This window comes from Glycine max, chromosome 1, assembly GCF_000004515.6.
Source record: "Glycine max cultivar Williams 82 chromosome 1, Glycine_max_v4.0, whole genome shotgun sequence".
NCBI classification, from domain to species: Eukaryota; Viridiplantae; Streptophyta; class Magnoliopsida; order Fabales; family Fabaceae; genus Glycine; species Glycine max.
In genome coordinates, this window is record NC_016088.4 from 46,330,167 (window position 1) to 46,402,255 (window position 72,089).

The following is a 72,089-nucleotide window of genomic DNA, read 5'->3' on the forward strand; positions in this document are numbered from 1 at the left end:
CTTAGGCTTTTTTATTATTTATTTAAAAATGTTTACCAAAAGAATAGTTCTTCTGCGTCTTCTCCTTGTTGTTCCCGCAAGCGCCTCCATTGCTGCACAATGCCGCGTTCGTTTCCTTCCCCGCGCAGGTAGGTCCTTGCTTCCTATTTCTTCTCTAGTTTTTTCTCGTTGCCTCTGGTTTTTCTTGCTGCCTCTGGTTTTCCTTCCGTGTTTAGTGTGAACTATGTGGTTCCACTTTGTTCTTTAAATGTTTTACACATTCTCTCTCTTTCTTGTTGTTATCCATTGGGTGTTATCGGCTGGGTGTTGGATGTTGCATGTACCCCACTTCTTTATTTTATTGTAAAAACAAGTTTCTCTCTCTTTCTTTCTTTTTCTGCTGCTTCTTTATTTTATTGTAAAAAGCAAATTTCAATAGTTTTTGTGTTCACTTCATCATCAACATAAACTCACACCATATTAACTGATTTTAGGAGACGTTTAAATTAATAAAAAAAATTGATTAAACACTTATTTAATAAAATGAGATTATTCAAATAAAGATAAATTGAATTTATAAGACATTCATATCATAAGGCATATTTATAAGCTCAACAAAGCTCTCTAGAAGCTCTACCAAATCAAATGCCCCTATAATTGCATAGGCTTATTCTATTCCTAATTATTCTTTTCTAGATGTCTAAACTATGCTACATATTTTAAGAGCCATGTAAGAGAGAATAAATGAATAGCAGAAAGTTTAAATACTTGTCAATTTTGTGTGCCTTGTTAATCAGGCTGCACAAAATATGATTTATTTGCAATTTAAGGGTTGCCACCTAAATGACCAAAAATGAGGCTTCAATGTTGCATGCATCGCCAATGAGTGTATTATGTAACTAGATTTCTCAAGAAGGGAAGCAGAGTGTGTTGGTCATGTTACTATTCTAGGAAGTTGGAAAATATGCAGCATTGTGTCAAGAGCTAAAAAATATAAAAAGTAATTTTTTTCTTTATTTTATTGTAAATCTTATGATAATATTTTTTAGCAGATGCCATTAAAAAATTACCTTTCTTGTAATTTTTTTTATTTTCTTATTTATTCTTAAAAAAATTATTTGCTAAGTAATTAAAGAAATAACAACATACATATTACAGAGGGAAAAATTATAATAGATCACTTTTACATTAACTTTTTTTTATAAATTCAAATTTTGAATGTTTCGGTTCATAAACATTTCACACATGCCTATGAATTTGAATGTTTCTTTATTTTCTTATTTATTCTTAAAAAAATTATTTGCTAAAAAAGGTATCAATTTGTTTTAAAAATAAAACAAATAATTTACAAAAACTAAAATTATTTTGAATAGTCATGTTTTGAATAAAATTAAGCAACAACATGACCAATAAGACAAGAACAACATTGATTAGAAATTGTTTTTTGTTGTTTGTTTTTTTACTTAGAAACTGTTTACATTAATTTTTTATTTTTTTAAATTGTTGTAGGGATGAGTGCTTCTAGTCCTAGTCAAGCTAAAGAACAAGATGATGATACCAAACCTTTATTGACCTATGTTACAAAGATAAAAAGTGTACCTGGTGGTGGAAATTATGAGATAAAATATAATATTTGTAATTTTACCTTTAATGGATCTTACACTAGAGTGAGGGCACACTTGTTGAAGATGACAGGAAAGGGAGTTAGAGTTTGTCAAAAGGTAACAGTTGTCAAACTTATAGATTTAAAAAAGATAGACAATGAGACTAATTGAGGGTGGAGAGGTCAAAAACAAAATTTGTGTCATTGTCTCATTGTCTCCGATTTCTACTCAACACCAAATGGATACAAACACTCTTGGTGTTGATCCAAAAAAGAGAAAGACATCATCTGTAGAAAATGCCTTTAATTTACAAGCTAGAGAGACACTTGATCATGAAATTGCTAGGATGTTTTACTCTTCGGGGCTGCCTTTTCATTTAGCAAGAAATCCTCATTATAGGAAGGCATTTGCCTATGCTGCCAACAATTAGATCAGTGGTTACCAACCTCCAGGTTATAATAAATTAAGGACAACATTACTTCAAAACGAGAAAAGACATGTGGAGAATTTGTTACAACCAATTAAAAATGCATGGAGCCAGAAGGGTGTGAGCATTGTTAGTGATGGATGGAGTGACCCGCAAAGAAGATCTCTTATTAATTTCATGGCTGTCACGGAGAGTGGACCTATGTTTTTAAAGGTCATTGATTGTTCAAATGAGATCAAAGACAAGGATTTCATTGCCAAACATATGAGGGAGGTAATTATGGAGGTTGGGCACTCAAATGTTGTGCAAATAGTGACGGATAATGCAGCCGTTTGTAAAGCAGCAGGTTTAATAATTGAGGCTGAATTTCCTTCCATCTATTGGACTCCATGTGTTGTCCATACATTAAATCTTGCTTTGAAGAACATATGTGCAGCCAAGAATACAGAAAAAAATAATGTTGCTTATGAAGAATGTTCTTGGATCACCCAAATTGCGGATGATGCAATATTTGTGAAAAACTTTGTCATGAGTCACTCTATGAGACTATCAATTTTCAATTCATTCAATTCATTGAAATTGCTTTCCATTGCTCCAACAAAATTTGCCTCCACTATTGTAATGCTCAAGAGATTCAAACAATTGAAGAAAGGACTCCAAGAGATGATCATTAGTGACCAATGGTCTTCTTATAAGGAAGATGATGTTGCAAAGGCTAAATTTGTGAAAGATACTTTGTTGGATGATAAATGGTGGGATAAGGTTGATTATATTCTTTCTTTCACTAGCCCTATCTATGATGTTCTTAGAAGAACGGATACAGAAGCTTCATCTCTCCATCTAGTATATGAGATGTGGGATTCAATGATTGAAAAGGTGAAGAATGCCATATATCAATATGAGAGAAAGGAGGAGAGTGAAAGATCAACCTTTTATGTGGTAGTGCACGCCATATTAATTGACCATTGGACTAAGAGTAGCACTCCTCTCCATTGTTTAGCTCATTCTTTAAATCCTAGGTAATTGACTCTATACTTTTTTACTTACATTTTTTTTAGAATTACATAAATTTTAATCATGTATATATTTCTTTTTAATTGTAGATATTATAGTCATGAATGGTTAAGTGAAGATTCTAATCGAGTTCCTCCACATCAAGACATGGAACTCACTCGTGAAAGATTAAAATGCTTCAAGAGGTTCTTTCTTGATGTGGATGTAAGGAGGAAAGTGAATATTGAGTTTGCCAACTTCTTGGATGGAAGAGAAGGTTTTGATGATCTTGATTCTTTAAATGATAGAGGTCAAATGGATCCAAAAGCTTGGTGGCTAGTTTATGACATTAATGCTCCAATACTTCAAAAGATTGCCCTTAAGCTACTTGCGCAACCTTGTTCATCTTCTTGTTGTGAAAGGAATTGGAGTACATATTCATTTATCCATTCTTTAAAGAGAAACAAGATGACACCACATAGAGCTGAAGATTTAGTATTTGTTCATAGCAACCTACGACTTCTCTCAAGGAATACTCCACAATATCATCAAGAGGAAACTAAAATGTGGGATGTAGCTGGAGATGATTTTGGGTCACTTGATGATTGTGGTATTCTTGAAATTGCTAGTTTGTCTTTAGATGAACCAGAGTTAGAGGGTGTCTTTTTCAATGATGATTGCTAGTTTGTGGAATTCTTGAAGACTTGAAGTTGCTAATTCATCATCTTGCTTTATAATTTATTTTTTGTAAAAAAACAAAGCGTACAAATTGTATAATGAGGTCTCTTAGTATTTTTTGTGACTCATTATCATAGGAAAAGTTCTTTTGAGATGATGATGAATATATAAATCTTGATTTTCAATTTAGATCTTTTATGCATATCGCTCATATTTAATTTTATGTAATTTTATTTTATTTAATTATATATATATATATATATATATATATATATATATATATATAGCCGTGTCCGTGTCCTACATTTTCAACATTACAGGTGTCTGTGTCGTGTCCGGTGTCCGTGTCGGTGCTTCATAGACTCTCACTCTTTGAAATCAGTTCTCGGCTTCGACCAGCGCCACGTCACGCTCCTCGGCGTCGCCGTTGACATCGGCAAAAACCTCGACCTCCTCCCCGGCCTCGCCTGCAACAAGTTCCCCCCTTGGCTCCTCCTCGTCGTCGGCTCCCCCGCCGCCTTCCTCGGCTATGGCCTCCTCTTCCTTGTCGTCTCCGAAACTCTTCACTCCCTCCCTTACATAACGGTTCATGTCTCTCACTTTCTAATGCTCTGTGTTTGTTGAACGGAGAAATTGCATTCCAATGCAAAAATTTTAAAGCAACTATGTGTTGTGTTGAGCTAGTGGTGTGCTAAGCGGGAGAGAGCGCTTCAGACAGAGGAATTTTAATTCCTTTTCTTTTGGTGAGAATTTGAAATTTTGTGATTTTAATAGATTAAAATGCTTTATAAAAATGATATCATTTAAATTACTTTTAAAATATCCTATCCAAACAAATTAAATTGTTGGAAGACATTTTAATATCCTTGTTAAAAATACTTTACCTTGTTTAATTTTCTCATCCAAACACATAGTTAATGTGTGCGGCAGTTATCAACCCTCAATTTCAACTTCCGTAATTGGTCTTCAAGAAAATATTACGCGCATAAGTTACAAAAACATGATTCAAAATTCTATACGAAAATTACAGGTTGGCAAAATCTATGTTAATTATGTTCCCATTAAATTTGTTTGAACATTTTAAGATTTAAGGCCCGCCATTACAAGATAGTGGGTAACCCTAATGGAAGGATCGAATTACATATCATAACTAACAAAATCTTATCCCATTAGGTGAATAATTAGATTATATATCAATTAATAATAAGATGTGAAATACAGAATCTAACAAGAAAGAAATTATACATGCAACTTCACCCATAACCTTTATACCAATGATTATTCACTCTGCACGAATTTTCTCACATACTAAACATCGCACGCAGTATCAATTGTCAAAAAAGATCTTCACTTACTTAGGAAAAACATCACTTGTCACTCTCCTCCCACTGTTCTGTTCTTTTTTATCTCTATGATCATAGACCCATACACTTGATGAAGATGATGCTCATGGAAAACTTCATAGGTGATATACTTTGTAAAATAGATCATACAAATAAACATATAAAGAACTAATATCATGAATTAAATCTTTAGATGAACTAAGCTGAAACTATAAATTAAACCAACACATTATACTTTAATTAGCTTATATACAAAATGTCTATTTGCATGACTGTATTGAGATTGAGATACTATCAAGTTTGCTCTCAAAGTAGTCCTTATGTACCGTTTGATAGAGTGGAATGGAATGAAAAGAAATATTTAAATTAAAAAGAAATATTTAAATTAAAGTAGTACAATGAAAGTCTGAGAACCATACCAAAATTTTAAAAATTTTCACACATTTCTCTGCCTTTCCTGAATAACAGAATGGACCATTAGTAGAAACTTTTTAACTTCCGGTCCTTGGATCTATGAAATGTCGGTATAAGATCTATTTAGACTTTTATGCCGAGAAGGAAGCAATATCTCAAAATTAAACCTTAATCACTAATATGATATGTCCACTCTACTAATATAATTCTTAGAATCATATAAGTTTTTATGCTGAATCTTCTTAAGCAAATGTAGTGAATACAGCCAGCATAAATTGTAGCAACTTAAAAAGCAATAAACATATAGGGATTTTTTAATACAAACAAAAAGAAAAAGAAAGTTTTAAATTGTGAACAAACCTAAAATAACTATTACCTCTCAGCAACTAAATGTACGATCACTCTTGAGTCCACGCAATATTCTAAATGGCAGAGTTTGTTTAATCCCTTTTTTGGCATATAAGCAACACACATTTCTATGATGCGAATGACCCTCCCTCATTAGATGCTAGTTACCAATTTTTGCATGATCAAATGATGTGCCCATATCAATTAGTTCTCTAACCTTTTGAAGTCCTTCAGTACAGACAACATGGAAGAAATAATCAAAATTAATGAAATTAATGCTCAATAGTTCATTATTCATCACATAAAGGTACATGAACAATTTAGACATGTTAAAAGAACATTCTGAATTGTTCATGTACCTTTATATATCAATTAATAATAAGATGTGAAATACAAAATCTACTAAGAAAGAAACTATGCATGCCTGGACAAATTCATGGGCGAACTAAGCAAGCTTGTATTGATAAGAGTTGCTTACATTGAAAATGTACATATGGTTAAGCAATGAATATTTCATACCAAGTTTCGGTTTCTCTGAGCAAGAAAGGATGCATCTGATGTTCCATTCAAGTATTCAACATCAAATATGCATCATAATATTCTTTTTAACACAATGTTTAGGAAGTTTCTACCTTGGCACTTAACCCTCAAGTGCATCCACCATAACTCCATAAGTAGAAGTCTGTTTCAAGTTAACTACAGAGTGAATGTCTGTATGGAACCAAGGTCTACATGTAAGATTCAAATCCTCAATTGCAGCACCGTTTTGCTAGCAATTCAGTAAAAGAGTATTCCAATTAACTACCTGGTAAGAATTTGAATGGACCTAAATACCCCACAATTAGTTAGTAGTTCCAAAATATCTGGTTCTTTCGATAATGTTTCTTGAGATACTTTTGTATCAAAGAACGGTAAGTCCATTTCCTTTGCGTCTTGTACTCAAAAAATGCTTCGGAACTCATTTGAAAGCCCCCTTTACCTAAGGCCTCATACACAAAAGGATCTGTTAATAATCGCGGAGAATCATCCAAATTCATTTTGTTTAGAGCAAAGTCCAGGTTTCTTCCAAGCCTTCTATCCAAGTATGCATCAACTACACACCCAAAAGTCACTAGATCAGGAATGATCTTCGTATGTTCCATATGTTCAATGCTAAGGTGGAGGTCCCAGAACAAAGCCATCCTTGAGAAGGCCAGAGCACGGATATTAAAGGTCGTAATATCAGGACGGAACCCGGATTCAACCATTCCAATAAATTCTCGTTGCAAGCTTTTCATCTTGAAATTGGCAGCATAAGAAAGTAACATAAGGTTCCATAAAAGGTTTCCCACATTTTTTCTACGTAGACCCACATCTCTTAGGAACTCACCCAATTCATAGAATTTTCTCTCCTTTATATACGCAGAGGCCACGGCCCGAATCACTTCCTTCTCTATTAGAAATCTAGATTTCTTAAGGCGGCCATACGTGTTCTCCATCTCTTCCAAAGTACCAAAAAGACTATAATACAAAAGGAAAGCATTGGCAGTTCTAGAATAGATATGGACACCACTTGAAGCCATTTCATTAGCCATATCCTCCATCAATTCAAGCTGTCCTTCTCTTCCAAAACAAGATATAGCCAACCAGTAGACATCTGGTAAAATACTGAAATTCCTCATATCCACATAACGTAGAATATCGATCACCACATCGAATTTCCTATGCTTTGCATAAGCATCAAATAATCTTGAAATGAACTGAACAGAAGGAACAAAAGAGCTATTTACGAGCTGCTCCCATAAAGTCTGTGCTTGAGGAAAGAAGCCATTCTCCGTGTAATATAGCATCGAAACACACAATGAGGTCTGTTTTGGCATATAACCTTCAACTTTTATATCATGAAGACTCCCATCAGATTGATGAATCATTCTTTTCCTACTAGAGTTTTGAGCCAATGAAGAGCAATCTACACTGTTGTCCTTACCACCAATTACTCCTTTTTCATTCTGCCACCAGATTAACTGTTCAAAGCACATCACAAAGATAAAAAAGAATCACAGGTTGTCATCGTACAATTAAAATTCGTTGATTTTTGTAATAATTATCTTAAAAGTCATATCTAAGATGATTTATAATTAGTTGATGGTGTAAAAATCTTTATATTGAACATATAACAAAACTAAACTCATACAACATTACAAAAATTCAAATAGTAGTTGGCATAAATGGTTTTCTACAATTTGGTCCCAAGTGATAGCATTCTCCTGGACATGTACATCAGAGAAAAAGGAAAATTATGATCAAATGTAAGACAATTAAATGGGCTTGTGCTAAATATGAGTAACTAATAGCATTTTTGGGTCAAATTACTTTTGAAAATAAAGCATTGACTGTGTTTAACTAAAATAATAAAACTCATTAGGATATACCTAATGTTCTAGAATTTTGGTAATTTACCTGCCATCCTAGATTAAAATCTCGTTTCCGCTGTTATACACATAATAATAATAATAATAATAATAATAATAATAATAATATCATTGATCCGAGTGGCAGTGGACTTGATTCCCTTAAGAAAGTTCTTGATTCTTGTTGATGAAAAAAAAAAAAAACATAATTGTGAGAGGAGAACCCAAAGGTGGTATGTCAGGTTTCTCGATCGAAATTAGTCATAAGTCATAAGCAAAGCGGGTGATATTTCGTATCAATAATATGATAACCAAAAATATACAAAATAATAATAATAAAAAAATATAAAAAAATAATAGTAATTCAAAGAAGTGATGAATGATGAAAAATTGAAAACCTTGTTTTGTTGCTGAGGGGAACCGCTGTGAGAGTCCTTTAGCAGAATAGGCATACGGCAAGAGGGGAGTGATAGAGAATTGATTTCCATTGACACCGAGGATGTTCGAGGAAGAAAAAACCGAAGATTTTCTTTTTTCTTTTTTTCGGGGAAACCTTGGTTCTGTTATTGTCCGCGCCGTCCAATAACTGGAAAGACGAAACTGACCCTTATCTGTTCTTTCCTTTCACGGTCAGTTCATGCAGTTCGGATACCAATTCAGATTGGGGAAAGTCATCGTTATCATTGGATTTTTTGGAGATAAATGAAAGGCTAAATTAAGCCTTTCCTCTCAGTAGCTAACATTGTTTTCAGTTTTTATGGTGGAGTGAAGAGAGGGAGAGATAAAGGACTTAACTTTATGTTCATCCTTAATTTGTTTTTTAAGTTAAATTTAATTGTGTTGATTTTACAAAATTAACATCTTATCTTTTATAAGCTATTATTTTTCATCTTTATTTATAAATTAAATTTGTTTTAAACTGAAATTAATAATAGTTAAAAATATCTTATATTACGATATAAATTGTTTATCATAGAATCTAAAATATAATTTATATATTAAAATATATTTATTATTACAAATCTTAATAGTAACATAATTTATATATTCAAAAATGTTATTCTTTATAAATTTTAGTCATATAAAATAAAAATTTATTATATGCATTACACAAGTTAAAATACTAGTATATATTAATATAAATGTTATCAAAACATTCTTTAACATTTTTCTTCTAACACACTTTTTATTATTAGTTAAAATTTATTAGAAACTAGAAAAACATGAGTAAGACTCATTAGTTATTATTCCTGTAACTAAGTCTCACCTAGGATCTATGAGACTTAGCCCAAAAGCATTCAAGTATAAGAGTCAAAGTTGTCCTCCTTTCTACCTAGGTCTAATATGGATTATTTTCTAACATCATTTTTAGGCAAGTCGTTTAGCATTTGAGTTAATGGGCCTTAGGTCGATTGACCCAATAATAATCGGGAGCGTATACAACCACTCAATCTCAAGAGCGTAAATGTGAAGAGGCTTGAAGTAGTGAGGACGGTCAACATTCAACCAAAGAGGTACTTAGTCCTTCAACCTCGAGTGCGTAAGCACAAAAAGACTTGAAGTAGTAAGATCGGTTAGCATTTGATCGAAGAGGTACATAGCACCTCCGCGTTAAGTGTGTAATCATGAAGGGGCTTGAAGTAGTAGGCGGGAATAGAATATAAAATTGACTAAGTTAAGATAACAACTATTTGCTCGTACTTAAGTCAATCCTACATGAATAGAATACAAAATTGGCTGAGTTAAAACCACATGTATTAACTTGTATTGTGACTGATTATTCGTCAAAAGGAATGTAAAATTGATTAAGTTAGAATCATAGGGTTCAATCTTTCTATATCCAATCGTCCATCACGAGAATATGAAACTTACTAGACAAATAAATTCTCAAACGAACATTCAGTTGATTTCCGAGCTTAGACAAATATGATAAATTGATTGAGTTAATAAATGTTTGGTTGATTTTCGAGCTTTGAAAAATATAAGTTAAGTCCGATCAAATCGAAATATACTTCCATGCATTCCTATTAGAAGAAATAGGACTTGCTTAAAATTTTTCAAGTTGTAAGTTCATTGTTAATTTGGTAACTGATCATTGTTCAAAAGTAATGTTTGTATCATCGACGAATTTAATTGTGTCGAGGCCAACCATGTGTACTCTTGATATCACGAACAGTTTTAGTCATGTCAATGTTGACCATCTATGATCTCGGTACCATGGAAGGTTTTAGTCGTGTCGATTTAGGATGGACCCGACCCAAGCTCATGGCTCTACTAAAGACTCTTACACCTTTTCACATTGATTTAGGATGGATCCAACCCAGGCTCATGGCCCTGTCGAAGACTTGTACACCTTTTTGTGTCAATTTAGGATGGACCCGACCCAGACTCATGGTCCTGCCAAAGAATCTTACATATGTTCGTGTGGATTGAGGATGGACCCGACCCAGGCTCATGGCCCTGTCAAAGACTCTTACACCTTTTCGTGTCAATTTAGGATGGACTTGACCTAGGCTCATGGCCCTACCGAAAACTCTTACACCTTTTTTCGTCAATTTAGGATGAACATGTCCCAAGCTCTAAGCCCTACCAAAGACTTTTACACCATATGATATATCTATTGGCTTACTTTCTCTCAGCTATACTCTCTTCACGCATATCTCCATGCCTATTACCTGCTACAAAATTGACGCAAGCCGGAAAGCTTATAATAATAATAATAATAATAACGAAAAAAATTAAAGTTAGGCAAGAAATACTCGCCAAAACTATGTCATCCCACTAGTATTTGAAAAGACTCGTGACAAACACATAGTTTGCAACAAGATACCATTTTTGAAATTTTTCCTTGTACTTGCTTGAAGCAACATTGTATCATTTTGTGTTGACCTGGTCTACTTCATTACAAAATTGTAACCTCATCTCCCATTAACCATTCAGTCGATAAGGGATATCTTGTACTTTTATTGAACCTAGTCCTTTCTCTTCAATTGCGAATCTCATTTACTACAAGGCATTGATGTGTGATGCATTTTAACAAAGGGATATAATAAAATAGTATCCTCCTAAAAATATCATTGTATCACAAAACCTGAACACCATAGCCTTCATATACCAATCACAATTAATAATATTATTATAAAACTAGGAAGCCAATAAATTCGTACGTAAGTGGGTAAATCCCAAAACACCATATGAATGATGATACTATTGATCCAGTACCATGAGTTAATGCATCTGACGACCCAAATTGTATGGTATTATGTTAAAAGCAGAAACACACAAGCATAAGAGGCAGACACAGAACAACAAGCAACAAGGAAGCAACAGGGGAATGCAAAGAAAGGAGAAGGACAAAGGCTAAAGAGGGAAACTCACAAACCTCAGTACCACAGGGACTTTGTGAGCAAGTAGTGGAGCAGAGGGTGAGCTGGCAACAGTACTCCTGATGGTGATGGTGCCCTGGAATTACCCTGTTGGCTGAGAGTACAAATCCGTTAGGATTACCCTTGCTTTTTGCAGCTTTGCAATTTTCATTCCTCCAAGGCAATATGCCAACAGACCATTAGGGAATTGTTAGATGAATACTAGCTGGAATGTTCCATAAATACTAACAATGTACTCAAAATGGTTAAGCAATAATACAGTATCCTTTCCTCACCTCTTTCTTAGGAGGCACCTAGGCCTCGAATGCTAGGTAGTTCTCTGGTCCTTAACAAATCTGGTGCTTTCATTTCTTGCTTCCATGGCGGACTCCCCTCGAGCTAAGTCTCCATTGGAACACATTAAGGAAGCAATCTCCCAGCTTGCCTCGAGCCAAATTTTCGTTACTGAAAAGTTGGAGGATCTCCTCCTTCGAGTCGCTAATCTCGAAAACCCGAGCCACTCCACAGCTTCGCCTTCATCTTCCTCACCTAACCCTGTACCCAAAACAACCATTATCAATACCCCCAAAATGAAACTTGATGTTCCTAAATTTGATGGCACTGACCCTTCGGGGTGGGTGTTCAAAATCACTCAGTTTTTTGCGTATCACTCCACTCTTGAACTCGAATGCTTAACCATTACTTCCTTCACCATGGAAGGAACCGCCCTGGCTTAGTTCCAATGGATGACCCGCAACCACCAGTTTCCCACTTGGGCGGGATTTTTGCAGGCCATTGACACCCGCTTCACTCACTCACCTTACGAGGACCCAATTGGAATCCTCTTCAAGCTAACACAATGAGGTTCAATTAATAAATACATGCATCAGTTTGAAGCTCTGGCGAATAGGATTGTCGGCCTTCCCCCGTCGCTCCTCTTAAGCTGCTTCATCTCGGGCTTGGTCCCCGACATCCGCCACGAAGTCCAGGCACTCCAACCCCTAACCCTCATTCAAGCTTTCGGTTTGGCACGCCTTCAGGAGGACAAACTTGCGGAACAACGTCGCCCATTCCACGGTCGCAACACCCATGGCTCCGCCCTCTCAACCCCATCACCCTCTTCCCCCCTGCCTCTCTCACCACCCACTTCGCTACCCCCGTCCCTTCCACCATTATTACCCTCACCCCCCCAAACCCCCACCTCCCTTACCTTTGAAGTGCCTGACCCCCGCCAAGATGGCATACCGGCAGGAGCGCAGCCTTTGCTTCAACTGCAATGAGAGGTTTACCCGCGGGCACCGCTGCGCCTCTCATTTCTTTCTCCTCATCGCAGATGAAGAGTAGCAAGAAGAAGCCTTAGACCCTAATTTATTAAGCCTTGACCCCAGCCCCGATGAACCCAACACGCAAGACCCGCCCCAGGCCCAAATTAGTTTTTGCACGTTGTCGGGTCAGTCCGCTCCAGAAACGCTCCGCCTGTTGGGCCGCATCTCCAACCAGTCTGTCATGATCCTCATCGACGGCAGGAGCACGCACAACTTTGTGCAGGCCCGACTGGTCAGCCACCTGAACCTCACCACCACTCCCACGCGGCCCTCCGTGTCCTCGTCGGCAATGGCAACGAAATTGAGTGCCACAACATCTGCCCATCCACCACCATTCACATCCAAGGCCACACCTTCACCACTGACCTGCATGTTTTACCAATTAGCGGAGCCGATGTGGTCCTCGGTGTGCATTGGCTGAAGTCCCTTGGTCCAGTATTGACAGACTATAACTCCTTGACCATGAAATTTGTCCATGGCGGCACGATCATTCAACTCAAGGGTGATACTACCCAGGACCTGGAAGCCATCTCCACACCGCAACTCCGACGACTGATCCAGACCAATGGTGCCAGTGAATTCTTTCACATACGGGTCTCTCCTTCCCCCACTACCCCCACAACCACCCACCCTAATATCTCCGCCCTGCTCACCCAATTCGCACCCTTGTTCCAACAACCAAACACCCTTCCCCCTCCTCGGCCTACTAATCACTCCATCCTCCTTCAACCCCACACATCTCCAATCACCGTCCGACCATACCGCTACCCTTACTTCCAAAAACACGAAATTGAGACCCAAGTATCCCAAATGCTTAAGTCTGGCATCATCCGCCCAAGCACGAGCCCCTTCTCATCACCTGTGCTCCTGGTTAAGAAGAAGGACAGCTCCTGGAGGTTTGGTGTAGACTACAGGGCCCTGAACGCCGTCATGATCAAGGATCGATTCCCGATCCCAACAATTGATGAGCTCCTCGACGAGCTTGGTGGCACTACCTGGTTTTCAAAGCTCGACCTCATGCAAGGCTATCACCAGATTTTAATGGCAGAACCCGACATCGCCAAAACAGCCTTTTGGACGCACCACGGCCACTACGAATTCCTCGTTATGTCGTTTGGGCTCTGCAACGCCCCGTCAACCTTCCAAGCAACAATGAACAGGACTTTTGGCCCCTATCTACGTAAATTCATTATCATCTTCTTTGATGATATACTAATTTACAACAAAACATTCACAGAGCATCTGGAGCACCTCCGCAAGGCCTTCGAAGTCCTGAGCTTACACCAATTTTTTCTGAAGCTTTCGAAGTGCTCCTTTGCAACTTCTCAGGAGGAATATCTCGGGCATATCGTGTCGTGCCAAGGAGTGGCACCGGTGCCGACAAAGATCGAAGTTGTCCAGAATTGGCCAACTCCTCAATCCCCTCGAACCCTGAGAGGCTTTCTGGGCTTGTCAGGATTTCACAGAAGGTTCATCCGAGGCTACTCTTCAATCACAACTCCCCTCACGACTCTCCTCGCTAAGGACTCCTTCCACTAGAACGCTGATGCTAGCGCAGCCTTCCTCAGTCTGAAGGAAGCTCTGTGTGGTGCCCCAGTCCTAAGCCTACCGGACTTTTCTCTTCCCTTCTGCGTGGAAACAGATGCCTCCAGCGTAGGAATGGGTGCGGTTCTATCTCAAAATAACCACCCAATCGTCTTCTTCAGCAAACCCTTCTGTTCTAAGCTCTTTTGTGCCTCCACGTACGTAAGGGAGCTCGCCGCCATTACCACTGCCGTAAAAAAATGGAGACAATACTTACTAGGCAATCCCTTCACTATTCTCACGGACCACCGCAGCCTCAAAGAATTAATTGGTTAGGTCATCCAAACACCTGAACAGCAATGCTACCCGACACGATTACTAGGCAATGACTACACAATTCACTATCGTGCCAGGAGATCCAATGCAGCAGCCGATGCCCTCTCACAGCGACGAAAAGCCACCCCTCTCCAATTTTTTCTGCTAACTGTTCCAAACTTCCTTTCTTTTGCAGGAACTTAAACAAGAGCTTCTCAGCAATTCCTCCTTCGTGGACTTTCGCCGCCACATTCAAGACGATCCTTCTACCCCGACTGCTCCATACGTCATGACTTCATCCTTCAAAAGGGTTGTATATGGCTTCCCAAAGGTCTTCAGGCCATCTCCACCATCCTCGCAGAATTCCACAACACTCCCACTGGCGGCCACATGAGAATTACAAAGACCTTGGCTCGCATCAGTGCAAATTTCGTCTGGCCATCTATGAAGCAGGATGTCCAGTTGTTCATCTCCACGTGCATCGTGTGCCAACAGACCAAGAATGACCACCGTAGGAGCCCGAGATTACTATGTCCGCTACCAATTCCGACGAGACCTTGGGAGGACCTCTCCCTCAACTTTATAGTTGGCTTGCCGCCCTTGGCGGTCCTGGTCGTGGTGGACCGTTTCTCCAAAGGGGTGCATATGGGGATACTTCCGGTGCACTACACTGCTACTACAGTGGCTAAGATATTCATGGAGACCACCGGAAAGATTCACGGCATGCCCCGCAGCCTCGTCTCCGATCGCGATCCCCTGTTCATGAGTCGATTTTGGCAAGAACTTTTCAAGCTTAGTGGCACTAAGCTCAAAATGAGCACAACCTATCATCCTCAGACAGACGGCCAGACAGAGGTGATGAATCATGTGATAGAGCAATATCTCAGGGCATTTGTCCACCGGAAATCGACAACCTGGGGGCACTTCTTATTATGGGCCGAATGGTCGTACAACACGTCCATACACTCTGCTACCGATATGTCGCCGTATGAAATCACTTTTGGCAAAAAGCCCCCTAACATTCCCCATTACCTCGCCGGAGACTCCAACGTGGCGGCAGTTGATGAATGGCTAACTGAGCGTGATGCCTTACTATCTAGTTTGACAAAGAAGTTAATCAAGGCCCAACAACGAATGAAGGAGAACGCGAATAAGCAAAGACGCGATGTCCAATTTGAAGTAGGAGCTCATGTAGAAGCAAATGACTTTGATGTTTTGATGATGATCATGATGATTTGATGCAAATGATGCAAATGCGCTTTTCAAGTTTAAATTCAAGACAATGATTCAAGAATACAAGACACAACATCAAGATGATCACTAGTATTTAGGAAGGGAATTCCTAATTGATATAGCAAAAGGTTTGGCCAAGTAATTTAAGTTAAAAAGTGTTTTTCAAGAGATTTACTCTCTGGTAATCGATTACCAGAGGATGTAATCGATTACCAGTGGCCAAAAATGGTTTACAACAGCTACTAAATATTTGAATTCAAATTTTAGATTGTGTAATCGATTACATAATATTGGTAATCGATTACCAACAGTTAATAAATGTTTTAATTCAATTTTAAAACCTATAATCGATTACCAGAGAAGATTTTCAGAAAATAACTTCCAAGAGTCACATCTATTCAAATGATTTATGAATGGCCATCAAAGGTTTATTTATATGTGACTTGGAAACACGAATTTAAAGAGAGTTTTTCATTGCCCAAAAAGTTTTATCCTCTCAAAAGATTAAAAGAGTTTTTTCTGAACTGAAATGTCTCATCCTCTCAAAAAGATTCCTTGGTCAAACACTTGCATATTCAATAAGGAATTTTGATTGATCTTCATTGTACAATCTATCTCTTTCAAGAGAGATTTCTTCTTCTCTTCTTCTTACATCTGAAAAGGGATTAAGAGACCGAGGGTCTCTTGTTGTAAAGGATTCCTGAACACAAGGGAAGGGTTGTCCCTATGTGATTCAGACTTTGTAAAAGGAGTTTTACAAAGAGAGTGGAAAATCTCAAGTGGGTTGTTTGAGGACTGGACGTAGGCACGGGAAGTGGCTGAACCAGTATAAATCAAGTTTGCATTTCTCTCTTCCCTTAAACTTTTTTATTTATTGCTATTTATCTTTGGCTTGAAAGAAGTTTATTTTGAATTGTCTTTTGAGTAATTCATGATTAAGGGTGCATTGTTAATTCAAAAAGAAAGAGTGAAATTTTAATTGGGGAATAGTCTTTGTATCTTAATTCAACCCCCACTTCTTAAGATAACTGAGACCATTTGTCTAACAGCTCAGGTCTTGTTCAAACTACGACCTCGACGTCAGTCAACGGCCACTGGAAGTCAATATTCCAAATTGGCTAAAAGGTTTTACGGTCCCTTTCAAATTGTGCAAAGGATAGGACCCGTGGCTTATAAGCTAGACTTGTCGGAGTCTTCACGCATTCACCCTATATTTCATTGCTCTCTACTCAAGCCATATCGACAATCCACTACTCAGCCGGAGGCACCTCTAAGTCTGCCACCCTTATTGGAAGAGCACCAACCCCTCATTACCCCTTTGTTCATCCTGGACACCAAGTGGACTCAATCAGGGGAGGATAAGGACCTACTTGTCCTCGTGCAATGGGATGGCTTACTGTCGGAAGATACATCATGGGAACCTTGGGCACAATTAAAGTCAGACTATAACCTTGAGGACAAGGTTATTTTGGAAGCGCAAGGGGATGTTAAGAGCAGAAACACACAAGCAGAAGAGGCAGACACAGAACAACAAGCAGCAAGGAAGCAACATGGGAAAGCAAAGAAAGGAGAAGGACAAAGGCTAAAGAGGGAAATTCACAAACCTTAGTACCTCAGGGACTTTGTGAGCAAGTAGTGGAGCAGAGGGTGAGCTGGCAGCAGTACTCCTGATGGTGGTGGCGCCCTGGAATTACCCTGTCGACTGAGAGTACAAATCCGTTAGGATTACCCTTGCTTTTTGCAGCTTTGCAATTTTCATTCCTCCAAGGAAATATGCCACTAGACCATTAGGGAATTGTTAGATGAATACTAGCTGGAATGTTCTATAAATACTAACAATGTACTCAAAATGGTTAAGCAATAATACAGTATCCTTTCCTCACCTCTTTCTTAGGAGGCACCTAGGCCTCGAATGCTAGGTAGTTCTCTGGTCCTTAACATATTATCTTTTAAAAGTCTAGACCATGGGATTAAAGTTCTATATACCATCAATTCATGCATGATTAGGCAAAACATAAAATTAAGAAAAGAATACCCAGATATAAGCATTAAGAGAGTCACATATGCATACTTGCATGGCATTTGAAATATAGATTCGATTTGTGCTAAATTTAGGTATTAACATTTGAAATATAGAGTCACATATGCATAATTGACTAAATTATACTTATTAATAAAATTAGTTAATTTAGGTATTAACATTAAACTTGTTTTTAACTATAATATTTTTCTAAATTTTTCCTTAACATTAATGGGGGACTATTCATCTTCTCCAATCTTAATAGGAGAGAGAAAGTGATAATTCAAAATTGTATTTAATTATAAATTAAAATAAATAAGAGTATTTTAGTAAAAAATAATTAATATACAAAAGAGATTAAATGAAATCTTATAATAAAATAAATAAATAAGAGTTTATTGTTAACAATAACTAGAGCAATTCTTTCACAGTCAATGGAAGGAAAAAAAAATTGAATTTGTGCTTTGAAAAGAGAGAGAAAGTACAAAACAGTAAAATATATTAAAAAATATGTATCAACACGTGTAAGCAAATTGGAGGCTCTATAAGTTTTATAAAATTATGAGGAAATACTCTTTGTGGTCTCTAAAAGTGTAAGGCATGATAGATTAATCCTTAAAAGATAGAAAATCAAATTTTATCTTTAAATGTTACAAAATGTGTCAATTTGATTCTACAAACAATTTAATGAAAAATTAGTCCATAAACTTTGCAACTTAATGTTAAATTAGTCTTCAAAAAATATAATTTATTATTAAATACATAATAATCTCACAAATTTGAGTGACCAATCTATCACTTTTTGTATATTTATAAACTAAATTTTAATTTTTCATTTTTCAAAAATCAATTCGTCAACGCCTTACATTTTCGGCTACCAAAATGAATATTTAACTTAAAACTATTGATAACTCGATGTAATTGGAAAACAAAGACAAAAAAAAAAAAGTTATATGAAATGTAAGATAAAATGATTTTGAGAAAATCAAATATTTTTTTACAACATAATCTTTTAACTTTAGATTTTATATATGACAAAATCTTAAAACATTTTTTTTCATTTTTTTAAGGAACTTACTTTTTTTCATAAAAAAAATCATATAAATTGATCCATATTATTTCTTGATATTACATTATTAGATTAAATATCACTACTCAACAACGTTTTTATATTTTATTCCCTAAAAAAAAAGAAGTTACACTTTTGACATATATAAAGAACTTCTATATTTTAGTCCTTATATCTATTTTTTTTTTCGTTTTACTTTCCATATGAGAAAAATAACATTATTATAATTTTAAAAAACAGTAAAAACTAATTTATAAATACTTTTTCATCTAAAGAATAAAATATTGATATGCATTGTTAGTTAAAAAAATTACATTGTCAATTAATAAAAAAATAATTTTATCATAATTTTTAATATAGTTATTATAAAAATTAATAAATTTATCATAAAATAATAATAATTTATAATTAAATTATAATATAAATTTTTCATTGTTAATACATACCATATTTATCCATTTTGAATTTGGATTTGTATTTTCACCGTTAAGAAATAAGGTAGTAGTCATGTGATATACTAATCTGATACATCATTAACATATCAAATTTCTAGTTAAATTATGTTTTTAGTCTTTCGTTATTTTACAAAATTTCATTTTTATTTCCTCAATATTATTTTTACTCGTCTTAATCCCTCAACTATTTTTTGACCAATCTTGCTCCCTCAATAATGTTTTTGTCGATCTTAATCCCTCAACATTTACTCGTCATTGTTTTTTAGTCCTTTATAGCATGTATCATCATTAGGCGGAGATATGACAACCATGTGACTTGTCATGTGGACCACTAGCATGATGTAGCAGTTAAATCATACATGGTAAAATATTTTTGGTTCAAGACATTTTTTTATGATTCTAAAGTACCACAAATTTTTTGACGGTGTAAAACTACTAAAAAATGGTTCATTGAGTGATTTTTTTTAAAAGAATGAAAAAAAAAGTAAGAAATGCAACTTATGAACTTTTCCAAACCCTTAGTCTTCCGACCCTTTAGAATCCCAATCCCAAACCTCAATTCTTAACCCAATGTTAAATCTCAATTCTTAATCCCAATGTTAAACCTTGCTCTTGTTCTTGGGCAACACCATGCATAGAGTGTGGACGTAGGGCTAGATGGCATCGAGAATGAAGGGACAACAATAAATTTGTTTATCATGAGTTGTTGATATTGTGCTTTGGATGTTGATTTTGTGGATTGTTGATTTGTGTATCTCATGCTATGTGGTTTCTTGATTTTTCTTTTTTGCATCTCCTTTTGTTTTTTTTTTTCCTTCAACTTTTCAAACTTTTTCCCTAGTAGTTTTATACTGTAAAACAATTTGTAGCGCCTTAGAACCATAAGAAAATGTCTTGAATTAGAAATATTTTATCATATGAGTATTACATTATACTAGTAGTCTAATGACAAACAAAAGTTGAGGAACTAAGATCAATCAACAAAATTGTTAAAGGACAACAATTGGTCAAAAAATTGTTAAGAGATTAAGATTGGTAAAAAGAATATTGTTGAGGAACCAAAAGTAAATTTCATAAAAAGATGAGAGACTAAAAACATAATTTAGCGAGAAACTGGTTACCATGTTGATAATTGTCTTGAAACTTATTTTAATGACCATTTTGTAAGCAATTATCTTAATATTTCAATACGTTTAAGCTTGTTTGGCTTTGTTTATAATTAAGTTTTGAATAAATTAGAATAGCTTTGAAATAGTTTAAATGTTTGATTTTTCATCTCGTTTTAGTTTATTTTGGTGTAAAAATAAATGAAGAAAGAATATAGCTGGTGTGGGACCCAATTCAAGGGTGAAATGGCCAAAATTGAAGCCTGGTGCGCGCTAAGCAAATTGTTCCTACTGCCAAAGATTTAGGCTAAGCATGAATTGTTGGATAAGTTGCCTCAATAACTTAAGAGATGGTGAATTAAATTTTAAAATTTTCCGAGTAACAAATTTTAACCCCCTTTTAAATTACATATGATAGGCTCAGAATGTAGAAGAAAAAATAATCAATTTAAAAATATTCTTTTAAATGCGCAAGATAGAGTAAACTGCAATAAAATAATTGAGATAAAGGAAGAGAGAATTGCAAATTTGTTTTTATCCTGGTTCGGCCACTTTCTGTGCCTACGTCCAGCCCTCAAGTAACTCACTTGAGATTTTCCACTATCTTTGTAAACTCTTTACAACTTTTGAACACACCTTGGGATTCCTTTCCCTTGTGTTCAGGATTTTCATAAGTCAAGAGACGAACAATCTCTTGATCACAACAATATTTTTAGAATGTACAGAAGAATTTCTCTCTTTTAGAGATGATAATACAAATTGAAGATCTTAGAAAAATACTTAATTGATTTGTAAGTGTTTGACCAATAGTTGTTTAGAGAGCATTTGACCATTAAGTTCTCTTTTTAAAATCTTTGTGTTTTTCGAAGTCAGACACACATATATATATGTTCATTGTGCCTTTTCAAAATGGTTTGAAGAGATATGTCTTTTTAAAAAGTTTTTCTGAAATTTTCTCACTGGTAATCGATTACAAGATTCTGATAATCGATTACAAGATTCTGATAATCGATCAGACATTTATATTTCTAAAGAGTCATGACTTTTCAAAGGTTTTTTTGAAATCTCTTCACTGGTAATCAATTACAGGATTCTGGTAATCGATTACAAAGATCAAAATTCAAACAGTTTTGTACCGTTAGTAAAAAATATCTTCACAAACTCTCTGATAATCAATTACACAGTCTGATAATCGATTGCCAGTTCAAAAATATCTTTTTGAACTCTATTAGTCTTTGATAAAAGAGTATTTGATACTAAAGATGTTGAGGCCAAACTAAAGCAATTAAATTAAGATTCTTTAAATAAATTTACTAAGTTTTTATCTTAGATTTACTTTATCTTGTTCTTTGACTTGTGGTGGTGCATTGAAAGCTATTGGCAGCTTTAAGTCGGAGATAGCTAGCGTATCTAGTCCTCTCGCTGATGGAGCAGCGTTTATCTAGTCCTCAACCTTTACCTCTTCCATCACATCAGGGTGGTGGTGCATTGAAAGCTATTGACAGCTTTAAGTCGGGGATAGCTAGTGTATCTCTGTATGCTTCTGGACCAGCTCCTGATGTAGCAGAACAAGATGCTTTTTCCTCAGTTGAGTATGAGGAACTAGAAGGGTTGAAACACCGAGTTGGATTGATGAAGGAGCAATGTTCATCTATTCCGCAACCTTTGCATCTTCCGCCTACAGGGTTGATTAGAAACTTTACATATGAAGAAATTGCTGCTGCTTGCCACAACTTTTCTTCAGATCGATGCATGTCAGAACGTCTTTCTTCTACCATATATAGTGCTTCATTTGGTGATGATGCTTCAAGTGCGAAGAAGTTTGAAGCCACTGTCACCCGCCTTCATTCATCAACTCATGTACTTTTCTTCATTCTGCTATATATTACTTTCATCTCTTGGTATCCTCATGCCTAGTAAATGATGGCTGGTCATCTGAATTGCCGATGCTTCTATTACCAAATATAGAGAAGTAATGCCTTGTTTTCTTAAAATGGTTAGAATTCAATGTTTCATTTTTCATGTACTTTTTGATAGAAGATTGTTAGCCATACGAAAACCATTTTAAGAGAGGCATCAAAGGTTTAGGTTTGTCCTCTGGTGTCATCCAACTTAATATTTAGCAGCAGCTTCTAAACCTTGTTCTTCTTGCTGTCCTCCTTCCTCTCTTACTTCTCTAGCCCATTGAATGTTTGTAAACCACTTTGAAATCAAACGATGAAAATTGTTAAGAATTGCATTGTTACTGTTTCAAGCGTAAATATGAATTATTGTTAGCCTTGCATTGAGAGGTTTATGATTTTTCTCCCTAGACAAAAGTCTGAAAGCAGCTGAGAACTTTCTGACGTGGTTTACGTGTATGTGATGCCTCTTGCAGGGATTGAAGGAATTCATAAATGAAGTTAATACCCTTGCATCTTTGCAACATCCACACCTCTGTAAATTGCTAGGATTTCATGCATGTGATGGTTCGGAACCAAGGATGTTGGTTTATGAGAGGCTATGCCATGGAAGCTTGGACCGCCAGTTGTTTGGGAGATCTGATGGTTCTTCAATTGATTGGAACTCGCGAATGAAAATTGTCATATGTGCTGCACAAAGGTCTTACTTTCTTGCATGAAGAAGGGCCATTCCAGGTAATGAACTTTCTGTTTTTAGCTTAATTTGGTGTAAAATTTATGTCAAATATTCAAAACTGAAGCAGCCTTCGGTGGTCTTGTCTGCACATTTTTTTGCCTTTCTCTCTATGTGGTCTTTTGACCTCATTGAATGCCATTGGACTAGAGTTATTGTGTATCTTAATATGGACTGAACAATTATATGATAAGATATTTTTCTATGTTCCTTTAGTACATTAAATATTAATTTAGGTTGTATATTACTACATTTCTATCTTTGCTGATGAACCTTTATCAATTAATTGTAGGCAATGTATAATGAATTTTCAGCAGCCAACATACAGATTGACGAAGATTTCAGTGCAAAGCTTTCTGGATATGGTTGTGTTGGACGTATTCCTGAGGAAGAGATTTCAAGCAGTTCATGTGTAAGTTCATTTACTCAAAAGTGCTGTGTGTTATCATAAATTATACATTATTCATATGATATTGTCTACCTTCAAATCTTATTTTACATGTATAAGTATTCCATAAGTTTTTTTCTCATTCGTTCTGTTGATGAATTTATTATTGTACAGACTGTTGGAAACCTGTCAGTGGAGACATTGGAAAAAGGAATTCTTACTCCAAAAAGTAATGTATGGAGTTTTGGAATTGTTCTTTTGGAGCTACTTACTGGCAGAAAGAATCTTGATAGCCATCACCCCAAGGAAGAGAGGAACTTAGTCAAGTGGATCCTCAACTTAAAGGTCAATTTCCTCCCAAAGCGGCACAAGAACAGTGGCTGACATAGCACAAAGATGCCTCCACAAGGAGCCATCAGAAAGACCTACCATGAGAACCATTGTTGAGCATCTCGAAACGGTACAAGATTTGAAGTACTCTTGTAGGTTCCCACTGCAAGAGCCAGCAAAAGAAATGTCAAGATCACCAAGTCTTAATGGTATCATATGTCACGCACCACCTAGGTTGAGTTTCTCTCCCTCAGCAGCATCAGTAGTAGCAAGACCATCTGTTTCATCTCCTAGATGGTCTGCCAGGTCTGGTGGTGTGCCCACACTGCATCTTCCTCTTCATGCTTGTTCCTCCAGTTCATCTCCTAGGTAGGCCGGAAAGCAGGAAATTATCATCCTCCATGTGTCGGAGAGCTAGTGTTGAAGGATATTGACTGGCTAAATTTCTTGTTATTATCATTTTTGGAGTGATTCAACATAAGTGTATAGGAGATAAAGGTTTAGTTCTTACACCTTGTTATTTCTCTCCATGAGAAGATGTTCTTTTGTAGATAGTGCAAAGGTTTGTTATACTGGGTTCAATTAATTAACTCCTTGATATAAAAATTTACATGGCCACAAACTCCTTTCTCCTCTCAACACTATTTCTCCACTCAACACTAAACATGGCAAAACAAAAAATAATATCCGCGGGTGTCTTCCCTGGCTAGCCCAATTTTGACAGGAAAAACTTGATTTGATTGGGTTTAGGGATGAGGTTGCATTTCCCCCCGCAATACCTGTCTTGAACATGAATTCGACCTCTATTCCAATAATAACTAAACTATAACAGTAGTTAAATTATAAATTTTAATTAGCATTTCTGTACTATTAAACAATTCAGAATACGATTTGAATCTTGTATTTTTTTTCTTTTTCTTTGACGTTCTTAAAATTTATTTTTGCGTATTATTTCATTTTGAATGATCTTGATATATGAAATAAAAATGAGAATAGTGCAACTCATGGCAATTTAACGTCTTTTGGTTGACGCAAGGAATGTAACGTGGCACAACAACATAGTATATAATATAAAGTAGCTTTGAAGAAATCACATAACTATTACATACATCAACCAGTCACATTAGTTCTGTACAACATCAGTGAAATGTTTTTCATGCAAAAGAGCATTTTCCTATTAAAAAGGCAAGCCAAATAATGGCTTTTCAAACTAAACACACGCACTAAGAAACGAAATTAGGTGAAATCTCCCTTTCTCCATATAACAAAAAAGAAGAAAAACAATGCTTATTCAGACTCACCACACACACACACCAAAGAAAAAAAAACCAGGTGGTGTGCTTTCCTTCAACTCCTTGCCTCTCACTAGTTTACAACCCTAAAACACACGCTTTGGCGTATATAGGTTATTGAGTTTTGGGGGGAAATTTCACAACCATAAGACACAGACAACAATAACAAGAAAAAAAAATATAGACATACAAATGAACCTCCTATAATTTTATAATTTATGCAAGGATTCTTGTAAAATGATTTTTGAGTTAAAAAAAAGGAAAAAAAAATTATAATATAACTGGCAAGATTTCATGAGAGTGAATTGTTTTGCTCTCTGTCTTGCCCACTGTTCTCTTCAGGACTGCTTTCCCTCTCATGAATAACCAAAGCGGTTCCACAATCCTCATTGTGTTTTCCCTCACTATCATTGGTTGTCTGTGCTTGCACATTTGAAGCTGAATTTGTTTGCTGCTCTGATATCAAGCTACTAAGGCCATTTCGCTTTAGGTAGGTTTCCAGCGGGAGATTTGCTTCTTCAAGAAGACTCGTCATGCTCAAATTGTTCGGCCAAGCTTGCACATCTTCTCGATCAGGTTGACAATTCAAATCTAATTGTCCCTTGGCAGCTTCAGCCACCGCATGGTTTTGACTCCTTGAATCCAATTCATTTTGCACCCGTACCTCATTCTCCAATCTGTCAACTGGAGTTAAATGTCGTAAGGTGCTATCTACTTCTGATTCATCTTTGGTCCGCCATGATAACTGATTTCTCTGAGCAATCTCTGCTTCACGTTCGGATTGCCGCTTCTTCTTTCGCATCATCAGGGTTTTAAACCGACGTTTAACTGTCATGCACACATTGCAGGTGCATGTGGGTTTGTGTTTGCCCTTCCCACTTGGTGGCTGGATACAGACAATGCAAGAGCACCCAGGTCTATGCCGAGGATGTTTTGTGGTGCTAACAACTGATGTCCTGCCAGAGTCACTTGCATCATCACCCAGTATTGCTGCATTTGCCAAAGCATCCAGTCCTGAAGATTCATGTTCCAGGGCCAGTCTCTGGCTTGCTGCCAGTCTTTGTTTCTTGAATTCTATTATATTTGATGAGATCAAGAATTAATATACAAGAATAACATGTCACCATACATTCATAAAAGTCACAGAATCACCATCCTTGTTCATGCAGCATAATTTGGGATTGCAGATTTGTCAGTTTCTTGAATGAAGATAATTAGATTAAAAAGAGTAAGCATAAAGACAGTAGCAAGACAAAACTCGTTAATACAAGCAACAGTGTGGTAGCTCCTCCATACAACTAATCATTATTGTCCAGCTCATTTTTGTTCTCTTACTGGCACATAAAGTCGGTTTTTTCAATTGGAGGCTCAAGATCAGTTAAGAATGTTTAAAAAGGGTACTACCTGGAATTTTAAAGTCATTATGTAAAATCCTTAGTTCGTTTGTGAGTCCCATTCTACAAATATTCCTAAGAAAATCTATTTACCAAAATAGTAATAAAAACTTGAAATTTACAAAAGTCATTCATCTATATTAAGTCACTAATATAAATTTCTGGATCAAAAGAAAGTCTAAGTAATATGCTTGGGAAGTCAGCCATATTTCAGTACAATTAGTAAATATGAATAGGTAAACTGCCAGAAAAGCATAGCTTCAAAATGTAAAATTTTGCACACGAAACCATTTTCTACAAGTATGTATTGATCAGCAGTAACTAGAAAGCATAATGAACACAGGAAGAGAAATACCTTTATTCAGCCTCAGAAGATTATCCAGTTCCCTTGGGTTCAATTCATTGGGAGCAGCACATGAACACCTGTTGACAGCAATGCAGAAGCATAAAGGTCTTAACTAAGAAAAACTATTGGTATTAATAGCATTGCACTAGAAAGTCTGCTCACCTGCTCTGATCCCATAAGTTCTCCACACATGTCCACTTTGGGGGAGTAAGTACATCAACAGGCAACTTCCGCCATTTTGAGCAACTATCACACTGCGTCCACTGCTCGTTTACCCTGAGATCCAATAGCACTCCAAATTGAAATACTCAATCAAAATATATAAATTTATGCATTGCTATAACTTGAAAAAGAACTCATCAGGTTCAATAGAAAATAAGAGGCTGGTAAAAGAGGGAAAACTTGACATAAGCAATGAAAAGAAAAAAACTCTAATGCACAATACTCATCTTACCCAGTTGATCGAACTACGAATATACTCCTCTTTCCAAAGACAGGAGGTTCCTGTATGAATTGAAGTAAGTCAATTCCTGTGCATGATGTTAAACAGGTAATATAATAAATTTAATGTTATTTACCTAGTCTTTGAGTGGAGACTTAAAAATTTATGTATTAAGACATTTGTGAAGCAGAGACACTAGCCCTAATATTGGTTGGTGTCTTGTGACTAGGCATAACTGATGAAAGCAAAGCCCATTTTTTAATTTTTATAAAGGAGAATGCTAAAGAGCGCCCTTAGGAAAGTAAACAAAAACAAGAAAATATTTGATGAATAGAAAAGTATTTATTATATTAAAAAACACAAAAAAAATTATATTTACTATTTTAAGTAGTTGAAAGCATTTAATAAAGTGTGATTATTGTTTCTTAACCAGTGTCCTTAAGACACTTGTTAAGAAGATCCTTTCAAAATCATGAATTACATCACTCACCTAACCTGAGTTTTGAGAAACCCATGCCTTCTTCCCTTCTTATTCCAAAAATTACAAAGGAATCCCCTACCCATGTACTAGTTGTTTTTTTCCTATACAAATACATGCCCTAAATGCAAAGACTATATAACCTGGAACTAGACGAGTATTTTAACAAGTTCAAACTAGATGGCAATTTCAATAAATTACGGAAATTGCAAATACCAGGAAAGGTCAACTAGATGTATGCTGAATTACCCATATCTGAGAAGTTCCAACCTTCTAGAAGTCAGATTTTCTTCTTTAGATTTAGACAGAAGTTTAAGGAAAGATGAACGCATTAAGAAACTCATTAGAAAGAAAGGCTCATCCATATTTATTTGGGTCAAGTTGGTGTCTGAGTTAAACAGACACCAAAAATATCAATTTAACCTAACACTAATAGAATGGGTGAATTTCATAAAATTACTGCTCCTTCTAAATTGTTTACTTACTTCATATTCTTCAAATACATGATCCTCGATCATGACAATGCTTGGCTTAACAGTAGGAGGTGGACGGAGCATATCTTGAGCCTCTTCCCAAGTAAGTTTCAGCTCCAGTGCATCCTGGCTATCAATAAGCAACCTCTTACTTTTTGACCCAATATTCCGAGTTCTTTTCTTCTCAGGAACCATCACAGGTGGCAACGGCAACTCATCTCTTTTTCTGCTTTCAGGCATGTCAATGTTATGCCAACTCATGTCACCACCAGCTGAGTTCCATTTTTTAGACAGCGCATTTAGGTGGGTTTCTGAACATCCCTTTTGTAACTGAAGAAGGCCAGAGTAACCACTTAATATAGGTAGATTCACATAAACACCAGAATAGGAAGTTTCACTTGAATGAGAACCATTGGGCATATTAGATGGTAGTGTTTCCTGCTTAATGGGTGATTAAATATCAAGTCTAAAAGTTTGAGTTTGCTATATGAACTAAAAGTAACTGTTACCTGTACTGCAGTAGAATTTGTTGCCTTTCTAAACCCCATTATAAGTTTCCCCTCAGGGTCCATACGGCTAAATGTTACTGCAGAAATTTAAGAAAAAAAGTTTAAACAATTTTGTAACCAAATTTCAAGATGAAACTAAAAAAAAATTAGAAGCAAACACATGTTGCAATTGAAACTTAAAAATGGAACAGAAATCAATTGTTTTTCAATGAAGAGAAACAAATCAAATATATCTCCAAAGACATGAGCGACATTTTGTCCAAGGAACAATAAAAACGTCAGTGAAGTAAACTTTGTAAACATTCTCGGAAGATAAAGAAAGAAAAGAAAATACATTACAAAAACCATTGCAGTTGGTATCTTAAAACAGAATGTCTTCTAGTTATGCTGATTGATTAGTTAACACCGTGAAAAATTAGCAGATTTTTAGAAAATGATACTGATTAGGTAACACTTAATACATGTTTTTGTAAAAGACACGTATTAGTTGATATATTCTTAGAAAATGAAAGTGTCCATGTGGTTTATCTATTCTTAGAATGGGTAATTTACCAAATTAAGGGATTCTCAGTAAAACATACCAGTATCTCCAGCTTGCAATTGCATAGACTGAATGCAGGGGGTTACACCTTCTAAAACATACATCCTGCTGTTATTATTTGGCCAAAATCTAAATTGAAACATCCATTCTTTTCCTTTCACATCTTGGATTCGTAAAGGAAGGCCCTCTGGTTGAGAGATTGGAGGGAAATATGCCTGCACAATGGTCTCCTCTTTCAGTTTTAACAAATTACCAGACTCATCAAGAAAAACAACTTTTACTAGAATTGTTAGTTAATATAAAATGACAACAGTAAATGCCAGTTCAACAGATGAGTTAAGATAAATTACTTCAGCACATGCTTTTGGTAAAACCAAGCGACCAATTCGACCAGCATCACTTGCACTAAGCATCTTTTCAAAGAGTGGCACGATTGTAGAATTTGAACTTGAACATATCATGAATCATGGTTAAGGAAATACTAAGGTAAAGATTAGCTATCAAAATAATAATAAGTGTATCAACCAGTAAGTATCCTGTCAGTGATTCATAATAATTTATAGGACAGATTACAATGTTGGATACTCTCCTGATATTTGTTGCAACTCTTGATCAGTAATCCTAGGCCAATAACGTGGAAGCAATTGATTCCTTCCCCGTCCTTCAGCAGGTGGTCTTGCTACACGAATCTGCGATACCATGCCAGCATTTGCTTCTAAGCTTGTCCCAATAGTTGACCTAGCAGGCTTAGGTAAAAGATGGTGAGACCTTGACCCCAATAAAAGTGGAGATGTTTTACTTTGTTCCCTTTCATCAACAACAGCACTATGAAAGGGATTTGAATTTCCTAAAGGAGCAGCAAGGGTCATACTCAAATTTGTCTGTGCCAATGATTCATATATATCTCGCATTTCTGTCTCTGGCTTACAGTTCTCTGCTTTGGAAGCCTTAGACGATCCATTAGACTCACAATGAAATTGTGATATCAATGTGTTTCCAAGTTCTCCAACTGAGGGTAAAATTTCTGGTTTCATTTCTGCAAAAGGCCCATCTGTTTCAACGTTGTGAGTTTTGAACCAGCACTGAAGCTCATCATTCTCTGCATAATGCCCTACTTGCATACCCCTCACAGTTAATTGGTTAGCCAGAGATGTGCACTGCTGCTGTGTACTGACATTTTGTACTTTTGATGTCCCAGATCCATTAGGCTTTTCATTGCTTGCAATCTGTCAAATTATCATTGTCAATTTTAGGAACATACAGTTAGACTTGAAAATTCAATTATCAACACAAATAATCAAATACGTAAGAAGCAATAACCTATTTATGGGAGCACAGATTTGAATTGCAGAGCCTGCATAACAAATTTTTTTATTGATACCTAGATCATAGAACACTCAATTTACCTCTACATGCAAATCAATAATTAACTTATCAACCTTATGGTGATACAAGATTCAGTTTAACCTGAAAATTTAGACCTGCTATCAAACATCATAAATATTGATCTATTTGGGGGCAATTGTGATAATCAATAAAGGAAACAATATTTTGATGTGTTTGCATAGAGGTGAACATAATAATTATTTAAATAAAATGGTAAAGTTAATTTACAGGTTGCGGTCCTGAATTCCTTCCACAGCTTATACAGCTTACACCACCAGTATCTAATAATTCAAGCTGAGACATAGAAGCAATGCATCCACAATGGAGACGCTGCAGATAATAAGACAAAACATATAGGATCATTAACCTTAATGTAGAACATGGAAATACCAAAATTGGGGTAAAAAGAGTTATGCCAGTCTTATATATACTCTACCAATGTACCAAAATACATATATCTTTTTTAACTCTACCTTGTCACATGAAGTGCATTCTCTCCAACCAGAATCATTTGAGTGGAACATATCACAATACGTTGATTGCTCATAAGCAGAACTACAACAGAGAAAAAAATCAGGATTAAGAATCAGAGCATGAATCTCTTGGTAATGCCCAATTTCAATCAAATAAAGAAGATCTGCACACTTATTGATCCAAGTCAATGCTTACTCTAAAGGACACATGTTATCCATATAACATTGTTTACATCTTATACAGAACTTGAGTTTGAAAACGAAAATTGTAAGAGCAACTGTAATCATCTTTTTCATTGCATGCTTGATAACTTTGCCAAGAGACAAATTAGTGGAAGCATATATATTAATTTCAATAACTTATTATGGAATTATCATATGATACCATCCCAAACTCATTCCATGTTTCCCAAACAGAATGATATTAGGCACCGTTCAAATTCAACATGATTTTGACAATAAAATTCAGCCAGATGAAATCCTTGTTCCACTGTTCCTCACACAAGCTTTGCCATCGGACAAACTGGTTATACAAATACAATGTTTTTTCTTTTAATTTCTGTTCCCATTTTATCCCAAGTAATTTTTTTTGTCATTTACTAAAAAAATGTAAGGAAAATTAATACTGTAAATAAGAAACACATGCCATATAAAAACACATGTCATAAACAACGTTTTAAATTGCGGTCTCTGGTCAGCAGCCACAATAAAAATTCGGCGACCCAATTTTACCTACGACAACTTCAAGTCTTCTATTACTTACCATATAATTTTAAAAAATAAATAATAAAACAAGCATAAAAAGCGTGTAAACGCCACTACACTGAAATTCAGCAAAAAAAGCCGCTACACTAACCTTAGAAAATTGGAAGGAAAAAAAAAAGTAGCCACGAGTCAGAGCTTAGATTAAGAAAGAATCAAATTAGCAAATTCAAAAGTAAAAACATTAATTTGTCAAACGTAGAAACATAAAAAAAAAAAAAAAAAAAAACAGCAAACAATTAACAATAACAAAGCCACAAATCACAAAATTACTCCAATGTTTCTAATCCACTGTTGTGTTCCGTACATCCACGTATCTAACTCACGCGTCAATTTCAACTCACGCTCATCGATTCGGAATCTAGAGCATCATTACCCGCACTTATCGCAGAGATCGGCGAATTCGCCGGATCGCAGGGCCCAGCCTTTGCGCCACCGAATCGTCGTCGAGGTGGCGCACGCCACGTTCATGCAGCTCCTTGACTCCATTTACAACTCCAATTCCACACAGACTCTGCAAAAAAAATCAGAAAAATCAGAACGAAAAACCCTAACTGTCACCTCACCAGCTCGCTCGACGCCGGATGTAAAATCCAGCAGCGGAGAAGCGACCGTACCGAAATTAAGCCGGAGAGGAAGCTCGAGTGGTTCCTCCGGTCGCCGGAAGTTCGCGAGGGGAAGTTCCGGTCGCCGGAAGTTAATTTTTAAGCGGAGGAGGGGCGGCGAGTGGTGAGGTTTGGGATTCGCATTCACGCGGTGGCAGAGGAATGGAGTGTGATCGGAAGGTTATCGGAACCTGAACGGAGGAGAGGAACCGGAGAGAGATTTGAATGGACGACGGTAACCGGAGAGAGAAGAGGGGTGAATCTGAGAGAGTGAGAGAGAGAGAAAGGAGGCGTGTGCATGCAGAAATATAAGATAGGAGAAAGAAAGAGGAACCAAAATGCATGCACGATGATTACACTTCAAGACTCGGCCAACTCCCCCACTTGCTCTCTCTCTCTTTTTTTTATTTATAATTTATCATCATTATTTTTTTTTAGCTTTTATTATTAGCAATATCATTGTGTTTATATTGTTACTCATTATTTTTTCCAGTTTCTTTTTTGGCTAGATAATGTTTAGTATTAATTAAATATATGTTATCATTTTTTAAATAGTAATGTATGAATAAAATATTTTGATATTTAATTTGAGGAAATAATTTTTTTAAATGTTAAATTATAAACAAGAATAAAATTTTCTTACTTTCTTAGATGAGAATAATTTTTGAGATAGCTAAATTATATTTTAGTTCTTAACAAAAAAATTTAGCATTTTTTTGTCCAGTATTCTTTTGTTAACAATTTTAGTTCTTTTTTGTTAAGTAGTAGCGTTAATTGATAATGTGACTCTGTATGTTAATGGAAAATTCCTTGATTACGTGTTAGATGGTCTTGGGATTTTATAGTGTTTGGAGAAAGTAGATTAAAGCAATCACTTGCTCAAGTCACATATATGGTCTGGTCCATGCATGGTAGTCTAATAGTGCAGTTTGTAGCGGAAAGGGGTCTGAAAAGCGATCTGAAAAGCGATCCTTTGACGCTTTCTTTGTTAATTTCTTATAGTGGTTGAGGGATTGAATAACTTCCTTAATAAATTTGTGGAGGTGTGGGGTTTTTTAGGCTTTGAAGATGATGACTTTATTTCCTTTTCTTTAATGCAATAGGCAAATGATTCGACAACTTCAAATGATCCTTTTTGAGGCATGTTTGATAGCCAAATGTGGGTTATTAAAGTCATTCTACAGAGCTTTGAGTTTGTCTCGGTTTTGAAGGTAAATTCTCTTAAAAGCAAAATATATGGTGTTAATGTCTGATAATTTTCTGGTTAGGGCCTCATCATTTCTTCATTGATCGGTTGCAAATGTTACCTTTTAAATTCCTTGGGATAACCATTAGTGCTAATTCTAGGTGAACTGGCACATATGATCCAATGTTAGGCTTATTCAGGAAAAAAGTTGTTTGGGTGGAAGGGTCGTTATTTGTCTCAGGGGAGGATTACTTTGCTAAATTCAGTGTTCTTATGTTTGCCTTTATATTATTTCTATTTTTATAAAGTCCTAAAGAAATTCATGAGTTGATAAAATTACAGAGACGACGTTTGTGGAGTACTTTTCGGAGACGAAGAATATATGTTGGGTTAATTAGAAAACAACGATGTCTCCCAAAGTCAAAAGGTGATTTGTGAGTGAAAAATTTGGAGTTATTTAATATCAGTCTTCTGGCTAAGTGGAGGTGGCGGTTTTTATCTGATTAAGATGCAATGCCTTAAGGTTTTTGTATAGTTGTATTCTTGGTAGGATAGTTATTCTTTGTTAGTCTATAATAATATGGTGTCTCTATTGTAAGATCAAATTTTGTGTCCACTTAATAATATTCATATTTGTCTTCCAAGTTGGTAATGTGATAATTATATTGTTAGCCCTCTTAAAAACATGACTTATGCTATTAATGAGTCTAACATGATAATTATATGTAATTTTTTTTATAAATTATATTTTTAGTGACACATGTTTTCATATTAATAATTAGTGATGATAAACTAATTAATGAGAGATTAAAAATATTTTTTCTAAAAATAAAAAATACATAAATAATTATCACATTAGATTAGTTGATGATAATTAAAGTTATATAACTGTCATGTCATCCGTTAATTAATATTTGATGGTAGAAACTAAAATTGTTAATAAAATAAAAATTTAGGAAATAAAAAATGCTATAAATTTTGTTTGGAAACTAAAAATGAATTTTTTTAAAAAAAATTAGGTATAGTAAAACTCTTTTTCATTTATAAATAATTAAAAGATTAACTTTTCTGTGATAAAAATTAACAGTAAGAAAGTTAAACAATTAATAAATCTATTGTATAAATTTTATTTCAAAAAATAGAATTCTAATAGGAATAGTTTAATTTATTTAATTAAAAATAAAAAAGTTCCGTATGTCGTATACAACCTAATTTATTTAATTAAAATGTGGTATACAAGAAAGGGAAGGGTTGGTATTTTATTTTTAAATATAAAATTATTCACTAATTTCATTATTTTAAATGATAAATATTTGTCACTTATTCATTTCAAATCCCTCTATTTAAATAAAATCAAATTATTTTTTATCTATAAATTGAAACATATGACTTTTTTTTACAGAAAGTTTGAAACATATGAATTAAAAAAATGAGAACACGGTTCTGTTTACTTTTATATATACTAGGGGAAGACTCCCTAAAATTTTTAAATAATAAAAAAAAGTTAAATACAATTGGTAAAAAAAGGTGATCAAATAAAAAACTAACAACATAGAAATAGTGGAAAGATACTATAGGTTAGAAGAAAATTTTAAAAGTTTAAAAGATAATTAAAGGGTAAAAATATCCAATAAAATATGGAAATCAAATAAAAATATTCATTTTATTATTAGTAAAAATTTGAAATTGTTTATTATCAGTCTGATTAAGATGGAATGCCTTAAGGTTTTTGTATAACTTTGCATTCTTGCTAGTTATTCTTTGTTAATCTATAATATAGTATCTCTATTATAAGCTATATCACATTTTGTGCCCACTTAATAATATTCATATTTGTCTTTTAAGTTAATAATGTGACAATTACATTGTTAATCCTCTTAATAATATAACTTATTATGTTATTAATGAATTTGACATGACAATCATATATAATTTTTTTATAAATTTTATATTTAGTCCCATATGTTTTTTACTAATAATTAGTGTGGTACACTAATTAATAAGAAATTAAAAATATACTCTTTCAAAAAATATAAAATACATAAATAGTTATCGGTTAACATTGATATTTACAATTATATAATGTAATAATTATATAAAATTAAATTTATTTAATGTAATGAACTTATTAAAATACTAATGAGTATCAATTTTTTTAAAAAATAGAATTTATTTTTATATACAACTATTAGTTTTTTTTAATAAATAATTGAGTAAAAATTGTTTGGGTTTGTATAAATTAATCTCGATTCTTTCAGAGAAAATCAATAATTAATATCCATTATCCAACATAGCATATGTGTGATTTTTTTTTACTGTAATACGTGTGATTTGTTATTCATCCTATATAACACAACATTAGTCTTAAATGCATCAACTCTATTCACTTATATCAAAAGTAACTAAGTAGCACCGGAAAATGTGTCACTTAGTTAGTTACTTTTGATGGATTTACTATAGTATCCTTTGATGGCCACAACGTAGGAGCACGTATTCACTTGTCAACGAGGTTTGTGCTTTTTCGTCCATTCGTCCAATTTCAATTTCGATGTGGGCCCAATTAAATAGTATTCCTTTCATCTCATTGCAATGGTTACTTAGAAAAAAAAATTATCTTATTATAATTGTATTTTAATTTTTTAATGAAATATAATTTTTTTTTACTTATTATTCCTTACAATGAATTAAATATTTATAATTAATTAATTATTTTTATTTAATTAATTAATTAACATGTGTTACTTTTCTTCTTCAATCTTTATAAAAGAGAATAAAATTATTATAAAGTAATTAAGAATATTTTAATTAAAAATAAATAATATAAAAGATAATTTAGAAAAAAAATCTTATAAAAGGAATAAATAAATTTAAAAAAATATTATTATATTTAGAAAAAAAAAGTAATATCTATAATTTTTCTTCCAAAATTCATGCTTTTTACTTAAGTTGTGTAATCAAATATTATACATATTTACAAGTTTTAAATTCATGCGTTTTACATAAGTTGTGTAATCAAATATTTATTTATTTTCTTTTACAAGTTTTAGTACTATATCTATATTTAAAAGTAGTAAATTGCAATATCTGAAACTAAAATAATTTTCCCCAAAATTCATGCTTTTTACATAAGTTGTTGTCTAATCAAATCAAATATTTAATTTTTTTTTCACAAGTTTTACATGTGAAATTAAAATGAAAAGCAAATCCTTGTCATAAATAATTTAATTTTATAATGTGATAAAGTAAAATGATTTTTTATATAATAATAAGTTAGCTACCAAATTTTTTGTATAAAACTAATTCAAACATCTATTATTATGTTAGTCAATAAATTAATATATTTTCACTGCAATAAAGTAATATTTAAATAATAAGAATAATAAGGAAAAAAACATTGTTATAATAATATTAAAAGATTAGACAGTTATAAAGTGTTATTTAAATCTGAAAAGCACTTTTTTCAGTTGAGTTATTATGACATCAGTGTGTTGTGTGAATTGTGATGACGAGGGTGACGCAAAGGAGAATGAAGGGTAAAGGAATAACGTCGACAATGACAGACCCATCTCCATCTGAGTCGCACGCGTGATTGCTGTGGTGGCAGCCTGGCTGCGCACACTCACACATCGCAAAACCTGCTTCTTCTTTCTCGGTTTCCGTTTGCTTTGCTTTGTATCCCCCAGTATTAAAATCATCATCTCATAATTTCAAGAAAAATTTTAATCAATGTATTAAGAGTATTAATTAAAAAATTTAAAGTATAAACACTTTTATCAGTAAACAGAAAATTATGTTATTTATGATTTTTGTACTTTTTATATGATTTATATAAGATATATTTTTATTATTTTATTTTTAGTTAATATTCTAAGAATATTAATCAACAATATCTTAATTTTAAATGTAAGATCCGCTCATTTGTAAGTCTGTCAATTTTCACATATAAAAAAATCAATTTATTTGAAGTGAAAAGAAAAAAAAAATAAGATTTACATTTTTACATCATAATTTAATTTAAAATTTTTATCTTAATTTACTTTCATTTCACTCTACTACCAAATATACCCTTAAATTTTACTACTATAATAATGTAATTATTTTTTTAGCTAATGTATTGTAATATTCCAATTTTTTATTGACTTTAATTAAGTTAAAACAACCCGCTCATTTAAATCACGTGTTTGCTTGTATGTCCCGATTTTCTTTAATAGTATAACGTACAGAGCATCATCATATGTAATAAAATTAGAGGAGTTATACATTCTAATATACGTAGTTTTTTTTTTTTTTGGACGAGATATATTTTTCACTTGAAATAATCCAAATTTTTAACAAAGTTTCATTCTTAGATTTTATTATCAAATTTATCGTGTATATATATATGAGTTTGTTAATAGACATTGATGACTTTTTAAGTTGGTATGCATCAGCAAATGTACACCAAATATTTAGGATAAAATAACAGTTATTTCTCTATTTTAATTAATTTATTCTAGAGTATTAGAGTAATTTTATATATTTAATTAAAAAAACAAAAAATGTCATTTCTCTTTCCTCCGTAACTCTCGTCACGCGTATTAATGCATTTAAAACCATCATGTTGTTCAAGAATGAAGTTTTGTTGTTCGAAGGATAAAATTAATGGATTTTCATACTTGTTCTTTGAACGGAGTTAAAGTGGAGTTGTGGCACCTAGTTATTGTTGGAAATGAGGCGCTTGCAGTAAGGTATCCAAGGATTTTCTCTAATTAGTAACTTGGAGCAGAAATATAGTCTAATTAGTGCTCTTGTAACATGGGATCAAGTCTATTGGAGTTGGAATCTCTCTTGGCGAAGATAATGGTTTGAATGGGAAAAACCATTAGTGGAGAATTTTATAGAGGACATTGGACAACTACAACTAAAACAACATCAAAATGACTAGTGGGCTTGGATGTCAAATGGCGAAGGAAAATTCACTGTAAATGAAGCGTATAGAATCATATGAGGATCTTTAGTAGTGTGTGGAAATCTTTTGTGCCATCAAATGTGACTGCTTTCACGTGGAGACGTGGAGAATGCTACTGGACAGAGTACCATCAAAAGATAATCTAAGGAAGCAGAATGTAAACCTCACGGAAGGGAACTCCATGTGTTCGTTTTGCTCACAACAAGGGGGAATAGTGAAACATTTGTTTTTTAGTGCAGATTTGCTGTTCAAGTTTGGAATAAGTGGAGGCATGGCAATTGAGTGGGACCGGATTGGTTTAGTCTCTCTATCTCCAATCCTCCATTTTTATTGGAGTTCAAAAATTATATCTATTCCTACCCTGGCTTAGGGATTGGTTTCCAGCCTCATCCTCAATCCTATCTTTTTCTTTTATTCATAAAAATGGAAAAAATATAATAATTTTTTTCAAATTCAACTGAATCTATTATAACATGTTAAATTAAAATTTCAAGTAAAAATTGTTTAATCTTTTTTATTTTTGGATAACTTAAAGAAATAATGATCATGATACCTTGTTTATCAAGATTAAAATTTCAAGTGTTTAAAAATAGATTAAATAAAAATTATTTGTTCTCATTTATTTTTTGAGTTCAACATGAAATTAAGTAAAAATTGTACATAATTATAAAGAAAATAATAATTTCACACATACAACAAGCATTAATCTATTAAAATTGATAATAAAAACTCATAAGTAGTGTCACAAAAAAAAGTGCTGTAAAATAAACATAAAGTCTTGGTTTCATCTTCCAACAATCTAACAAAAAGCACATAAACTAAAGAAAAAACATAGTCCAAACTTTCAAGTCTAGCAAAATGTCACAAGAGAAAGTGGTTGACATGCATCATAACATCTATTGATCATCCTTCAAAGTGAGTTGGGAAGTAATGTCACTCAATAAATCACCTACACAAGAAATGAGCAACGAGCAAACTTCATATTTATATCTAATTTCAAAATTCGGTAACATTTAATTTCATAATTCAGCAATTTTAGATTTAGAAAATATGCCTTCATCATCGAATCTATTTCATTCAATAAACTAGCAAATTCAAATGTTGATGAGTCACAATGCGGGTGAGTCGCATAGTTGGTGAGTCGAGACGTGGGTTAGTTAACGACGTCGCTCGAACAGTGGTGTTCTCGAAGCGTGGGTGGGTTGACGATGATGTTGGGTCGATGACATCACTAGGTAGCAACACATGGACAACACTTGGAGGTGTGCTTAGAGTTAAGAGAATTCTATGGAAATGGTACTACTTGACTCTAGGGTTAGTGGGTTACTAAAATATTGTAAGGTTATAATAGTGATTTAAAATATTTATTATCATAATAGTATTGGGGTGGGGATGAGGACTAACATATCCGATTTCATTCCCAAATCCGATTTTCTCAATCGAAAAAAATCTAACATTGAATCCAACTCAATCAACTTAATTTTTCTCGATCCGTCAAAGTAGGAAAAGGTCTTATTGATCACTTGGGAACAAATACACTTGACATGCCTAAATAAGTGTGCTAAGTGTTAGGGGGTAGTAGGAGCATTCCGTAATGTGGTCATACCTAGATAGACGAGTGTGTTGAAAGTTCCACATGACGGGTAGCCATGAGAAAAATGGGACGTATTGAAGTCTCACATCGAATAAAGATAGTGTCGAGATAAATTATATAAATAGAGAACAATCCCCACTTTAAAAGTCGATTTTGTAAAATTAAGTTAAAGTCCAAATCCACTTTCCAGAAACCGCCACGCACCAACATATTCAGCATTTTGGGCTGGCTTCATCGGGTCAAGCGAAGGGCTAATCTTTGGTGGAAGTCTGTTTGGTTTGCAGCTGTGTGGACGCTTTGGATACACCGTAATGCAGTAATTTTTAAAGAAGAAAATTCAGAACTAGAAAAAATGGTGGAGTTGGTTAAAGTAAGATCATGGATGTGGCTATCTTCAAAGGCTAAAGGATTTTTGGCAAAATAGATAGACTGGCAATGCAACCTTTATTATGTTTGACAGGATGATTCTTTTTATATAGCTAGAGCTAGAGTATTTTATGTGTTTGAATTTAGTTATGTAGGGAAAGGTTTCTTCAATCTTTTTATATTATAACTTGGTGTATTCTACAACTCTTGTATATTTGACAGAGTGCCTTTGGTACCTGTGTGATTATTAATATATTTATCTTTTGCTGGAAAAATATATTTAAATGGATAAATATTCTTATATTAAATTTAATGAATTTAACTAAGTGACAATCTTCAAAAGAAAGAAGAGGAAAGACAAGGTTTGGACGTTTGGTATGTAAATGAATGAATGACTCATTAATTATCAATCATCATCCATGGTGGCGAGGTGAGAGATGTAAGCTAAATAAGAAAAGGGAAATACGGGAGCTACGGAGGAGAGAGAAACTGAAAATGAGAGTTATGGGGGAGAAATGGAATACGAAATTACAGAGGTGAGAGAGATGATTTTTAAAATTAAATATATAAATTACTCTAATATCCTAAAATAAATTAATTAAAATAGAAAGATAATGATTATTTTATCCTAAATATTTGGATGTGTATTGCTAATGCACTGAAAAAATGATGAGTTCATATATTAAGGAATAGTAATTTTAGAATCTAGAATAATAAAAATTAAAGAGAAATATTTTATAAGAATCTTGATAAAAATTAACTCATTTTACAAGAATAACAAACATTTCAAATTTTAGAAAGATGATAAACAAAGAAATATTTCTACATATATCAAAATTAAAACTCACTTATTTTATAAAATCTAAAATATATTTAAATCTACTTTTTATTATTTTAAATATTTTGGATATTTTATATCTATTTTAAACATTTGTACAACATATGATATATTTATTTATTAAAATAAATTTACAAACAGGTACGTTAATTTTTAATGAATCTTATTTTAATATATAAAAACATTAACTAAAGATAGATTTTATAAACTTAAAAATACACACAGAGTAAAATTAGAATACAGTGTACCATTAATTTGCACATGACCTAACATTACGTATGTATTATGTAATACGCAACCAAAATATCTCGCGGATTTTATCGGTTGATCTAGGTGTTGAAATTGGCGAAGGCTGAAAGTTAGTGGCGGACCCAGCTACAATTTAGGGTGCATCTGCACCCTTTGAACGGTGTGAAAAACATAAAATACATTATTATTGTTATTTTTTTAACTCTTATTTTTATAATTTAACCTCACTGCTTTTGAGTTTTTAGTTGTCAGTAATTTTTTCTTATATTGATTAATTTTTTCATTTATTTTGTTTGTTTTACATTATTTGGTTGGATATTTCATTTTCTTTTAAATAATAAAATATATTTTTAATCCGTTTAAAATTTTTAAGTTTAATTTTAGTCCTTTTAAGTTTTTTTTTTTCCATTTTGTATATCTTAAGTTTGACATGGATATTTTTACTTCACAACATGTTTTACATATTCCTTTAACAAAGGAGGAAAAGTTATTTAAATAGTACTTTGAGAATCAAAAGTATTACCTTTTAAGATTGAAGAGTGAAAAATCGACAATTTTATAGAAATATTAAAATCAAACTTAAAAAATTCTAGATGTACAAAACATATTTTAACATTTATATTTTAATTTTATATGTCGAGTGATCCCATATTCTAAATTCGCCACTGCTTGAAAGTATTATATTCAACATCCGTATAAGAGTGAAGTGTTATATTCTGCCCACAATTGGACGACTGACATTTTTTCGTTTACGTGTCGTCCTGTGGTGCGTCCAATTCCCGTCCAAAAATGTCAATGTCAAGCATTTATTGTTTTTGTCATTTTGTGTTTAATGCATTACGTTTTTCCATGATGACTCTACGTTTCCAACAAACACAAATGATGCATTTTCTGGTTACACTGCCATTTCGCATTCCATTCTCTTTTGGTTTGGCAGTTCTTTTCTCTCCTGTGAGGAAAAACCCAAAGGCTGAAGATTTTTTCATTTCCCTCCTTGTCTTATGCGTTTTCTTTTTACCTTCATGATGAATAGCAGTTCATAAATTTTTGTTTTATGATTTTTTGCAAGACAAAAGCTTAAATTTTTTTGGGTATCCTGCCTTTATTTTGTGTTCCTGAGCCTTCTCCAACGTGCTCATTGTGATGTATTTGATTTCTGGGTTCTGTCGGTACAAAAGATTGAATTTTTTTGTGTTCCTCAATCTTATTTGACCGTGGTTGAGTATTGTTCTTCCTTTGCAATACAAAAGCTTAAATTTTTTTGGGTGTTCTGCCTTATTTTGTTTTGTGACTTCTCGCAACACAAAAGCTTAATTTTTTTTGTGTTCCTGAGGTTTCTCTGACATGCTCATTGTTTCCTATACCCACCTTTTTGTGCCTTCGTCCTTTTTTGGTTCAATACATTTGTTTGCGTTGCATTTTGGGTTCAGATCTGTAGCATTAGGTATCTTTGTTTTGTTTTATGACTTTTTGCAAGACAAAAGCTTAAATTATTTTGTGTTCCTGAGCCTTCTCCGACGTGCTCATTGTGATCGAGACCAACAAAGAAGATGACAAATAGTGTCCAACATTTGGAGTACAAGTTTGTGATGTATTTGATTTCTCCTTTGATTTTTGGGTTCTGTCGGTACAAAAGATTGAATTTTTTTGTGTTCCTCAGCCTTATTTGACCGTGGTTGAGTATTGTTCTTCCTTTGCAAGACAAAAGCCACAGATCATAGTATGTTCGATAGATTACTAGTTCGTTTTCTTTGTTTCTCTGTCTACAGGTTCGTTTTCTTTGTTTCTTTGTTTCTCACAATACAAAAGCTTAAATTTTTTTGTGTTCCTCAAGCTTCTCCAACATCCCTGTTGCTTGGTTTGGCAGTTATTTTTTTCTCCCTTGAGGAAAAAACCAAAGTTGATGTGGTGTTGATGCGGTTCGTTTTCCCTCCCCGTCTTCTGCGTTTTCTTTTTACCTCTATTTGTATTTGTATGCATTTTTTTTTTTCGGTTTTTTGTTTTTTCACTACATGTTCATTGTTTTTTATGAATCGCCATTTTATGCAGAGAAGGTGGAAGAAGACACTAAAGCTGCGATTTTTATCTCCAAAAAGCTTCAATTTTTATGAATCGAAACTTTTTGGAGATAAAAATCACAGCTTTAGTGTCTTCTTCCACCTTCTCTGCATACAATAACGATTGTATTGTGAGAAGTCAGAAAACAAAACAAACAAAATTTAAGATAAAAAAATTTAGTGTCTTTTTGTTCATTGCATCTGTTCATGAAACTTCTCCATCATTGTATTTGTTCATGAATCTGCTGAGATCTCCAGCATTTTGTTTGTGTGGGCTTATTACGGGGAAGATCTGTATCATTGCCTTCAAATTTGTTGGATTTTAAGCGTGGCTGACGTGGGATTATTTTACTTACGTGTCGGCCTATGGTTAATCGTGTTTCCCGCCCAAAAATGTCTACATCAAGCCTGTGTTTCTAATTTTTTGCTTTTGTTGGTGCATGTGTATGATTTCCTTTTTTTTTTTTTTGCTTCTACCTTACCTGTCAATGATTTTGTTGGTGCATGTGTATTATTCCCTTTTTTGTTTTAATTTTTTTTGTGCTTCATTTCTTTGGTTACTTTAGTGTGTGTTACCATATGATGGACCATTTTTTTTAAAATGCCAACTTTGTTTTTGTGGTTCCCTACCATATTGTTGGTGTTTTCTTTCTTTGTTGTTGCCGTTTTACTTTTGTTTAGTTAAGGGTGTTTATTTTTTGGTATATGGTAACTGAACTTGGCTTTTATTTTTGACCGAGAGCAACAAAGAAGACGACTAATAGTGTCCGGCATTTGGAGTACAGGTTTGTGATGTATTTGATTTCTCCTTTAGTTTTGTGTTGGTTGAAATTTTAATATTGTTTGCAATCTTTATTGTTCTATTTTATAACTTGTTGCATGTTGATTGTTTTGTGCCCTTTTTTCAGTTACCATCTGTAATGTTGCATGAATAAAAAAAAAAGGAGCTTTGTTTTGATTTCTGGGTTCTGTCGGTACAAAATATTGAATTTTTTTTGTGTGTTTCTTAGCTTTATTTGACCATGCTTGAGTGTTGTTCTTCCTTTGCATTTCGTATTTCTTTTGTTCTGCCTTTGTTTTGTTTTGTTAGTTCTTGCAGTGAAAAAAATTGAATTTTTTGTTAGTTCTCCCAGTGAAAATATTGCATGTTGATTGTTTTGTGGCCCTTTTTTCAGTTAAAATCTGTAATGTTGCATGAATAATACAAAATCCCGTGAGTAGATCTTTTTGGAATTTATGCTTATATAGGTGCTAATGACTCCTAACACTTTATCCTATGGATATAAAGATGTATTCAATCAATAGCCTGTGTGTAGTGACCCTCAATATTCTAATTTCAATTTACACATGTGACAGTCCATAGTAATTATTAGAGTAGATATAAGAATTCATGTAATTAATAGACTAGATGTTTGCCGAAGTGTAATTTCCCAATGCCAAAATACTACCTGTCTAATCATAAATCGGGAAGTGAAAAAGATAATGATTATGATACATATAATTATTTTTTTTATTAACAGTAATGGTAAGTATTTTTAAACATTTTTCTGCGTCTGGAAATATTTATTATTGAATAAAATAAATATACTTTATTAAGAACAATTTAATTGTGGTGGTACATATTATATAGTAATATGTTATTAAGATTTATGATTTTTTCACTTATAGTATATGTTACTATAAGATTTATTGACTTTTCGTATTTATGTTTATCTTTTTAATCTTTCAAATATTTTTTGTACATAGCCTCTAATAAATAAAATAAATATCAACGATTACGGGAAGTGTAATAGTCTCGCAATAAATATACAACAATATTAGTATTCATAATAAAAGTCTAGCATGAGAAGTGGAAAAAAATTATCATTATGATACAGTAATATGCACGAGAAGTGTAAAAGCCTAACGCTTAATATACTAAGTACATTATTAACTATTCATTATAACTGTTCACCCCCCCAACTATTGAACAGTATTCTAGGAGTTTTAAGTAGTGGTTTTTGCCTATGTATGTATTAACTCCTACGGCAGTTACATCAAAACCTCATTCAATCATAAACATATTTACTATATATATTCATTGGAACTCATAATTAAAACAAAGTATTATATCAAACCATAACCAACAAGTATCACCAACTATTCACTCATTTGTCCAAGAACATCACCCAACACAAAACACCATGACTACACAATCATCCAACGCGTCGAATGCTGTAAGTTTCTTTAAGTTTTCCATCCTTCATCTTTACCTTCTTATAAGTATATGTTCGAGTTTGCTTCATCGAGCATCCTTCATCTTTAAGTTTTCTATCCTTGCTTTTTTGCTTCATACATGTATATGTTCGATATAGATTGTCATTAAGTTTTTTGTCCTTCCATGCTTGCTCTTTTCGTTCTTAGTATATGTTCGATATTGTGCATACTTATCTTCTCCTTTCAACGGGTACAAGTTTGTTGAGTTACTCATTACATGAATGTTTGTCATCTAGGGCCCATCAAATTCACTGCTGTCTACAATTGTGCACCGATTTGAGGCCGCATTCCATGTTGACAAGGTCACGATTTCCCCATCTAAACATTAACTATTTATCTTAATCCCAAATAAATAATATGTGATATACTTATTAAATTTTCCTGATACAATGGTGATATGTTTAACATGTTTACTTGCAGAATGTCATTGAGGTTCCTTTATTCTTACCATAGACAATGGTACCCGAATTATCCAACTTATGTGCTCTTCAAATACAAAGGAGAAGAGCACTTTATAAAGCTTCATAAATATGGTAACCGATACTTTTTTGGTGATGAACTCAAGGGACTTAGAAGAACCCACGACATTTACAAAAGTGTCATCATGCATTTTGTTGCATGGGACAAAAATACTACTTTCCATGTGGAGGTCATGGGACCTCTCTATAGACGAACACGTGAAAGGTCAGTCGCAACCACCAGACACCATGTTTTTTTCCATAGATGTTATCGAAGATATGATACAACACAATTATCAATTGGTAGGAGTTTGTTAATATAATAATAATCCTTTATTTTATTTATTTTTGATGTTGCTATCTTTAATCACTGTGTTGGTTCAAACGTAGGTTCTACTACCAGAGGCTTTAAATTTTTTATTTGGATAAAAAAAATATGACTATGCAACGTGGTCGTGGTAGACGTTACGAATGGATGATCACCATGAATAATGGCCTACCATGTGTTGCTGAGTCATGGATCCAATACTTAACTGACAATCATTTGAAGCCTGGAGATGAGGTCGTCTTCTTCTACAGGTTCGACCAATATTTATGGGAGGTCGTCTATAGGAAGCAGGTTAAATGGGATGAGGAAGAGGACGAAGATGACTCCACTTGAAGAACTCTTTAATTATTTATGTTTGTTTGATTTTTATATTATGGTTGTAATTTAATTACCTTCGGGTAACAATTTTTTTTTTTTTTTTTGTGTTTACTTTCTGATGAACATCGTTAACAACAGGACATATATTATTTTCTTATATTCAATGTTTTATATTCAATTTTTCTATCACATTTATTATTTTTTTATATTCAATGTGTGTTGTTTCCAAATAATATGGGTTGAGCTTTCGACAAAGGCCTATGCTTTAGTGAAAGTGGTAATTGAGCTTTGCAGAACGAAGAGACAATGAAATGTAGAGCTTCATTTTCTTGGAGTACAGGTTTGTTATCTTTCTTTGTCTACTTTACATTTTTTATGTACTTAGTGTATACATTTACTGTTGCAGACCATTGATCCAACGCCAACACTTAGTAATGCTTTCTTTTTTACGGAGTAAAGTTGATTGTTTGGGATCATAGAAACTCCGATTGAAGATGACATCTCATACTTTTTTTTATAATTGTTTGTTCATGAATATATTATGTGTGTCTATCATAGTACTTTGAATTGTAATTCCATTAACCAGTGTTACCAGACAATGTTCCATCTTTGTAATCTGAACCATATTACTAGACTATATGACTATTTGTTATTTGCTTAAATATACAAGTTAATCTTTTTTATATATTCTTAAATAAATATGAAAGTTAATTTTTTTATATATTCTTAAATATTAGTAATATTTAACATTTAAGAAATCTCAAATATTAGTATAAGCCCGTGCATCGACACATGCCAAAGTCTAGTTTTTCTTGAAAGGAAACATCGTGGAGTTCCTTTTTCGCGAAATTCCTATGCATTTTGTTTCGATTTGCCGATTGCAAAGTATGGCCGTGTAGGGTTCAGCTGGCATTTGAAGGTTTTAGGGGATTTTATGTGTTTCATAGTGTCAACGACGTGTTTGTGTTTTTTTTTTTTCTGAGAAATTCGTAAATAGTCATTTTATTTTGGGGTAAGGAAGGAAAATGAGGTTATTCTGTATGATGATTGGTTTGGGGATGAATGAATACTTAATGTTAGGTTTTGAAGGCTATAAGGAAGAAGGTATCTTTTGATTATTATCTCAGATGCTAAGATATTGGCTCCTTGGTTCATATATTCACTTAATTAATGTTTTTTTCCTTTTATTTTTGGGATGTTGACACATAAGCTTGCTTGTCTGGGTTTGTCTAAGTGTTATTGCTACTAGAATTTTGTTATATCTTTGTGTTGAGTTCAGTCATTCAACAACAAAAAGCCTTTTCCGACGAGGTGAGGTCTTCCACATGGATCATATGATGTCGTTTGGCTCGATTAAAGACCCATCTAAATATGATTTTTGTTGACTTGAGAAATACTTGAATGCCGTTTGCATTCAAGTATATTGATTTGTACATGGTTAGTTAATATATTATTATAAGGAAAGGCAGTCCAGGGAGACCTGGATCGAGCAGGAGCAGGAGCACGACAAGTTTCTAGAAGGTTTCCAATTGTGAGTCCCTTTTTCTCTTATTTCATTTTTATATTATGCTTTGCTTTTCATGGAATTGTTAGGCTCTAGCTGTTTTGATTTTAATTTTTTTGTAACTTTGGGGTATTTGCTAGTTTTTGAGATAATTAAAGGGATTGGAGGATTGGTGACTATTTTAGTTTTTTTTTTTTATATTTTGGGAATTTGCCAATTCTTGAGGATTTTAGATAATTAAAGTTGATTGGTTAATTGTGAGTTAAGTTTTTAAGAGAGAGACACTAAAGAAAAATAATTACTCATATTGTTGTAAGTAAAGTATATCGATTTTTACATTGCACTGATAATATTTTCTTTTCAGTTTTGAGCTTTTGGTTGGTTTTCTTAAGTTAATTTTATGATGCATCAAATGGTTTTTGATGTTTGACAGGCTTAAGTTAATTAGCCAGATCATCTGTTCAATTTGTTGAAGGCATTACTTCTGCATGCTTACTCCCTAGCTCCCGAGCCGGAAAGAACCCTGTTTGAGGTTGAAATTCACTGCAATGGTAAGTTGATTATATTTTTATGTGCAAAAACATATACATCAGAGAAAAAAAATAATAATTGAGTATTTGAGTCGTAGTTCCTAACATTGTTTCACATCTTATTACAGATTATCATTTTAAAGGGACATAATAAAGTAGTAATATGTTGTTGTACATATTTTAGACGGGCATAATTTTAGAGGTAGCTCACTTTGCAGCTAAACAATTATGAGGTAGCTCACTTCGCAGCTAAACATATAACATGTTTTTTTTGTCAGCAAAATTAAATATATATTATTAGGGGCAAGGTACCAAAAACATAAATTTTTTAAGGAGGTTATGGTGTATTTCAATCATAACCAGATAGAAATACTACATAACCACCACTAACAACAGCTATCGATGCTAATACAGAAGCCTGAAGAGGTTAAATTGATAGCCCCGTGTTACTTTACTTTGATTTTGCTCTGTTTGGCTGGATTCAGTTTCAGATTTATTTGTGTTCTGATTAAAGTTTCAACGTTTGGAATAAAGCTTTTAGAACTAGAGCAATTTAAGAAATGGAAATTCTCTATGAATATTTTTTCTTCTTGGTTTTGGGGTAACTTATTGTAATTATATTTTTTTTTGTTATTTGTATTAGCTTTTGAATCTTAGCTAACCTCTTTGGCCTTAAGAGAAATCCAATATTTCTCCTACAAATTCTCATTCTCACTATTATTTCTATTTTACTCTTTTTTTGTTTTTTAAATTTGATTTTGCTTTGTTTGGCAAGATTTAGTTTCAGATTTATCTGTCTTCTGATTAAAGTTTCAATATTTGGAATAAATCTTTTAGAGCTTCAGCAGTTTAAGAAATGAAAAATTCTCTATGAATACATAAACAAAATTGAGTTCAATATGTTTCTTACTGAGTTTTGTTTTTGGTTATCCTGCAGGCCTTTCTAATAGTATTTGATCCGTCTATTACAAAACACATTTTGAAAGAGAATTCAAAGCCTCCGCTAAGTATCAATCATTGCTTTTTGTTCTTGCCCTAATTTCATACATTGTACTTGCATGTTATTCTAAGTACTTCTTCATGTGCAGGGTATCTTGGCTGAGATCCTAGACTTTGTAATGGGGAAAGGTCTCATCCTGGTTGATTGTGAAATATGATGAGTTAGAAGTCATTTTATACTCCCAGCATTGCACTAGAAGGTATTCTATATTATTTTGATTATGTAACACTATTGCCATTTTATAGGACAAATATATTATTTTGATTGAATCAGTTGCTATTTGATGTAAAATGCAAGACCTCTGTGTTCTCAATTGGAGCTTATGGATCAGAAAGCAGGGGATGACTAATGGGCATGCTTACATGATGCTCAGTTTATGTGTTTACTTGCTACACCTTTTTGTTAGAATTAATGTATCATGTGAAAGCATGTGACTTATGTAGGGACTAATAAGTAAATAATTAACGATTAAGGGCTAAATTGTAATTGAGCTTAATAGGAGAAGTTTCTAGAGCTAACTGCTACTTGAAGGAAGTAGTTGTTATAAAAGGGGCTTAATACCCACTAACGTGAAATAAGGTCCCCTTCCTGGCATAAAAGTGTTCTCTCTCACTCATAGCCATCACGAATAGAGAGAGACAGAAAGAAAGGTCAAAGGAAGTGAAATCTTATTTCTCTCATATTTAAAGAAAATCAAAGTGCACTGGAGAGAAGTTCCTATGGAGAAAGGTAGAAGTATTCCCATGGAGAAAGGTACGCATTATCATCTTTCTATTTAATGATTGTTTGTGAGAATCATAGGTTTCAAGATCCTGTTGTTTCCTATAATTGATAGTCTAGGAAACCCCTTAAAGATTTTACATGTGGTATCAGAGCATGTGTTATAAAATTTATGATTCTCCAAGAAAGATTTAATTTCTCCCAATTATGCATGAACCCTAATTATGAAATTTAGGGATAATTTAATTTTTCCAAATTATGCATCAAACCTAATTATGAAATTTAGGGATTTTAATTTATGTTACATGTATTTTCAATTACATGTTTTGATAACGTGCCTTTCGCGTTAATTATATTTTTCGCTGCAAAGTATGAAATTATGTATATCATGAGAAAGCTTCTGCCACCACCATTAATGGACGTTAAGCATTTAACTAGAATGAGAGTAGAGAAAGCCATTAATTTATTTCTAATGGAGAAAGGCTAATTCAAATGTTTTGAAAAGCTGCGTGGCCGTAAAGTAGGTTACCTTTAATTCCATTCCTTTTGAAAAGCTGCGCAATACGTAGGTGTAGGTACGTAGGTTATTTTTAATTATAATGTTTCGAAGAGGCATACCAAATAAGTTCTTGCAGGTAGAATGAATATTTTGGAAATTGCTATTTGCAATCTTTGTTTGTTATTTCCAATCCCACCTGCCTTTTTTTTTTTGAATGTTATTGTTGAATGTTATTGAAGAATTGAAATTTTATGTCTTATAATTAAATTAATGTGAATGTTTTGCAATTATTGATAGCAATAAATATATGTATATGCTACATATTTGCTTGAACGTGTTTGAATGCAAAAACACAAATAAATGCAAATATTATTTTATGGCCAAGAATGAAATTAATAGAATGATTATGGATTGTTAATAGCAATAAGTATGTGCAGGTCATATATATATTTGGTTGGAATTAAATGTATGTTGAATTTGTTAGTCACCAAAGTGGCCAAATTTGTAAGGTTATTTAATTCCAAATTAATGATTATTTCAATTATAATTGATTGAAATTAAATGTATGTTGAATTTGTTAGTCACTAAAGTGGCCAACTTTTTAAGGTTATTTAATTCCAAATTAATGATTATTTCAATTATATTTGGTTGGAATTAAATGTATGTTGAATTTGTTAGTCAGCAAAGTGACCAAATTTGTAAGGTTATTTAATTTCAAATTAATGATTATTTTGATTACTCATAGAATAATGGATGCTAAATTATATGGTTATTGGTTTATGGGTAATTGAAATTCATTGTTATAAGGCATTTATGGATCGCCCAAAGGTTGATTAGTTGTTCTTATAATTAATGAATATAATTGTAGGCGATTTGTGTGTATCATTAGTTTTATTTATATGCCCAAAGGAAATAGATACTACTAATTGGTGCATATTTAATTGCCAAATAATGTTAAAATTTTATTAGCATCATTATGTTTGTATGTTGTGTGTTGGTGTATCACCCAAAGGAGAACATCAATATACATTGATCGTTATTTGAATGAATCATATGTATGACATGTATTTTATGTCTCAAAACACTTATGTGAATTTTATTATGTAATACATGTTTTGAATTCATTGGATTCTTATGTATCATATGTGCCAATTTTAATGGGCTTAACTTCTCTGACTGAAATGAGCAAGTCCAATTTCACCTCGGTGTTTTGGATCATGATCTTGCTATGTTGGAAGGGAAGTTTGTTACTATTATTGATGCTAGTAGCAATGAAGAGAAAGTTCATTATAAAACTTGGAAAAGATCTAACAGACTCAGCCTATTGTTGATGAGAATGACTGTTGCAGACAGTATTAAGATAACTCTCCCTAAAATCGAAAGTGCTAAAAAGTTTATGTGATTAGTGGAAACAGCTGATAAGTCTGTTGCTGGGACATTAATGAATACATTGACCTCCATGAAATTTGATGGTTCATGTACTATGTATGAACATGTCATTGAGATAACAAACATTGCAACAAGACTTAAGACCTTGGGAATATAATGGCTGTGAATGAGAACTTTCTTGTTCAATTTATTCTAAACTCATTACCGTCTGAGTTTGACCCATTCTAAATGAGCTATAATACCATGAAAGATAAATGGAATGTGCATGAATTACATGGTATGTTAGTTCAGGAAGAAACGAGGCTTAAGAATCAAGGAAGTCACTCAGTCCATTATGTTATAAGCCACCAAGGAAATCAAGGAGCTGGAAAGAAATTTATGAAGAAGCATGATAAAGGCAAATGGTCATTAAAGAACAATGACGACTCTTTGCAAATCCAAAGGAAGGTATCAAAGGGAAATAATTGTCAATTTTGTAGGAAATCCGAACATTTCTAGAAGGATTACCTAAAGTGCAAGTCTTGGTTCAAAAAGAAAAGTGAGCTTAATGCTCATGTATGTTTTGAATCAAACTTAACTGAAGTTTCCCATGATACATGATGGATTAATTCTGGATGTATGACTCATGTTTCTAACATTATGCAGAGATTCCTTACAATCCAAACCATAAGCCCAAATGAGAAGTTCATTTTCGTGGGGAATGGAGTGAAAGTTCTAGTGGAAACAGTTGAGACTTATTGTTTAAAACTCGACACTGGACATCATTTAGATTTATTGAAAACTCCTTATGTACCTAGTTTATCTAGGAATTTAGTTTTATTATCTGAACTTGATGTTACTGGATGCTCTTTTAATTTTGGTAATTAATGTTTAAATTTATTTAAGCATAATCATCTCATTGGTACTGATATTCTTGTGATGGTTTATATAAATTGAAAATAGACAGTTTGTATGCTGAAACTGTTTTAACTCTGCATCATAATGTTGGCACTAAACGTAGTTTAGTGAATGAACGATCTGCTTTCTTGTGGCATAAACGTTTAGGTCACATTTTCTAGAGAAAGGATGGAAAGATTAATAAAGAATGAAATTCTTCCTTATCTAGATTTTACGGATCTAAATATTTGTGTGGGTTGTATTAAGGGAAAACAAGCAAAACATACAAAGATAGGAGCTACAAGAAGCACTCAACTTCTTGAAATTGTGCATACTGATATTTGTGGACCTTTTGATGTTAGTTCTTTCGGAAAGGAAGGATACTTTATCATCATTATTGATGATTATTCATGTTATGGTTATGTCTACTTACTGCCTGAGATTTCTCAGGCAATGGATGCCTTAGAAATTTACTAGAATGAAGTAAAAAGACAATTAGACATAAATGTGAAAATTATTAGATATGATAGAGGTGGTGAGTATTACGAAAGATATGATGAAACTAGGCAACACCCAGGTCCATTTGCTAAGCTTTTTCAGAAACGTGGCATTTGTGCGCAATACATAATGCCTGGTACACCACAACAAAATGATGTATCAAAAATGCGTAATAGAACTTTGATGAATATGGTTAGGAGTATGTTAATCAATTAGACTTTATCCGTATCTTTGTGGATGTATGCTTTGAAAACTGCCATGTATTTGTTGAATAGGGTTCCTAGTAAGGTAGTTCCAAAGACACCTTTGAACTGGGAAAAAAAATGGGGCACCTAGTATAAGGCACCTGTATGTTTGGGGTTGCCAGACAGAAATAAGGATTTATAATCTGCAAGAAAGAAAATTGGATGCAAGAACAATCAGTGGATAATTCATTGGTTATCCAGAAAAGTCAAAGGGGTAGTATATGTTTTATTGTTCTAATCATAGTATGAGAATTGTCGAAACTAGAAATGCAAGGTTCATTGAAAATGATGAAATCTGTGGGAGTACAATTCCACGAGAAGTGGAAATTAAAGAAGTTAGAGTGTAAGTCCTTTTAGCTTATGCCTCTAACAGTAAGGTGATTGCTCCTTCAGTTATTGCTACAAAATTAATGAAGAGGAGCAACACAATAATGAACCCATGATGCATAATGAACCTATTATGGAAGAACCACAAGAAGTAGCATTAAGAAGGTCTTAAAGAGAAAAGGAGACAAGCTATTTCGAATGACTATGTGGTATACCTACATCAAACAGAAATAGGCTTAAGCATTAATGATAATGATCCAGTTTCGTTTTCACAAGCTGTAAGCTGTGATAATTCTGAGAAGTGGTTAAATGCCATGAAAGAAGAGATAAATTTTGGAACATAATGGTGTTTGGGACCTTGTAGAATTACCAAAGGGTTGTAAGAGAGTTGGTTGTAAGTGGGTCTTCAAGACTAAACGTGACTCTCATGACAACCTTGAACGTTACAAGGCTAGACTTGTTGCTAAGGGATTTACTCAGAAAGATGGCATTGATTATAAAGAGACGTTTTCACCGGTCTCACGAAAGGATTCTTTCAGGATTATCATGGCATTAGTAGCCCATTATGACTTGGAGCTACATCATATGGATGTGAAAATTGTCTTTCTAAATGGAGATTTAGAGGAGAATGTTTATATGGACCAACCAATGAGGTTCTCAGTTGAAGGAAAGGAACACATGGTGTGCAAACTAAAGAAATCAATATATAGTCTTAAAGCAAGCTTCCTGCCAATGGTATTTGAGGTTTAATGATACCATTGTTTCCTTTAGATTTAAGGCAAATACTGTTTATCAGTGTATGTATCTGAAGGTCAGTGGGAGTAAGGTTATTTTCTAATTTTGTATATTGATGATATCTTGCTTGCAACTAACGATCTTGGTCTTCTTCATGAGACTAAGAAATTTCTCTCTAGAAACTTTGAAGTGAAAGATATGGGTGAGGTAAGCTATGTGATAGGGATAAAAATATTTTGTAATAGATCACAAGGATTGTTAGGCTTATCTCAGAAAACATATATCAATAAAGTACTAGAGAGATTCAAGATGGAAAGGTGTTTAACATCACATATTCTAATTTATAAATGAGACAAATTTAGTCTCGCACAATGTCCTAGAAATGATATGGAACGAAAACAAATGAAAGTAATTTTGTATGCATCAGTTGTTGTTGCATTTGAGAGCTGAATTTGTAGTATGTTTTGAGGCTACAATTCAGGCTAATTGGCTGCGGAACTTTATTTCAGGGCTTGGAATTGTCGACAGTATTGCTAGGCTGTTGAAAATGTATTGTGATAACTTCGCTACAGTATTTTATTAGAACGACAAGTACTCTAAGGGTGTTAAGCATATGGAATTGAAGTACTTTGTCGTGAAGGAAGAAGTTCAGAAATAAAGAGTGTCAATAAAATAAATCAGCACAAACCTTATGATAGTTGACCCTTTGAATAAGAGATTACCGCCCAAGACATTATAGAACATGTTGAAAGTATGGACATTATTGTTATTGATGATCATTAAGTGTAATTTATCTTATGCATTTTAGTGACACTCTGAGCTCAATTATGATATGTTTCTGATTACCTGTTCTCTATGTTTGCATGCATGTTTGTGTTAGAGTAATGTTAACAGGTTTTGTCTTGAATGAAAGATATTGTGTTGGACCAATTATGTACTCCTAACTTATGGTCATATTAAGGAGAAGGCTAATTTGTAGTACATGGAAGGGACTATGTCGATTAGATGATGTACAACTGCCATGACTCGAATTGGTTCCTATTCTTAATCATGAAATTATGATGTACCCAATGTATAGAACAATTTAGTCAATTTTTAATGCGCATTATGTTAGTTAATCTATTTATTTATTTAGTCCATAATGTTTATTAATGTCACATGAGCCAAGTGTGAGAATGTTAGAATTAATGTCTCATGTGAAAGACATGTGACTTATGTAGGGACTAATAAGTAAATAATTAACGATTAAGGGCTAAATTGTAATTGAGCTTAATAGGAGAAGTTTCTAGAGCTAACTGCTACTTGAAGGAAGTAGTTGTTATAAAAGGGGCTTAATACCCACTAACGTGAAACAAGGTCCCCTTCCTGGCATAAAAGTGTTCTCTCTCACTCATAGCCATCACAAATGGAGAGAGGCAGAAAGAAAGGTCAAAGGAAGTGAAATCTTATTTCTCTCATCTTTCAAGGAAATCAAAGTGCACCGGAGAGAAGTTCCTATGAAGAAAGGTAGAAGTATTCCTATGGAGAAAGGTACGCATTATCATTTTTCTATTTAATGATTGTTTGTGAGAATCATAGGTTTTAAGATCCTGTTGTTTCCTATAATTGATAGTCTAGGAAACCCCTTAAATTTTTACACTTTTATGATGTATGCAATATGCTATGCACAACTGAATATTTTTATTTATGTGTTGTATAGCTTGGTTTCTCAACTCGATTTATGAATGCGAGACACATATAGTGAAAAGTATTTTATCTTATATCCTAGCTCGGTTTTACTGTTTTATCAAATTTTGTTCTTTTTCTATTTTAATTTATAGCAATTTCTGAATTTTGAGAGATCATATTTTAATTTATATTCATTTTGTGTATTTGTTTCAACGACTATTGATGGATTTGCATTTTAAATCAAATGGTAAAAATCGATTTCATGGAAATCGATAGCTATCAATATTAGTGCATTCCGATTTTGATATGATTTTTTTGTTTTTTCTTTCTACGTGTGGCCACGGTAAGAAACTTGCTCTGAAAGGTAATTTTGTTCACCTTTGATTTTTGGGTTTCCCTTTGATTTATATGGTAAGAATATGCAAATTTGATGGTTTTCTGGAATATCTTAGTAACAAATAAAGTTGTAATTTTAAGGATTTCTCCTCTGCATTTTATGTTTAATTTGGTTTTTCTAGAATATCTTTCCAAAAAGTTCCTACAGTTACGGTAGGAAATTTTTTAGAATTAAAATGTAAATTTTAAGACTAAAAAATATACTTATTAAACTTGAAGGACTAACAAATCCACTTATTAATTATAGGGATTAAAAGATAAATTTAAAAATTGGAAGGATTAAATGAGTAATTAAACCTTAATTTTTTATGTATTGTAATTGTATAATTTTAATTTTTAATTAATTTTTTCTTTAAAAAATTCTCCAATTAATCGAGTCTCCTAAATATTGCAAGTGTGTGATTTTAATACCTTTGGTAGTTGGTGACATTGATCAATTTGGTATTCACGTTAAGTTGACACAGCGATTGATCTGATATTTTATGTGGTTTAAAATTTGGCTTGTTTGATTTTAGTCAGGCTTTTATAATTGTGTCATTTTTAGTTTGTTGTATTACATAATGGTGTGATTTTAGTTTTTTAAATTCAAATTTAATGGGATGACATTGTAGACTAAAATAAAGAAAAAAATTGTAAAATATTACGGCTTGATTCAAACTCATGCCACATAATTTTAATAGTTTTTACTAAACCACTAACCTATAACATTTTTATTAATATATATAAAACATTTTTATTAATATATATAAAAATTGTGGATGAGTTTGGTTAAACTTGTTTCTAGAAAAAATACATATTTTAATAAAACCAGTACTTTCTATTTTTTAAGTATGTTTATCTAAACTATTTATGCTTAAAAAATATTTTTTTATTTTGATAAATAAATAGGATTTGCTTCTTAAAAAAGATTTTTTTTAAAAAAATACTTATTTTAAAATTATTTATTTTAAATTTAAACAAACTCACTTATATAAGAAAAAGTTAACTATTTCTTTGATTCTAATTGACACCCTTTGGGCCAAAAAATGAATGAAACTTTTTCTTCAAATGACCCTAAAGAACGTTCACTTCTATGGGTGTTAGAATGTTGTGCATCAATTTTCTTCAAGCCAAGACATCACCAAAGAAAAAAAGAGAGAGAAAAAGAGAAAAATGCTCGTAAGGTTTGCTTACTCAAGCTTTCTTCGAGAATGATCAAAATTGGGGCAAAAAATCAACATAAATTGATAGATATCATGATCATTACTTGTGGGAAGCATTCAAATGGGAGTGCATGAACCATAGCAGGTTATGCTTTATTATATCACAATTTTATTTAGAATTTTTGAACCAAAATCAAATTTGACATCAACATACTCCATGCTTGCCTTTAGGTTTTCCTAAGAATGACAATAGTTAGTGCCACAATGAATGCAGAATCAACATTGGCTTTCACTCTGACCACGGCACTCTCTTTAGAGGCCCCAATTCTTCCACGAGCAATGTATTTAGAAATCTGCAATTTCCCATAATATTGCATTAGCCGAAGTATAAAGGGGGATAAAAAGTGCTTATGATTATAAGCATAATGTTTTTTTTGATAAGGAAATCAATATATTAATAAAAAAGATACTAACGATACTAAGATTTACACAAAGGAAACAAAATCTGGTTACTGATATTTATTACTATGACAAATAATTAATAATGTAACCAGGTCAATAAGAATTATATATACCCAAAAAAAGATATGTCCCTTCTAAAACAGAGTCAATGTCGAGTACTTAGTCACAGGATGAGACACCAGGTTTCACTTATTCCAGCCATGTAAGTAATTATATCACCCTATCCTAGCCTCCCTCAGGAATGCTCCATCCAAAACCCAACAAGAAGAGCATCAACGAAAAATAAGATTCTGAATACAAGCTGCTGGTTGGGCTTGCCATTGTGAAAATACTGGGACATCTTCAATAGACAAGTTTTTCAGCCACTACCGCACAAAGAAGATAACATCGTGCAAAATCTATTGAAGCTGAAATTCTCCCTGATTAAAAACGGGAATGTTCCTTCTCTTCCAAAGGTTTCAAGAGATAACTCCCCACAAAATATATCTAATCTTAGAGGCACGTTTATATGACTTGGCACCCTTTTGTTGAGAAAAATGAATGATAGCCGATCCTAGGAGCACAAAACTTTGCCCCAACCACTTCAAACTCTCATTCCATACTTTAGAGCTCTATTTTCATGAGAAAATGATGTGGTCCATAGTCTCTTCACACAATGAGCAAAACAGACACAACACATAGTTAATTTATACACCCCTATTGGCTAGATTTGTCCTTTATGGCAATCTATCTCCACATAAAATAATGAATTTTAAGTGGAACTTGAATTTTCCAAATACTTGCCGGCAACTACGGATCTTCTTGGCAGCCATCTTCCATTTCAATAATTGCCTAATATGGAGTTTACTAAATACAAAGCACTTTTATTACATAACCAATCCCAAGAGTGAATCGAACAATTTTCCACCTCTTTTTGATTAAGAAAGGTAAGAATCTCATCTCTCAGGATTTCTTCCCATGCAAAGAAAGGCCTTCTCCAATTTAGACACCATCTCCACACTCCATTTTCCCAACTACCTACTTCACAAAGAATTTTATTTTGTTGAAGGGAAACTGAGAACAATCTCAGATATAGATTAGCAAAAGTATCATCACCACCCCAATTATGTAACCAAAACCTAGCTCTCTCATCATTCTCAACCCTACATTTCACCATTTTATCAAAATACTTAGGTTCACCTTGGCTTCCCCCATATTAAACAAAAGTCTCTCCACCAAATAGAAGAGATATTAGGCACATTTGCATCTAATAAATCCTTCCAACAACCATATTTAGAATCAAACACTTTATCCCACAAGGCATCTTTTTGATAAAACAAATTCCATCTCTACTTCTTCAACTCACCCAATTTTTTTTTTCTCTCGCACTCCTCCCCAAAGGAAACATTTTTGCATGCTCTCTATTTCTATAATCACTCCCCTAGGTATTTTAAACGTAAACATATAAAAAAGAGGTGAAGAATAAGTTACCGAATTTAAAAGGCACACCCTCTCCACAAGTGATAGAGTTTTGTGTTTCCATGAAGACAATCTTTTAGCAACTTGGTTCACAATAGGCTTCCATGTGTCTGCTTTCCTAGGATTGGCCCCTATTGGAATACCAAGGTAGGTGAAGGGTAATTTAAGTAACTTATGATTCATATTATTTGCATAACTTTCAAGTCTTCATTTTCCGCCCCCAATGTCAAAGAATCTGTTATGAAAAATCACTTTGAGGCCCAACACAAGTTCACAACACCTCAACATGCTTTTGATGGCAAGAACATTATTCAAGGAAGCTTCCCCCCAAAATAACATGTCATCAACATATTAGAGTAAATTAACTCCAACCTCCAATTTGCACACTGAGAATCTTTTATAGATACCCTTTTTAATTGTTTGTCTCATCATACCACTAAGGCCCTCAACTACAACATTAAACAAAAACAGGGCTAGAGGATTCCCTTTCCTCAAACCTCTTAGCACCTTGAATTTGGAAGTTGAGCTTCCATTCACCAATACCAAAATGGAGCTAGATGATAAACATGCTTTGATTCATCCCACTCATCTTTCATAAAAGTCCAATCTTCTAAGCATGTAAAACAAAAATTCCCCATTGATGGAACTGTAAGCCTTCTCATAATCAACTTTAAAAATAATACATTTCTTCTTCAACCTTCTAGCCTCATCAACTACCTCATTTGCAATCAAAGTGCTATATATGGAGTAAAAATCTATTACTCAAGAAGATACTTTGTCTTTTGTGAATTACCTCATATAGCACTTTGTTCAATCTATCAGCTAAGGGTTTAGCCAATATTTTATACATGTTTTCCACCAAAGAAATAGACCTAAATTCTCCCAAAGACATAGGGTCCTTCATCTTGGGTACAAGAGCTATGAAAAAGCATTGCTTCCTCTAGGTAAGACCCCACGGTTATGGAATTCAGACGCAAATCTCACAATATCTTCCTTCATTACCTCCCAAAAGTTCTTCAAAAAATTAAAATTCAAACCATCCGAGCTAGGGCTCTTTTGACTATCACACTCTCAAATTACTTCTTTTATCTCTTGTTGTTCAAACACTGCCACTAATACTTGTTTTTCCTCCTCCAATATGTGATTAAAGCTAGCTCCCTCCAAAGTTAGTCTAGGTCCACCAACTTCACTAACTCTCTTCTTGAAATACTTTGTCACTTCTTCCTTCACAATACCTAGACTTACCTTTCATCTCCCTTCTACATATACACCTCTCAAAGCATTTTTCCTCCTTCTCCATTTTACAAGTGAATGGAAAAATTTAAAGTTGTGGTCACCTTCTCTCACCCATCAACATCTAGAGTTTTTTTCTAGAAATAGATACTACATATGTGGTCATTTTCCAAAATTCCTCCCCAAACTCTTGTCTTGGCATCCTCTCCTCCTTTTTTCTATCGAGATCACTTATTTTTTTCAATCTCGTTTATTGTTAACATCATATCACCAAACCCATGTGTATTCCACTCTTTCATTTTTTTCACCCTTTTATTTTTTCTTTGAGTATGTAAGCCCTCCACCCTTCAACTTTCATTTCACTCCATTCCTCCTTCACCATATTTTGAAAACTTTTTTCTTTCATCCAACAATCAAGGACCCTAAACAGTTTGAGTCCCAATTAATAGTAGAGTCTTTGAGTAAAATCAAGCAACGGTCAAATATATTCCTATTAAGAATATATTGGGTACAACCAAACCTAATATCAAACCACTCCAAAGAAACCAAGACTCTATCTGTTCTACTTTTGGCCAACCCATTTGGCCTATACCACGAAAAATTTCTTCCAACCAAAGAAGCATCAACAAGCTCCATATGTTCAATAAAATTATTGAACTCCTCCCTTTCCCTCCGTCATAACATCCCATCTCCAACCCCTTCCCTCTCAAAAGGCCTTCTCACATAATTAAAGTCCCATACTATGCATCACAACTTGATTATACTACTAGCTCTCTTATGCTTTAGTTCTTTCCAACCTTGAAATCTTTTCCTTCTATCACATAATGAATAAACATTCACTACAACTACCTCACAATTTTTTTTTGTTTCCATACTCCCTATCCCCTAAAGCAAGAAGTAACATCAAAAGATAGATTGTCACATATACATAAAATACCTTCAGTTGCTCCAACTGAAAGGGAAAAAGTCCATTCTATCTCATGGGTACTCCACAAAGCATATCATAGTTCTTTTGGAAAGAAATTTTATTTGTTTCCTGCACACAGAAAGTGCACCCCCTCTCTCAACCATTTTTCTATCTCATATTGGCACTATGTTTGCTCCTCTTTTTGTCCTCTTCTCAATGTCTGGGATCTGTTGTTGGTCTCTTAATTCCATGGACACCAAAGCCTTAACAATATCTCTTCATTCCCATCATACTTCATCCCCAAAGCCTTTCCCAATTCCAAAATTCTTCTCACAACCTTTCCCCCTAATTTGAGCCAATAGATATTATCATAGTTGCAAACATTACTGTCAGAGCTCATATTACCTAATGATTGTTTTTGTTGCTTCTATTTGTTCCTATTCTTTTGCGTTCTTGGGTCATTCCTTAGTTAAATTAAATAGATCAAAGCCTAAGCCTTCATTACAAACATCATAGGCCAAAGAAGGGAACAACTATTCCCACTACCATAATTGCTAATAACATTACTAGAACATTTGAAAATACTTAATTACCCCTAGCTCAATTTTTCCACACACCTTCCCCTTTCTCTCTCTCTGTTTCAACTACTCTCCACCGACTCTCCATTTTCATTTTCTCACCCTTAAACAATCCACTATCATCCACCAAGGTTGTTGTCGCCCTTGCAGTCGTCGTCGTCGTCACCCTAGTGTTTCTGGCCATGCATAACCAAGGAGTCCAAATCCCAGAAAGACAAAGAGAGAGTCTTGGGTTTTGAAACCATTCACGACTAAGGAGTCCACCACCGCTGCGGGTTTTGAAGCTAGATATCAACCCCACTAGAACTGTGTCACAGTGCATCAAGATCCACCGCCCAACCACCGCACGCTCTTTCCCCTTGCCTCCATCTGTTTCTGGCTTTTCCCCTTGCCCCCCACGAAATCTATTTCTTGTTTTTGGATTTTTTTTAGGCTTTGTTGTTGAATGTGTTGTTAAATCTATGTTGTTGTTGTTGTCAATGGTGTGGGATGGTGGGTTTGGGATATTTGAGTGGTTGTGGTTCTAGTTGGGGAACGAGGAGATTGAACCAACAATGATTCCATTTCATAAGTATCAAAGTCTAAAACAAAATCATGTTTCTATTGCCTATATGAGGTATGAAAAAAAATTACGAAGATATAATTTCGTTGCAAACTTATACAACAAAATCGTGTTTCCATTATGATTGATTATTTTCACCTGCATATATGCAATGAAAATATGATTCTGTTGTATTTCCGTCAAAAGGGTAATTTTGGGGCACCCACGTGATGAGGTAATGCCAATAGCAATTGGGTATTGTGAATAGAAACTCCCGCGAAAGATGGTCAATTGAGTCAGTTGGCCCAATCACTTCTTTTTTTGCTGGCTGTGCTACATTGGTCTCTTGTGTAGGGATTAGATTTTTACTGTAATTAATGTTTGAAAAACGAACAGATATCGTTGTTCAATTTAAAAATTAAATAATAAAAATGTTGATCTCAGTTTTATCATATAAAATATTAACATTACTAACAATTAATTATAATTTTTAATATACAAATTGAAATTTTATATTAACAATTCATACTACTCATAAACAGAAAAAATTGTTAGTGTAGAACATTAATATATCAAATGTAAATACAATACATTACAAACATAAATATATTTTTAGTTTTTATAATTTAATATTTTTTAGTTTTTATCCTGATAATTTTTTATTTTATTTTTAATGATTAGATTAGTTTTATTTCTCATTTTTAAAATACTTTATTTAAACAATAAAAATATAAATTATAAGGATTAAAATTTTATTTAAACATACATTTTTATTATCAGTGATATCTTTAAAGTTCATGCTAAAAGTTTAATTTTCATTATATAAAAGTTATAACTACAAGACAATTCCTAACACTTAGAAATTTTTTACTTGTTGGTAAATAGTTTGTGTGTGTTTTTACGAAAAAAAATAAAAGAACTTACCTGAGCTATAATGTTGTTAGACGGAACGGCGTAAACAACATAAGATATGCCGGACCAAGTTCCTTTTACCCTGAAGTCACAATCATTTTCTTCGGTATTTTTAGCTAAGAACACGTCCAATTTGGTCTTTAGCTGGATCATGTGGTGCTCCTGTATGTTAAAGATCAAATCATCTGCTTGGTCACTTTTACCCCTAAAAACTTGCCAACGATTATGTGCTGTCATTTTCTACACAAATAATTAAAAGCACACAAATATCAGTAAATCTTATCCAATATAAGACCTCTGCTGCACTTAATTAATATATTATTCTGTATTTCAAAATAACATATAGTATTTATTTTTACACAAATTATGAAGAGTAATAAATAAAAATTCTTTTTGAAATAATTTTACTAAAATATCTTTATTCTTCATAAATATTAGCTAATTAGTGGTGGTGATTAAAAAATCGATAAACAAAATATCACAAAATTATTAGATTAATATAATTTATTTGGAGTATTTTTTTTAAAAATGCTAAAACATTAGTTATTTTGAAATAGAGAGTAAATTTGATTTAAACATATTTCATCAAATTCAAACCTTTTTGTGCAGAGTGACAATAGGGTTTTTCTGCTCATCAAATAAGGTATATCGTTCATGAATGGAGAAGAAGGAAGGCTTTTAAAGGTTGAACACAATGTCGTCGTTGACGTTTGCGACACTGAATGTATCAGGGCCGAAAGTCTTCACCGTTCTAACAATCTCTAGTAAGGTGGTAAATTCAGCACAATATTGAGGCCCGATGACAGTCGTCATTGAAGGTGGTTCTTCTGCTTCAATAAGTTCAGAGAGAATGTGAGCATATATGTACATGAAAATTTTTACATGAACACCTAGAAAGAAAAAAAAATGTTTGATAGGGTTTGTAAAGTGATATAAAAGAAGAGATAAAAATAAATAAGGTGTTAGTGCAGTGTTTTAAATAATAAGGTATTTGTGTATCATTATTTATATATGTACACTAATATGTTATATTTGTGTATTTTTGTGTGTGAGATATATTTGTAAAAGGAAGGAAATATATTATTGAAGGAGAAAGAGATATGTCTGTGTAGGAGCTTCTCTTAATGTTTAATTCATTCATAGTAATGGATATTACAAATTTGTATGGACAAGGAAAACTTGCAAAAACCTCAAGATATAATTTTCGTCACAAGTTTTTATGAAACTTGTCAAACCCATATGACAAGTTTTAAACGAAAACTATCAAATCCTTTTTTCATATTTGACAAGTTTTTTTTTTTGGAACTTGCAAAAACTATTGACATTACTCCTGTTTGTGGTTGGGAGGTGGGGTAACACCCTGTTCAAGTGAATGATTTTTCTGATATTAAAAAACTCTTATTTATGGACTCTAAAATCATAATCTTAAAAAAAGGAAATAAATTCTAGATTATATCTTTCAATTTAAATAATATCTTAGAAAAGATAATATACTTTTTAATTCTAAAAGATTTCCTAAAAATTTAAAACAAATAACAACTCTTAAAAAATAAACTAAATTATTCTTTAATTTTCTAAAAACTAAAAATATCAGACATATTTTCCTATAATATGTACTGCACGGTCCTTTCTATTTCTAGTTGAAGCTTTTTGTGTTGGTGACTGTGTGTATAGTATATAAAATGATGTCTCTTAATGTGGTTGAAGGATTAAAGGGTGTGCATGAAAAAGCGTTAAAATATTAATCTCTTCAACCCAAAAGCTTCAATTTTGTATGTAGTCACGTTTAATGCTTGGAATGTGTGAAACCCAATTTTAATGTGAATTAAACAATTTGTTGTAGTCACACTGGTCACACCATTAGAAAGTACGAAAACGTTAAAACAACTAATTACTTTAATTAATCAATTTAGAAGGGAATTGAAGTTGTTGAAGGGTCTTAATTACTTTAACATCCTCGAAAACAACCAATAAAGCAACCCATCCAGACGAGGAAGGTTTGGATGATGGGAATGGTGGTGATGAGTGAGATCGAAGGGAATCAAATTACTTGCATTATTTTTTTTACATGTATGTGTAAGAGAAAGAGAAAGAAGGATGATAATTACCCTAATCCAGATGATGAAGTTTATTCATATTGAATAATTTTTTATGTTTAAAGTGTATACCTATTAATTCTATTTGTAATACTAGTATGATGGTATCTAATGTAAAGTATTGTAATAACCACCAACTAAAGGCCATAGAAAGAACTTGAGCATTTTGGTAAACTATATTGTAGTGCTTAAGGAGGTTGGTTACTCATGGACAATGAACTAGTGTTTAAGGTGGGACCACTAATATGTTGCAGGTTGCAAGTAGTTGAATGAAAAAGGTACATTTGGATTAAAGGATCGAGGTTAACAACTTAACATCATGGACAAGTAGTTGGATGATTGATGAAGGGCTAGTTTTAGCTAGCTATAGTGCAAACAAGCTTTTACGACAGCAAACGCAGGCAATTAACTAGCATTGATGTCCTGTATGATTTTACAAGTGGCAAGGATGCTGTTTTGGAGTGAATCAAATTGCGTCCTTTTGTTATGCATGTCCAGGTATATCATAAAAGCTAGTTGGAGGTCTTTATATGTCACTCCTTGGATTTTTTTGGGAAGGGGATTTGTGGGTGGACGATACTGGTTGACTTTTCCATTTTCTGTGATATGAATCTTCTTCCAAGTTGGTCGAGTCATTTAAATATTTAAGCAGTATACTTCCTCCAAACTTAAATATAAATAAATTTAATTATCAGTATATGAATTAAGAAATTCAGTTAATAATATTTAATTTAAAAAAATTTATTTAAAATTTATTTTCTTTCTTAAAATATCCTTCATCGCAATACTCGAAAATAAGAATAAATGATTTACATGAAATAAGATTTTATTAAATGAATGACATAATATGAATACTATCATTAAATAAGATAAAAATTAGTTAATATTTATTTATATTTAGATCCAAAATTATTTTTTTATTGCTTATATTCTGGTCCGGAGGGAGTACCAATCAATGGAAGTATATAATTGAAAAATAAATATTTGATTTTTATTTTTTTAAAATAAAAAATATTATAGACAAACTAAAAAGGTGAAATAAAACCAAAAATATCTAATTTAATTGATTGAAAAATATACTTGAATATTGTAAAATTTTAGTATTTTTTTTATTCACACAGATAAAACAAGTGAAATAAAAGTTTATAAATTAGACAGAAGGAATGATATGGTGTATTAGCTCTTGCTAGAAAGAATCAAGTTCAAGTAATTGAGAGGGTGATAGGAAGAAGTTGCAGGAGAAGCCCATGACAGCACGCCCAAAAGAAGCACAAACAAACTGACATACATTAAGGACTATGTATGACTTTCGTGAACGTTAGATAGCAGCATAGCTTTTTGTTTGACAAAATGCCAAAGTTTGTTAGTAGTTATTAGTGACATAGTCTTTTAGGAGTGATATTAGTGGAATGTGAATTTTGTTAGTAGTGGAATGTTATCCTGGTTTGCATAGAAGCTTATATAAGCATGAAATAGAAAGCAATGAAGATAAGATGAATATCAAAAATTACCTTTAGTGTAGTAAGGAGGTCCCTTGTCCTCAAATTCAAGGTCCCTTTCCCGTTGTCTTTCCCTTTGCCTCTATCAATTGGTCCGACTTGTCACCCTTCAATGGCAGAAGCCGAACCTGCCTCAGCCAGTTTGGACCGCCTCGAGGTCGTCATTGCCAAACTTGTTGCTGCTCAACTCTGCTTTGTCGTGATCCAAGCCTCCATGGACTCCAAACTCGATGTCATTCTCTTGAAATTGAATATCATGGTACCCAACCAACTTTCCCCATCTTCTTCCTCTAGGAAGTCACCACCACCAGCCAAAATCATGCCGTCTCTGCTTCCCATGGTAACCTGCCAACTTTTCTCATCTTCTTCCTCTGCAAAGTCACCGCCAATAGCCGAAATCATGCCGCCTCCCCTTCCCATGGCAGCTTCCCAACTCTTTGCTAATGGCAAGCCCCATACATCCTCTTTCGACCCTCGTCGGGCCGCCATTCACCAGGTCCATTCGGAGCCCCCCAGCTGCCATATCCTTCCCTCCAACCTTCGCTTATCCCTTTTCGTCATGTTCGCCGCCAAGGTCAGAGACACAGAACTCGACCACCCCATCCTCCTCACTATCTACACCATTCTCGTTGCTGTCAAATGGCTCTGCCTCCTCAACAATCTTCATTCACTCAATCCTACACCTACTTTAATTTGGAATCCAGGTTTTGTTTTCCTACACCCAACATCTTGAGGACAAACAGAGGGAAAGATAACGGGAAAGAGACCTTGAATTCGAGGACAAGGGACCTCCTTACTACACTAAGGTAATTTCTGAAATTCATCTTATCTTCATTGCTTTCTATTTCATGCTTATATAAGCTTCTGTGCTAACCTGGATAACATTCCACTATTAATAGAATTCACGTTCCACTAATATCACTACTGACAGACTACGCCACTAATAACTACTAACAAACCTTAGCATTTTGTTAAACAGAAAGCTATGCTGTTATCTAACATTCACAAAAGTCACACATAGTTCTCAAGGTATGTTGGTTTGTTTGTGCTTCTTTTGGACTTATGCTGCAGCTTCTTCCTATCGGAGGGTGCCTGAAGCAACCAATTCACATGGAATGCCCTACACACGCAGATGCTGACAAGGATACGGACTCTCACTATTTTTTGGAGTTTGTACACTGCTTTGTTTTTTCTTAAGGGAATACATACTACTTACAATATATGAGTCTAAAAGTAAAAGTGATGACGTTCGAAACATTTTATGAGAATAAAAGAGAGAAAAGAAAAGCACCAATATTGTGGGAAATTTAATAGAATATTGGAGAATAAGATCCACGTAAATGCAAGCATATTCAATCACAATTAATATATAAAATTTAAGCTATAATTTGTATACCTTGTATGACGCTTGAATCCACGCCTTCATTAATTTTGACCTAAATTCATAAAAGAAATATAAAAATACTATTTGTCAGATCTATGGGGGTTAGGGTACTCCTCCCACAAGTTGTAATATAGCTACATGCACTCCTCGTTTGGACACCAAGAAAATATCAATCATGGTATTTCATATCCAGAAGATATTTCTATTCTATACTTAATTATATCAAATTAATGTTCATCACTTTTGCAGAACTGTAACGCTTAATTATCTAAAAAAAGGTTGCATAAAATAAGTAGCTGTAACGAAATAATGTTGCATGCACAAAACATAGTATTCTACAATAGTTTCTCTGAAAAGTAGCACACTGCTAGAATAATGTAAAAGGACTTACTTGTTGCTCATCAGAATGAGAAATAGTATCTGACTCATTCTCACAGATGGGTGCAGAATCGACACTCACTGCATCATCATAATCTGATTCAGCTTCGATCTCAGATTCAATCACCTCCCCTGCAGGCTTAGGGTTAGATTCATCAACTGAGTTGAAGGGCAACTTCTTAGCGGCGTTTACCATTCTTCTAACCTTACGCAAGGTCTCCTTCTGATCTCTCGCCGTCTGAGCTGCCAGGTCAATGACGAAAAACTTCGTGAGAGAGTCTTCAAGTGCCTCTAGTTTACTCTGGTAACGAATCTTGGTCACAAAATCTAGCTTGTGGATTTCGGAACACTTGGAAACAAGCTTCGCGCCATTTTCCATCTTTGTTTTCAGCGATTCGAGTTCCTCCTTCGGACGCCCCAACTTCTTGTTGTGCTTTTCTATCTTTCTTATCACCGGTTCTATTGATTTCAGAGTGGATTCGAGGTGGTCCATGGTTTCCTTGAACATAATCGCTTTGTCTTTTGCGAGCAAAATGGCTTTCAGCAATTCCCCAAACAAAGCCCCCAAAGCTGCATCCATGACAATTAAGCACAACACAAACACCGAAACAGTCACAACAACGTACACAAAGATCAAGATGGAGCAAACTCTCTATACAGTATAATGAGACTGAGGTCAAGCATTATACTATATGTTAAAGTTGATCTTTCTTTGTTGATTTGTCAAACGCGTTACTTTGAATTGAAATGGCCGGCTACTAATACTATGGTCGTTGGACAACTTGTACTATGTAGTATATACTACCAACTTGTATCAAGACAAAGCTGAGCTGGAAATGGAATCATCACATTTATTTTAAATAAATAATGTTGATATTGATTAAAAAATAACATTATAATATAAAATTTAATGGAAGAGACAGTCCTGCAATTTTGATGAAGCCCAGCTAAGTTGACGTCAACTTTTAATTGTCAAATTGATTTTTTGATCTAAAACATAATTTTCGGTCCAAAATTGATCGAACAATTATAAATTTTCCCTTCAAATTAATGAATTCATTTCATTCTACGTTCTGACCTACGCACAAACAACTTAACATCAATTTTATTATTATTCAAAAACAATACTATCTCTTTTATATATTTTTTGATGTTTTAACTTTCTATTATTTCTTTTCAAAACAACTAATGCTTTAAAATTTGAAAGTCTAATTAATGTTTTTTTCCCACAAATACAATATACTTTTATTTAAGACTTATTACTAGTGGTATAAATATCAAAGATCAAAGTATTAAATAAGGAGATTTTAGTCCGAATATAATAATTTTTAGTTCCATTAAATATTTCTTAATTTATGTGCAATAACCTTAAATATAAAAAATATGAGAATAAGAAAGTGTTGTATTCACTTCTCAACAACCATCTATGCCTTTTCTTTCTTATACTTTTTCTTTTGACCTCTTCCATCTGTCGCTCCTTCCTATCCCTTCCTCCTCCAATTTTCCCCTAACAACCCCTCCAAGGCCACCTTTACCTCTGATGACGTCCTTGTCAACATGTTAGAAGCATGGCCACACAAGTGATAGCCTTGGAGGACCAGGGACAAATCTAGAGGGTGGCATCAACACCGACGATCAAATCTGCTTGAAGATATACTTCTAGACTTATGGGTGAGTGGTTCACTAAGAAAAACACGGTTCATATCTATTTCAAGATCCTAATGGTTTTGATGTCGTTGAAAACCCTTCCTCCAATAGCGGTGGTGTTCACATGTCCTTAAATCAATCATCGATGGTTCCAACAATGAAGGTAGCAAGGACTGTACTTGAGCTATGAGCATTTTGTTTATAGATAGTTGTTTTTTAGTCTTCC

The 72,089-nt window shown here is 33.6% G+C and overlaps 3 protein-coding genes, 1 long non-coding RNA gene and 1 pseudogene across 7 annotated transcripts; 2 read left to right on the plus strand and 3 right to left on the minus strand.

Moving 5' to 3' along the window:
• Positions 1-6,219: 6,219 nt before the first annotated feature.
• On the minus strand, positions 6,220-8,940 carry LOC100818684 (pentatricopeptide repeat-containing protein At3g42630). Its single transcript, XM_006573340.4, has 2 exons — positions 8,575-8,940; positions 6,220-7,789 (listed from the first exon to the last, which is right to left on the minus strand). The coding sequence occupies exons 1-2, from the start codon at positions 8,662-8,664 to the stop codon at positions 6,632-6,634; spliced, it is 1,248 nt and encodes a 415-aa protein (XP_006573403.1). The 5' UTR covers positions 8,665-8,940; the 3' UTR covers positions 6,220-6,631.
• A 13,040-nt stretch (positions 8,941-21,980) lies between these two features.
• On the plus strand, positions 21,981-24,870 carry LOC100788555 (probable serine/threonine-protein kinase PBL1; annotated as a pseudogene).
• A 549-nt stretch (positions 24,871-25,419) lies between these two features.
• LOC100789085 (B3 domain-containing transcription repressor VAL2) lies at positions 25,420-33,036 on the minus strand. Of its 2 annotated transcripts, none has more exons than XM_006573341.4 (13): positions 32,654-33,036; positions 32,413-32,550; positions 31,275-31,356; positions 31,030-31,131; positions 30,001-30,641; positions 29,766-29,862; positions 29,456-29,630; positions 28,875-28,951; positions 28,378-28,695; positions 27,427-27,476; positions 27,135-27,248; positions 26,982-27,049; positions 25,420-26,306 (listed from the first exon to the last, which is right to left on the minus strand). In XM_006573341.4, the coding sequence occupies exons 2-13, from the start codon at positions 32,523-32,525 to the stop codon at positions 25,525-25,527; spliced, it is 2,619 nt and encodes an 872-aa protein (XP_006573404.1). In that variant the 5' UTR covers positions 32,526-32,550; positions 32,654-33,036; the 3' UTR covers positions 25,420-25,524. The 2 variants fall into 2 exon arrangements, with proteins under 2 accessions (XP_006573404.1, XP_014630512.1); XM_014775026.3 differs by having other exon boundaries at positions 28,378-28,803.
• Positions 33,037-42,496: 9,460 nt separating this feature from the next.
• Positions 42,497-49,511, plus strand: LOC102669099 (uncharacterized). 2 transcript variants are annotated; one of them, XR_412873.3, is made up of 4 exons: positions 42,497-44,664; positions 46,372-46,437; positions 46,556-46,896; positions 46,984-49,511. It is a non-coding gene; the product is annotated as an uncharacterized lncRNA (long non-coding RNA). The 2 variants fall into 2 exon arrangements; XR_412874.3 differs by having other exon boundaries at positions 42,499-44,664; positions 46,556-46,819.
• Positions 49,512-58,798: 9,287 nt separating this feature from the next.
• LOC102669362 (uncharacterized) lies at positions 58,799-70,931 on the minus strand. 2 transcript variants are annotated; one of them, XM_006573343.4, is made up of 5 exons: positions 70,230-70,931; positions 69,851-69,890; positions 65,457-65,689; positions 64,872-65,099; positions 58,799-59,121 (listed from the first exon to the last, which is right to left on the minus strand). In XM_006573343.4, exons 1-3 carry the CDS (start codon positions 70,794-70,796, stop codon positions 65,538-65,540), a joined length of 759 nt encoding a protein of 252 aa, XP_006573406.1. In that variant the 5' UTR covers positions 70,797-70,931; the 3' UTR covers positions 58,799-59,121; positions 64,872-65,099; positions 65,457-65,537. The 2 variants fall into 2 exon arrangements, with proteins under 2 accessions (XP_006573406.1, XP_006573407.1); XM_006573344.4 differs by having other exon boundaries at positions 58,800-59,121; positions 65,457-65,686.
• Positions 70,932-72,089: the final 1,158 nt, after the last annotated feature.

Excerpts from the sequence above, each read along its gene's own strand:
- LOC100818684 (XM_006573340.4), bottom strand. The coding sequence starts at position 8,664 with ATGGAAATCAATTCTCTATCACTCCCCTCTTGCCGTATGCCTATTCTG. Across the intron at positions 7,790-8,574 it reads CCCCTCAGCAACAAAACAAG|TTAATCTGGTGGCAGAATGA; the intron begins GTTTTCAATTTT and ends TGCTTTGAACAG.
- LOC100789085 (XM_014775026.3), bottom strand. The coding sequence starts at position 32,525 with ATGGAGTCAAGGAGCTGCATGAACGTGGCGTGCGCCACCTCGACGACG. Across the intron at positions 29,863-30,000 it reads TTGCAACAAATATCAGGAGA|TTCAAATTCTACAATCGTGC; the intron begins GTATCCAACATT and ends GATATGTTCAAG. Across the intron at positions 28,952-29,455 it reads ATTGCAAGCTGGAGATACTG|TAACATTTAGCCGTATGGAC; the intron begins GTATGTTTTACT and ends AAATTTCTGCAG.
- LOC102669362 (XM_006573343.4), bottom strand. The coding sequence starts at position 70,796 with ATGGATGCAGCTTTGGGGGCTTTGTTTGGGGAATTGCTGAAAGCCATT. Across the intron at positions 69,891-70,229 it reads CTCATTCTGATGAGCAACAA|GTCAAAATTAATGAAGGCGT; the intron begins GTAAGTCCTTTT and ends TTATGAATTTAG. Across the intron at positions 65,690-69,850 it reads GGATTCAAGCGTCATACAAG|CAGAAGAACCACCTTCAATG; the intron begins GTATACAAATTA and ends AACTTATTGAAG.